Genomic DNA, 72089 nt, shown 5'->3' with positions numbered 1-72089 from the left:
TTTTGTGGCTCACGAGGGCTCTGCGTTGCATATACCACCTGTTAAATATTTCTGAAACATAAATAGTACTACGGCGACCTACTTGTATCACTCACACATTGCGACAACAGTCGGAATCATCAAGATCGTTTGAAATGACAGCGAAATTTGGAACCCACAAGGAACAACTGCGAATAACGTGTTAGGAAGTATCATTTGCTGTGGCATATGTCTTTAAAAAGCGAGTCTAGGTCGGTAGCATAGGTCGCAATTGCCGCAGAAGGCTCATTCGGTGTGGGAAGGAGGGCTGTAAGGGGAGGAGGAGGCCCACATTTCTCCAACTAGTGGAGAAATGTTAACCTAGGTTCAATTCTTAGAAGGCTAAAGAGAGCTATTACATTCTAATATCACAGCCGACGAGACATTTTGTGGCTCACGAGGGCTCTGCGTTGCATATACCACCTGTTAAATATTTCTGAAACATAAATAGTACTACGGCGACCGCCTTGTATCTCTCACGCATTGCGACAACAGTCGGAATCATCAAGATCCTTGAAAATGACAGCGAAATTTGGAACCCACAAGGAACAACTGCGAATAACGTGTTAGGAAGTATCATTTGCTGTGGCATATGTCTTTAAAAAGCGAGTCTAGGTCGGTAGCATAGGTCGCAATTGCCGCAGAAGGCTCATTCGGTGAGGGAAGGAGGGCTGTAAGGGGAGGAGGAGGCCCACATTTCTCCAACTAGTGGAGAAATGTTAACCTAGGTTCAATTCTTAGAAGGCTAAAGAGGGCTATTACATTGTAATGTCACAGCCGACGAGACATTTTGTGGCTCACGATGGCTCTGCGTTGCATATACCACCTGTTAAATATTTCTGAAACATAAATAGTACTACGGCGACCTTCTTGTATCTCTCACGCATTGCGACAACAGTCGGAATCATCAAGATATTTGAAAATGACAGCGAAATTTGGAACCCACAAGGAACAACTGCGAATAACGTGTTAGGAAGTATAATTTGCTGTGGCATATGTCTTTAAAAAGCGAGTCTAGGTCGGTAGCATAGGTCGCAATTGCCGCAGAAGGCTCATTCGGTGAGGGAAGGAGGGCTGTAAGGGGAGGAGGAGGCCCACATTTCTCCAACTAGTGGAGAAATGTTAACCTAGGTTCAATTCTTAGAAGGCTAAAGAGAGCTATTACATTCTAATGTCACAGCCGACGAGACATTTTGTGGCTCACGAGGGCTCTGCGATGCATATACCACTTGTTAAATATTTCTGAAACATAAATAGTACTACGGCGACCTCCTTGTATCACTCACACATTGCGACAACAGTCGGAATCATCAAGATCCTTGAAAATGACATCGAAATTTGGAACCCACAAGGAACAACTGCGAATAACGTGTTAGGAAGTATCATTTGCTGTGGCATATGTCTTTAAAAAGCGAGTCTAGGTCGGTAGCATAGGTCGCAATTGCCGCAGAAGGCTCATTCGGTGAGGGAAGGAGGGCTGTAAGGGGAGGAGGAGGCCCACATTTCTCCAACTAGTGGAGAAATGTTAACCTAGGTTCAATTCTTAGAAGGCTAAAGAGAGCTATTACATTCTAATGTCACAGCCGACGAGACATTTTGTGGCTCACAAGGTCTCTGCGTTGCATATACCAGCTGTTAAATATTTCTGAAACATAAATAGTACTACGGCGACCTCCTTGTATCACTCACACATTGCGACAACAGTCGGAATCATGAAGATCCCTGAAAATGACAGCGAAATTTGGAACCCACAAGGAACAAATGCGAATAACGTGTTAGGAAGTATCATTTGCTGTGGCATATGTCTTTAAAAAGCGAGTCTAGGTCGGTAGCATAGGTCGCAATTGCCGCAGAAGGCTCATTCGGTGAGGGAAGGAGGGCTGTAAGGGGAGGAGGAGGCCCACATTTCTCCAACTAGTGGAGAAATGTTAACCTAGGTTCAATTCTTAGAAGGCTAAAGAGGGCTATTACATTGTAATGTCACAGCCGACGAGACATTTTGTGGCTCACGAGGGCTCTGCGTTGCATATACCTCCTGTTAAATATTTTTGAAACATAAATAGTACTACGACGACCTCCTTGTATCACTCACACATTGCGACAACAGTCGGAATCATCAAGATCCTTGAAAATGACAGCGAAATTTGGAACCCACAAGGAACAACTGCGAATAACGTGTTAGGAAGTATCATTTGCTGTGGCATATGTCTTTAAAAAGCGAGTCTAGGTCGGTAGCATAGGTCGCAATTGCCGCAGAAAGCTCATTCGGTGAGGGAAGGAGGGCTGTAAGGGGAGGAGGAGGCCCACATTTCTCCAACTAGTGGAGAAATGTTAACCTAGGTTCAATTCTTAGAAGGCTAAAGAGAGCTATTACATTCTAATATCACAGCCGACGAGACATTTTGTGGCTCACGAGGGCTCTGCGTTGCATATACCACTTGTTAAATATTTCTGAAACATAAATAATACTACGGCGACCGCCTTGTATCTCTCACGCATTGCGACAACAGTCGGAATCATCAAGATCCTTGAAAATGACAGCGAAATTTGGAACCCACAAGGAACAACTGCGAATAACGTGTTAGGAAGTATCATTTGCTGTGGCATATGTCTTTAAAAAGCGAGTCTAGGTCGGTAGCATAGGTCGCATTTGCCGCAGAAGGCTCATTCGGTGAGGGAAGGAGGGCTGTAAGGGGAGGAGGAGGCCCACATTTCTCCAACTAGTGGAGAAATGTTAACCTAGGTTCAATTCTTAGAAGGCTAAAGAGGGCTATTACATTGTAATGTCACAGCCGACGAGACATTTTGTGGCTCACGATGGCTCTGCGTTGCATATACCACCTGTTAAATATTTCTGAAACATAAATAGTACTACGGCGACCTCCTTGTATCTCTCACGCATTGCGACAACAGTCGGAATCATCAAGATATTTGAAAATGACAGCGAAATTTGGAACCCACAAGGAACAACTGCGAATAACGTGTTAGGAAGTATCATTTGCTGTGGCATATGTCTTTAAAAAGCGAGTCTAGGTCGGTAGCATAGGTCGCAATTGCCGCAGAAGGCTCATTCGGTGAGGGAAGGAGGGCTGTAAGGGGAGGAGGAGGCCCAAATTTCTCCAACTAGTGGAGAAATGTTAACCTAGGTTCAATTCTTAGAAGGCTAAAGAGAGCTATTACATTCTAATGTCACAGCCGGCGAGACATTTTGTGGCTCACGAGGGCTCTGCGTTGCATATACCACCTGTTAAATATTTCTGAAACATAAATAGTACTACGGCGACCTACTTGTATCACTCACACATTGCGACAACAGTCGGAATCATCAAGATCGTTTGAAATGACAGCGAAATTTGGAACCCACAAGGAACAACTGCGAATAACGTGTTAGGAAGTATCATTTGCTGTGGCATATGTCTTTAAAAAGCGAGTCTAGGTCGGTAGCATAGGTCGCAATTGCCGCAGAAGGCTCATTCGGTGAGGGAAGGAGGGCTGTAAGGGGAGGAGGAGGCCCACATTTCTCCAACTAGTGGAGAAATGTTAACCTAGGTTCAATTCTTAGAAGGCTAAAGAGAGCTATTACATTCTAATGTCACAGCCGACGAGACATTTTGTGGCTCACGAGGGCTCTGCGATGCATATACCACTTGTTAAATATTTCTGAAACATAAATAGTACTACGGCGACCTCCTTGTATCACTCACACATTGCGACAACAGTCGGAATCATCAAGATCCTTGAAAATGACATCGAAATTTGGAACCCACAAGGAACAACTGCGAATAACGTGTTAGGAAGTATCATTTGCTGTGGCATATGTCTTTAAAAAGCGAGTCTAGGTCGGTAGCATAGGTCGCAATTGCCGCAGAAGGCTCATTCGGTGAGGGAAGGAGGGCTGTAAGGGGAGGAGGAGGCCCACATTTCTCCAACTAGTGGAGAAATGTTAACCTAGGTTCAATTCTTAGAATGCTAAAGAGAGCTATTACATTCTAATGTCACAGCCGACGAGACATTTTGTGGCTCACGATGGCTCTGCGTTGCATATACCACCTGTTAAATATTTCTGAAACATAAATAGTACTACGGCGACCTCCTTGTATCACTCACACATTGCGACAACAGTCGGAATCATCAAGATCCTTGAAAATGACAGCGAAATTTGGAACCCACAAGGAACAACTGCGAATAACGTGTTAGGAAGTATCATTTGCTGTGGCATATGTCTTTAAAAAGCGAGTCTAGGTCGGTAGCATAGGTCGCAATTGCCGCAGAAGGCTCATTCGTTGAGGGAAGGAGGGCTGTAAGGGGAGGAGGAGGCCCACATTTCTCCAACTAGTGGAGAAATGTTAACCTAGGTTCAATTCTTAGAAGGCTAAAGAGGGCTATTACATTGTAATGTCACAGCCGACGAGACATTTTGTGGCTCACGAGGGCTCTGCGTTGCATATACCACCTGTTAAATATTTCTGAAACATAAATAGTACTACGGCGACCTACTTGTATCACTCACACATTGCGACAACAGTGGGAATCATCAAGATCCTTGAAAATGACAGCGAAATTTGGATCCCACAAGCAACAACTGCGAATAACGTGTTAGGAAGTATCATTTGCTGTGGCATATGTCTTTAAAAAGCGAGTCTAGGTCGGTAGCATAGGTCGCAATTGCCGCAGAATGCTCATTCGGTGGGGGAAGGAGGGCTGTAAGGGAGAAGGAGGCCCACATTTCTCCAACTAGTGGAGAAATGTTAACCTAGGTTCAATTCTTAGAAGGCTAAAGAGGGCTATTACATTCTAATATCACAGCCGACGAGACAATTTGTGGCTCACGAGGGCTCTGCGTTGCATATACCACCTGTTAAATATTTCTGAAACATAAATAGTACTACGACGACCTCCTTGTATCACTCACACATTGCGACAACAGTCGGAATCATCAAGATCCTTGGAAATGACAGCGAAATTTGGAACCCACAAGGAACAACTGCGAATAACGTGTTAGGAAGTATCATTTGCTGTGGCATATGTCTTTAAAAAGCGAGTCTAGGTCGGTAGCATAGGTCGCAATTGCCGCAGAAGGCTCATTCGGTGAGGGAAGGAGGGCTGTAAGGGGAGGAGGAGGCCCACATTTCTCCAACTAGTGGAGAAATGTTAACCTAGGTTCAATTCATAGAAGGCTAAAGAGAGCTATTACATTCTAATATCACAGCCGACGAGACATTTTGTGTCTCACGAGGGCTCTGCGTTGCATATACCACCTGTTAAATATTTCTGAAACATAAATAGTACTACGACGACCTCCTTGTATCACTCACACATTGCGACAACAGTCGGAATCATCAAGATCCTTCGAAATGACAGCGAAATTTGAAACCCACAAGGAACAACTGCGAATAACGTGTTAGGAAGTATCTTTGCTGTGGCATATGTCTTTAAAAAGCGAGTCTAGGTCGGTAGCATAGGTCGCAATTGCCGCAGAAGGCTCATTCGGTGAGGGAAGGAGGGCTGTAAGGGGAGGAGGAGGCCCACATTTCTCCAACTAGTGGAGAAATATTAACCTAGGTTCAATTCTTAGAAGGCTAAAGAGAGCTATTACATTCTAATGTCACAGCCGACGAGACATTTTGTGGCTCACGAGGGCTCTGCGTTGCATATACGACTTGTTAAATATTTCTGAAACATAAATAGTACTACGACGACCTCCTTGTATCACTCACACATTGCGACAACAGTCGGAATCATCAAGATCCTTGGTAATGACAGCGAAATTTGGAACCCACAAGGAACAACTGCGAATAACGTGTTAGGAAGTATCATTTGCTGTGGCATATGTCTTTAAAAAGCGAGTCTAGGTCGGTAGCATAGGTCGCAATTGCCGCAGAATGCTCATTCGGTGAGTGAAGGAGGGCTGTAAGGGGAGGAGGAGGCCCACATTTCTCCAACTAGTGGAGAAATGTTAACCTAGGTTCAATTCTTAGAAGGCAAAAGAGGGCTATTACATTGTAATGTCACAGCCGACGAGACATTTTGTGGCTCACGAGGGCTCTGCGTTGCATATACCACCTGTTAAATATTTCTGAAACATAAATAGTACTACGGCGACCTACTTGTATCACTCACACATTGCGACAACAGTCGGAATCATCAAGATCCTTGGAAATGACAGCGAAATTTGGAACCCACAAGGAACAACTGCGAATAACGTGTTAGGAAGTATCATTTGCTGTGGCATATGTCTTTAAAAAGCGAGTCTAGGTCGGTAGCATAGGTCGCAATTGCCGCAGAAGGCTCATTCGGTGAGGGAAGGAGGGCTGTAAGGGGAGGAGGAGGCCCACATTTCTCCAACTAGTGGAGAAATGTTAACCTAGGTTCAATTCTTAGAAGGCTAAAGAGAGCTATTACATTCTAATATCACAGCCGACGAGACATTTTGTGGCTCACGAGGGCTCTGCGTTCCATATACCACCTGTTAAATATTTCTGAAACATAAATAATACTACGGCGACCTCCTTGTATCACTCACACATTGCGACAACAGTCGGAATCATCAAGATCCTTGGAAATGACAGCGAAATTTGGAACCCACAAGGAACAACTGCGAATAACGTGTTAGGAAGTATCATTTGCTGTGGCATATGTCTTTAAAAAGCGAGTCTAGGTCGGTAGCATAGGTCGCAATTGCCGCAGAAGGCTCATTCGGTGAGGGAAGGAGGGCTGTAAGGGGAGGAGGAGGCCCACATTTCTCCAACTAGTGGAGAAATGTTAACCTAGGTTCAATTCTTAGAAGGCTAAAGAGAGCTATTACACTCTAATGTCACAGCCGACGAGACATTTTGTGGCTCACGAGGGCTCTGCGATGCATATACCACTTGTTAAATATTTCTGAAACATAAATAGTACTACGGCGACCTCCTTGTATCACTCACACATTGCGACAACAGTCGGAATCATCAAGATCCTTGAAAATGACATCGAAATTTGGAACCCACAAGGAACAACTGCGAATAACGTGTTAGGAAGTATCATTTGCTGTGGCATATGTCTTTAAAAAGCGAGTCTAGGTCGGTAGCATAGGTCGCAATTGCCGCAGAAGGCTCATTCGGTGAGGGAAGGAGGGCTGTAAGGGGAGGAGGAGGCCCACATTTCTCCAACTAGTGGAGAAATGTTAACCTAGGTTCAATTCTTAGAAGCCTAAAGAGAGCTATTACATTCTAATGTCACAGCCGACGAGACATTTTGTGGCTCACAAGGTCTCTGCGTTGCATATACCACCTGTTAAATATTTCTGAAACATAAATAGTACTACGACGACCTCCTTGTATCACTCACACATTGCGACAACAGTCGGAATCATCAAGATCCTTGGAAATGACAGCGAAATTTGGAACCCACAAGGAACAACTGCGAATAACGTGTTAGGAAGTATCATTTGCTGTGGCATATGTCTTTAAAAAGCGAGTCTAGGTCGGTAGCATAGGTCGCAATTGCCGCAGAAGGCTCATTCGGTGAGGGAAGGAGGGCTGTAAGGGGAGGAGGAGGCCCACATTTCTCCAACTAGTGGAGAAATGTTAACCTAGGTTCAATTCATAGAAGGCTAAAGAGAGCTATTACATTCTAATATCACAGCCGACGAGACATTTTGTGGCTCACGAGGGCTCTGCGTTGCATATACCACCTGTTAAATATTTCTGAAACATAAATAGTACTACGACGACCTCCTTGTATCACTCACACATTGCGACAACAGTCGGAATCATCAAGATCCTTCGAAATGACAGCGAAATTTGAAACCCACAAGGAACAACTGCGAATAACGTGTTAGGAAGTATCTTTGCTGTGGCATATGTCTTTAAAAAGCGAGTCTAGGTCGGTAGCATAGGTCGCAATTGCCGCAGAAGGCTCATTCGGTGAGGGAAGGAGGGCTGTAAGGGGAGGAGGAGGCCCACATTTCTCCAACTAGTGGAGAAATATTAACCTAGGTTCAATTCTTAGAAGGCTAAAGAGAGCTATTACATTCTAATGTCACAGCCGACGAGACATTTTGTGGCTCACGAGGGCTCTGCGTTGCATATACGACTTGTTAAATATTTCTGAAACATAAATAGTACTACGACGACCTCCTTGTATCACTCACACATTGCGACAACAGTCGGAATCATCAAGATCCTTGGTAATGACAGCGAAATTTGGAACCCACAAGGAACAACTGCGAATAACGTGTTAGGAAGTATCATTTGCTGTGGCATATGTCTTTAAAAAGCGAGTCTAGGTCGGTAGCATAGGTCGCAATTGCCGCAGAATGCTCATTCGGTGAGTGAAGGAGGGCTGTAAGGGGAGGAGGAGGCCCACATTTCTCCAACTAGTGGAGAAATGTTAACCTAGGTTCAATTCTTAGAAGGCTAAAGAGGGCTATTACATTGTAATGTCACAGCCGACGAGACATTTTGTGGCTCACGAGGGCTCTGCGTTGCATATACCACCTGTTAAATATTTCTGAAACATAAATAGTACTACGGCGACCTACTTGTATCACTCACACATTGCGACAACAGTCGGAATCATCAAGATCGTTTGAAATGACAGCGAAATTTGGAACCCACAAGGAACAACTGCGAATAACGTGTTAGGAAGTATCATTTGCTGTGGCATATGTCTTTAAAAAGCGAGTCTAGGTCGGTAGCATAGGTCGCAATTGCCGCAGAAGGCTCATTCGGTGAGGGAAGGAGGGCTGTAAGGGGAGGAGGAGGCCCACATTTCTCCAACTAGTGGAGAAATGTTAACCTAGGTTCAATTCTTAGAAGGCTAAAGAGAGCTATTACATTCTAATATCACAGCCGACGAGACATTTTGTGGCTCACGAGGGCTCTGCGTTCCATATACCACCTGTTAAATATTTCTGAAACATAATTAATACTACGGCGACCTCCTTGTATCACTCACACATTGCGACAACAGTCGGAATCATCAAGATCGTTTGAAATGACAGCGAAATTTGGAACCCACAAGGAACAACTGCGAATAACGTGTTAGGAAGTATCATTTGCTGTGGCATATGTCTTTAAAAAGCGAGTCTAGGTCGGTAGCATAGGTCGCAATTGCCGCAGAAGGCTCATTCGGTGAGGGAAGGAGGGCTGTAAGGGGAGGAGGAGGCCCACATTTCTCCAACTAGTGGAGAAATGTTAACCTAGGTTCAATTCTTAGAAGCCTAAAGAGAGCTATTACATTCTAATGTCACAGCCGACGAGACATTTTGTGGCTCACGAGGGCTCTGCGATGCATATACCACTTGTTAAATATTTCTGAAACATAAATAGTACTACGGCGACCTCCTTGTATCACTCACACATTGCGACAACAGTCGGAATCATCAAGATCCTTGAAAATGACATCGAAATTTGGAACCCACAAGGAACAACTGCGAATAACGTGTTAGGAAGTATCATTTGCTGTGGCATATGTCTTTAAAAAGCGAGTCTAGGTCGGTAGCATAGGTCGCAATTGCCGCAGAAGGCTCATTCGGTGAGGGAAGGAGGGCTGTAAGGGGAGGAGGAGGCCCACATTTCTCCAACTAGTGGAGAAATGTTAACCTAGGTTCAATTCTTAGAAGCCTAAAGAGAGCTATTACATTCTAATGTCACAGCCGACGAGACATTTTGTGGCTCACAAGGTCTCTGCGTTGCATATACCACCTGTTAAATATTTCTGAAACATAAATAGTACTACGGCGACCTCCTTGTATCACTCACACATTGCGACAACAGTCGGAATCATCAAGATCCTTGAAAATGACAGCGAAATTTGGAACCCACAAGGAACAACTGCGAATAACGTGTTAGGAAGTATAATTTGCTGTGGCATATGTCTTTAAAAAGCGAGTCTAGGTCGGTAGCATAGGTCGCAATTGCCGCAGAAGGCTCATTCGGTGAGGGAAGGAGGGCTGTAAGGGGAGGAGGAGGCCCACATTTCTCCAACTAGTGGAGAAATGTTAACCTAGGTTCAATTCTTAGAAGGCTAAAGAGGGCTATTACATTGTAATGTCACAGCCGACGAGACATTTTGTGGCTCACGAGGGCTCTGCGTTGCATATACCACCTGTTAAATATTTCTGAAACATAAATAGTACTACGGCGACCTACTTGTATCACTCACACATTGCGACAACAGTGGGAATCATCAAGATCCTTGAAAATTACAGCGAAATTTGGAACCCACAAGCAACAACTGCGAATAACGTGTTAGGAAGTATCATTTGCTGTGGCATATGTCTTTAAAAAGCGAGTCTAGGTCGGTAGCATAGGTCGCAATTGCCGCAGAATGCTCATTCGGTGGGGGAAGGAGGGCTGTAAGGGAGAAGGAGGCCCACATTTCTCCAACTAGTGGAGAAATGTTAACCTAGGTTCAATTCTTAGAAGGCTAAAGAGGGCTATTACGTTCTAATATCACAGCCGACGAGACATTTTGTGGCTCACGAGGGCTCTGCGTTGCATATACCACCTGTTAAATATTTCTGAAACATAAATAGTACTACGACGACCTCCTTGTATCACTCACACATTGCGACAACAGTCGGAATCATCAAGATCCTTGGAAATGACAGCGAAATTTGGAACCCACAAGGAACAACTGCGAATAACGTGTTAGGAAGTATCATTTGCTGTGGCATATGTCTTTAAAAAGCGAGTCTAGGTCGGTAGCATAGGTCGCAATTGCCGCAGAAGGCTCATTCGGTGAGGGAAGGAGGGCTGTAAGGGGAGGAGGAGGCCCACATTTCTCCAACTAGTGGAGAAATGTTAACCTAGGTTCAATTCATAGAAGGCTAAAGAGAGCTATTACATTCTAATATCACAGCCGACGAGACATTTTGTGGCTCACGAGGGCTCTGCGTTGCATATACCACCTGTTAAATATTTTTGAAACATAAATAGTACTACGACGACCTCCTTGTATCACTCACACATTGCGACAACAGTCGGAATCATCAAGATCCTTCGAAATGACAGCGAAATTTGAAACCCACAAGGAACAACTGCGAATAACGTGTTAGGAAGTATCTTTGCTGTGGCATATGTCTTTAAAAAGCGAGTCTAGGTCGGTAGCATAGGTCGCAATTGCCGCAGAAGGCTCATTCGGTGAGGGAAGGAGGGCTGTAAGGGGAGGAGGAGGCCCACATTTCTCCAACTAGTGGAGAAATATTAACCTAGGTTCAATTCTTAGAAGGCTAAAGAGAGCTATTACATTCTAATGTCACAGCCGACGAGACATTTTGTGGCTCACGAGGGCTCTGCGTTGCATATACGACTTGTTAAATATTTCTGAAACATAAATAGTACTACGACGACCTCCTTGTATCACTCACACATTGCGACAACAGTCGGAATCATCAAGATCCTTGGTAATGACAGCGAAATTTGGAACCCACAAGGAACAACTGCGAATAACGTGTTAGGAAGTATCATTTGCTGTGGCATATGTCTTTAAAAAGCGAGTCTAGGTCGGTAGCATAGGTCGCAATTGCCGCAGAATGCTCATTCGGTGAGTGAAGGAGGGCTGTAAGGGGAGGAGGAGGCCCACATTTCTCCAACTAGTGGAGAAATGTTAACCTAGGTTCAATTCTTAGAAGGCTAAAGAGGGCTATTACATTGTAATGTCACAGCCGACGAGACATTTTGTGGCTCACGAGGGCTCTGCGTTGCATATACCACCTGTTAAATATTTCTGAAACATAAATAGTACTACGGCGACCTACTTGTATCACTCACACATTGCGACAACAGTCGGAATCATCAAGATCGTTTGAAATGACAGCGAAATTTGGAACCCACAAGGAACAACTGCGAATAACGTGTTAGGAAGTATCATTTGCTGTGGCATATGTCTTTAAAAAGCGAGTCTAGGTCGGTAGCATAGGTCGCAATTGCCGCAGAAGGCTCATTCGGTGAGGGAAGGAGGGCTGTAAGGGGAGGAGGAGGCCCACATTTCTCCAACTAGTGGAGAAATGTTAACCTAGGTTCAATTCTTAGAAGGCTAAAGAGAGCTATTACATTCTAATATCACAGCCGACGAGACATTTTGTGGCTCACGAGGGCTCTGCGTTCCATATACCACCTGTTAAATATTTCTGAAACATAAATAATACTACGGCGACCTCCTTGTATCACTCACACATTGCGACAGCAGTCGAGACATTTTGTGGCTCACGATGGCTCTGCGTTGCATATACCACCTGTTAAATATTTCTGAAACATAAATAGTACTACGGCGACCTCCTTGTATCTCTCACGCATTGCGACAACAGTCGGAATCATCAAGATATTTGAAAATGACAGCGAAATTTGAAACCCACAAGGAACAACTGCGAATAACGTGTTAGGAAGTATCTTTGCTGTGGCATATGTCTTTAAAAAGCGAGTCTAGGTCGGTAGCATAGGTCGCAATTGCCGCAGAAGGCTCATTCGGTGAGGGAAGGAGGGCTGTAAGGGGAGGAGGAGGCCCACATTTCTCCAACTAGTGGAGAAATGTTAACCTAGGTTCAATTCTTAGAAGGCTAAAGAGAGCTATTACATTCTAATGTCACAGCCGGCGAGACATTTTGTGGCTCACGAGGGCTCTGCGTTGCATATACCACCTGTTAAATATTTCTGAAACATAAATAGTACTACGACGACCTCCTTGTATCACTCACACATTGCGACAACAGTCGGAACCATCAAGATCCTTGGAAATGACAGCGAAATTTGGAACCCACAAGGAACAACTGCGAATAACGTGTTAGGAAGTATCATTTGCTGTGGCATATGTCTTTAAAAAGCGAGTCTAGGTCGGTAGCATAGGTCGCAATTGCCGCAGAAGGCTCATTCGGTGAGGGAAGGAGGGCTGTAAGGGGAGGAGGAGGCCCACATTTCTCCAACTAGTGGAGAAATGTTATCCTAGGTTCAATTCTTAGAAGGCTAAAGAGAGCTATTACATTCTAATGTCACAGCCGACGAGACATTTTGTGGCTCACGAGGGCTCTGCGTTGCATATACCACCAGTTAAATATTTCTGAAACATAAATAGTACTACGGCGACCTACTTGTATCACTCACACATTGCGACAACAGTCGGAATCATCAAGATCCTTGAAAATGACAGCGAAATTTGGAACCCACAAGGAACAACTGCGAATAACGTGTTAGGAAGTATCATTTGCTGTGGCATATGTCTTTAAAAAGCGAGTCTAGGTCGGTAGCATAGGTCGCAATTGCCGCAGAAGGCTCATTCGGTGAGGGAAGGAGGGCTGTAAGGGGAGGAGGAGGCCCACATTTCTCCAACTAGTGGAGAAATGTTAACCTAGGTTCAATTCTTAGAAGGCTAAAGAGGGCTATTACATTGTAATGTAACAGCCGACGAGACATTTTGTGGCTCACGATGGCTCTGCGTTGCATATACCACCTGTTAAATATTTCTGAAACATAAATAGTACTACGGCGACCTCCTTGTATCACACACACATTGCGACAACAGTCGGAATCATCAAGATCCTTGGAAATGACAGCGAAATTTGGAACCCACAAGAAACAACTGCGAATAACGTGTTAGGAAGTATCATTTGCTGTGGCATATGTCTTTAAAAAGCGAGTATAGGTCGGTAGCATAGGTCGCAATTGCCGCAGAAGGCTCATTCGGTGAGGGAAGGAGGGCTGTAAGGGGAGGAGGAGGCCCACATTTCTCCAACTAGTGGAGAAATGTTAACCTAGGTTCAATTCTTAGAAGGCTAAAGAGAGCTATTACATTCTAATGTCACAGCCGACGAGACATTTTGTGGCTCACGAGGGCTCTGCGTTGCATATACCACCTGTTAAATATTTCTGAAACATAAATAGTACTACGGCGACCTACTTGTATCACTCACACATTGCGACAACAGTCGGAATCATCAAGATCGTTTGAAATGACAGCGAAATTTGGAACCCACAAGGAACAACTGCGAATAACGTGTTAGGAAGTATCATTTGCTGTGGCATATGTCTTTAAAAAGCGAGTCTAGGTCGGTAGCATAGGTCGCAATTGCCGCAGAATGCTCATTCGGTGAGTGAAGGAGGGCTGTAAGCGGAGGAGGAGGCCCACATTTCTCCAACTAGTGGAGAAATGTTAACCTAGGTTCAATTCTTAGAAGGCTAAAGAGGGCTATTACATTGTAATGTCACAGCCGACGAGACATTTTGTGGCTCACGAGGGCTCTGCGTTGCATATACCACCTGTTAAATATTTCTGAAACATAAATAGTACTACGGCGACCTACTTGTATCACTCACACATTGCGACAACAGTCGGAATCATCAAGATCGTTTGAAATGACAGCGAAATTTGGAACCCACAAGGAACAACTGCGAATAACGTGTTAGGAAGTATCATTTGCTGTGGCATATGTCTTTAAAAAGCGAGTCTAGGTCGGTAGCATAGGTCGCAATTGCCGCAGAAGGCTCATTCGGTGAGGGAAGGAGGGCTGTAAGGGGAGGAGGAGGCCCACATTTCTCCAACTAGTGGAGAAATGTTAACCTAGGTTCAATTCTTAGAAGGCTAAAGAGAGCTATTACATTCTAATATCACATCCGACGAGACATTTTGTGGCTCACGAGGGCTCTGCGTTCCATATACCACCTGTTAAATATTTCTGAAACATAAATAATACTACGGCGACCTCCTTGTATCACTCACACATTGCGACACCAGTCGAGACATTTTGTGGCTCACGATGGCTCTGCGTTGCATATACCACCTGTTAAATATTTCTGAAACATAAATAGTACTACGGCGACCTCCTTGTATCTCTCACGCATTGCGACAACAGTCGGAATCATCAAGATATTTGAAAATGACAGCGAAATTTGAAACCCACAAGGAACAACTGCGAATAACGTGTTAGGAAGTATCTTTGCTGTGGCATATGTCTTTAAAAAGCGAGTCTAGGTCGGTAGCATAGGTCGCAATTGCCGCAGAAGGCTCATTCGGTGAGGGAAGGAGGGCTGTAAGGGGAGGAGGAGGCCCACATTTCTCCAACTAGTGGAGAAATGTTAACCTAGGTTCAATTCTTAGAAGGCTAAAGAGAGCTATTACATTCTAATGTCACAGCCGGCGAGACATTTTGTGGCTCACGAGGGCTCTGCGTTGCATATACCACCTGTTAAATATTTCTGAAACATAAATAGTACTACGGCGACCTCCTTGTATCACTCACACATTGCGACAACAGTCGGAATCATCAAGATCCTTGGAAATGACAGCGAAATTTGGAACCCACAAGGAACAACTGCGAATAACGTGTTAGGAAGTATCATTTGCTGTGGCATATGTCTTTAAAAAGCGAGTCTAGGTCGGTAGCATAGGTCGCAATTGCCGCAGAAGGCTCATTCGGTGAGGGAAGGAGGGCTGTAAGGGGAGGAGGAGGCCCACATTTCTCCAACTAGTGGAGAAATGTTATCCTAGGTTCAATTCTTAGAAGGCTAAAGAGAGCTATTACATTCTAATGTCACAGCCGACGAGACATTTTGTGGCTCACGAAGGCTCTGCGTTGCATATACCACCTGTTAAATATTTCTGAAACATAAATAGTACTACGGCGACCTACTTGTATCACTCACACATTGCGACAACAGTCGGAATCATCAAGATCCTTGAAAATGACAGCGAAATTTGGAACCCACAAGGAACAACTGCGAATAACGTGTTAGGAAGTATCATTTGCTGTGGCATATGTCTTTAAAAAGCGAGTCTAGGTCGGTAGCATAGGTCGCAATTGCCGCAGAAGGCTCATTCGGTGAGGGAAGGAGGGCTGTAAGGGGAGGAGGAGGCCCACATTTCTCCAACTAGTGGAGAAATGTTAACCTAGGTTCAATTCTTAGAAGGCTAAAGAGGGCTATTACATTGTAATGTCACAGCCGACGAGACATTTTGTGGCTCACGATGGCTCTGCGTTGCATATACCACCTGTTAAATATTTCTGAAACATAAATAGTACTACGGCGACCTCCTTGTATCACACACACATTGCGACAACAGTCGGAATCATCAAGATCCTTGGAAATGACAGCGAAATTTGGAACCCACAAGGAACAACTGCGAATAACGTGTTAGGAAGTATCGTTTGCTGTGGCATATGTCTTTAAAAAGCGAGTATAGGTCGGTAGCATAGGTCGCAATTGCCGCAGAAGGCTCATTCGGTGAGGGAAGGAGGGCTGTAAGGGGAGGAGGAGGCCCAAATTTCTCCAACTAGTGGAGAAATGTTAACCTAGGTTCAATTCTTAGAAGGCTAAAGAGAGCTATTACATTCTAATGTCACAGCCGACGAGACATTTTGTGGCTCACGAGGGCTCTGCGTTGCATATACAACCTGTTAAATATTTCTGAAACATAAATAATACTACGGCGACCGCCTTGTATCTCTCACGCATTGCGACAACAGTCGGAATCATCAAGATCCTTGAAAATGACAGCGAAATTTGGAACCCACAAGGAACAACTGCGAATAACGTGTTAGGAAGTATCATTTGCTGTGGCATATGTCTTTAAAAAGCGAGTCTAGGTCGGTAGCATAGGTCGCATTTGCCGCAGAAGGCTCATTCGGTGAGGGAAGGAGGGCTGTAAGGGGAGGAGGAGGCCCACATTTCTCCAACTAGTGGAGAAATGTTAACCTAGGTTCAATTCTTAGAAGGCTAAAGAGGGCTATTACATTGTAATGTCACAGCCGACGAGACATTTTGTGGCTCACGATGGCTCTGCGTTGCATATACCACCTGTTAAATATTTCTGAAACATAAATAGTACTACGGCGACCTCCTTGTATCTCTCACGCATTGCGACAACAGTCGGAATCATCAAGATATTTGAAAATGACAGCGAAATTTGGAACCCACAAGGAACAACTGCGAATAACGTGTTAGGAAGTATCATTTGCTGTGGCATATGTCTTTAAAAAGCGAGTCTAGGTCGGTAGCATAGGTCGCAATTGCCGCAGAAGGCTCATTCGGTGAGGGAAGGAGGGCTGTAAGGGGAGGAGGAGGCCCAAATTTCTCCAACTAGTGGAGAAATGTTAACCTAGGTTCAATTCTTAGAAGGCTAAAGAGAGCTATTACATTCTAATGTCACAGCCGGCGAGACATTTTGTGGCTCACGAGGGCTCTGCGTTGCATATACCACCTGTTAAATATTTCTGAAACATAAATAGTACTACGGCGACCTACTTGTATCACTCACACATTGCGACAACAGTCGGAATCATCAAGATCCTTGAAAATGACAGCGAAATTTGGAACCCACAAGCAACAACTGCGAATAACGTGTTAGGAAGTATCATTTGCTGTGGCATATGTCTTTAAAAAGCGAGTCTAGGTCGGTAGCATAGGTCGCAATTGCCGCAGAAGGCTCATTCGGTGAGGGAAGGAGGGCTGTAAGGGGAGGAGGAGGCCCACATTTCTCCAACTAGTGGAGAAATGTTAACCTAGGTTCAATTCTTAGAAGGCTAAAGAGAGCTATTACATTCTAATGTCACAGCCGACGAGACATTTTGTGGCTCACGAGGGCTCTGCGATGCATATACCACTTGTTAAATATTTCTGAAACATAAATAGTACTACGGCGACCTCCTTGTATCACTCACACATTGCGACAACAGTCGGAATCATCAAGATCCTTGAAAATGACATCGAAATTTGGAACCCACAAGGAACAACTGCGAATAACGTGTTAGGAAGTATCATTTGCTGTGGCATATGTCTTTAAAAAGCGAGTATAGGTCGGTAGCATAGGTCGCAATTGCCGCAGAAGGCTCATTCGGTGAGGGAAGGAGGGCTGTAAGGGGAGGAGGAGGCCCACATTTCTCCAACTAGTGGAGAAATGTTAACCTAGGTTCAATTCTTAGAAGGCTAAAGAGAGCTATTACATTCTAATGTCACAGCCGACGAGACATTTTGTGGCTCACAAGGTCTCTGCGTTGCATATACCACCTGTTAAATATTTTTGAAACATAAATAGTACTACGGCGACCTCCTTGTATCACTCACACATTGCGACAACAGTCGGAATCATCAAGATCCCTGAAAATGACAGCGAAATTTGGAACCCACAAGGAACAACTGCGAATAACGTGTTAGGAAGTATCATTTGCTGTGGCATATGTCTTTAAAAAGCGAGTATAGGTCGGTAGCATAGGTCGCAATTGCCGCAGAAGGCTCATTCGGTGAGGGAAGGAGGGCTGTAAGGGGAGGAGGAGGCCCACATTTCTCCAACTAGTGGAGAAATGTTAACCTAGGTTCAATTCTTAGAAGGCTAAAGAGAGCTATTACATTCTAATATCACAGCCGACGAGACATTTTGTGGCTCACGAGGGCTCTGCGTTGCATATACCACCTGTTAAATATTTCTGAAACATAAATAATACTACGGCGACCGCCTTGTATCTCTCACGCATTGCGACAACAGTCGGAATCATCAAGATCCTTGAAAATGACAGCGAAATTTGGAACCCACAAGGAACAACTGCGAATAACGTGTTAGGAAGTATCATTTGCTGTGGCATATGTCTTTAAAAAGCGAGTCTAGGTCGGTAGCATAGGTCGCATTTGCCGCAGAAGGCTCATTCGGTGAGGGAAGGAGGGCTGTAAGGGGAGGAGGAGGCCCACATTTCTCCAACTAGTGGAGAAATGTTAACCTAGGTTCAATTCTTAGAAGGCTAAAGAGGGCTATTACATTGTAATGTCACAGCCGACGAGACATTTTGTGGCTCACGATGGCTCTGCGTTGCATATACCACCTGTTAAATATTTCTGAAACATAAATAGTACTACGGCGACCTCCTTGTATCTCTCACGCATTGCGACAACAGTCGGAATCATCAAGATATTTGAAAATGACAGCGAAATTTGGAACCCACAAGGAACAACTGCGAATAACGTGTTAGGAAGTATCATTTGCTGTGGCATATGTCTTTAAAAAGCGAGTCTAGGTCGGTAGCATAGGTCGCAATTGCCGCAGAAGGCTCATTCGGTGAGGGAAGGAGGGCTGTAAGGGGAGGAGGAGGCCCAAATTTCTCCAACTAGTGGAGAAATGTTAACCTAGGTTCAATTCTTAGAAGGCTAAAGAGAGCTATTACATTCTAATGTCACAGCCGGCGAGACATTTTGTGGCTCACGAGGGCTCTGCGTTGCATATACCACCTGTTAAATATTTCTGAAACATAAATAGTACTACGGCGACCTACTTGTATCACTCACACATTGCGACAACAGTCGGAATCATCAAGATCGTTTGAAATGACAGCGAAATTTGGAACCCACAAGGAACAACTGCGAATAACGTGTTAGGAAGTATAATTTGCTGTGGCATATGTCTTTAAAAAGCGAGTCTAGGTCGGTAGCATAGGTCGCAATTGCCGCAGAAGGCTCATTCGGTGAGGGAAGGAGGGCTGTAAGGGGAGGAGGAGGCCCACATTTCTCCAACTAGTGGAGAAATGTTAACCTAGGTTCAATTCTTAGAAGGCTAAAGAGAGCTATTACATTCTAATGTCACAGCCGACGAGACATTTTGTGGCTCACGAGGGCTCTGCGATGCATATACCACTTGTTAAATATTTCTGAAACATAAATAGTACTACGGCGACCTCCTTGTATCACTCACACATTGCGACAACAGTCGGAATCATCAAGATCCTTGAAAATGACATCGAAATTTGGAACCCACAAGGAACAACTGCGAATAACGTGTTAGGAAGTATCATTTGCTGTGGCATATGTCTTTAAAAAGCGAGTCTAGGTCGGTAGCATAGGTCGCAATTGCCGCAGAAGGCTCATTCGGTGAGGGAAGGAGGGCTGTAAGGGGAGGAGGAGGCCCACATTTCTCCAACTAGTGGAGAAATGTTAACCTAGGTTCAATTCTTAGAAGGCTAAAGAGAGCTATTACATTCTAATGTCACAGCCGACGAGACATTTTGTGGCTCACAAGGTCTCTGCGTTGCATATACCACCTGTTAAATATTTCTGAAACATAAATAGTACTACGGCGACCTCCTTGTATCACTCACACATTGCGACAACAGTCGGAATCATCAAGATCCTTGAAAATGACAGCGAAATTTGGAACCCACAAGGAACAACTGCGAATAACGTGTTAGGAAGTATCATTTGCTGTGGCATATGTCTTTAAAAAGCGAGTATAGGTCGGTAGCATAGGTCGCAATTGCCGCAGAAGGCTCATTCGGTGAGGGAAGGAGGGCTGTAAGGGGAGGAGGAGGCCCACATTTCTCCAACTAGTGGAGAAATGTTAACCTAGGTTCAATTCTTAGAAGGCTAAAGAGAGCTTTTACATTCTAATGTCACAGCCGACGAGACATTTTGTGGCTCACAAGGTCTCTGCGTTGCATATACCACCTGTTAAATATTTTTGAAACATAAATAGTACTACGGCGACCTCCTTGTATCACTCACACATTGCGACAACAGTCGGAATCATCAAGATCCCTGAAAATGACAGCGAAATTTGGAACCCACAAGGAACAACTGCGAATAACGTGTTAGGAAGTATCATTTGCTGTGGCATATGTCTTTAAAAAGCGAGTATAGGTCGGTAGCATAGGTCGCAATTGCCGCAGAAGGCTCATTCGGTGAGGGAAGGAGGGCTGTAAGGGGAGGAGGAGGCCCACATTTCTCCAACTAGTGGAGAAATGTTAACCTAGGTTCAATTCTTAGAAGGCTAAAGAGAGCTATTACATTCTAATATCACAGCCGACGAGACATTTTGTGGCTCACGAGGGCTCTGCGTTGCATATACCACCTGTTAAATATTTCTGAAACATAAATAATACTACGGCGACCGCCTTGTATCTCTCACGCATTGCGACAACAGTCGGAATCATCAAGATCCTTGAAAATGACAGCGAAATTTGGAACCCACAAGGAACAACTGCGAATAACGTGTTAGGAAGTATCATTTGCTGTGGCATATGTCTTTAAAAAGCGAGTCTAGGTCGGTAGCATAGGTCGCATTTGCCGCAGAAGGCTCATTCGGTGAGGGAAGGAGGGCTGTAAGGGGAGGAGGAGGCCCACATTTCTCCAACTAGTGGAGAAATGTTAACCTAGGTTCAATTCTTAGAAGGCTAAAGAGGGCTATTACATTGTAATGTCACAGCCGACGAGACATTTTGTGGCTCACGATGGCTCTGCGTTGCATATACCACCTGTTAAATATTTCTGAAACATAAATAGTACTACGGCGACCTCCTTGTATCTCTCACGCATTGCGACAACAGTCGGAATCATCAAGATATTTGAAAATGACAGCGAAATTTGGAACCCACAAGGAACAACTGCGAATAACGTGTTAGGAAGTATCATTTGCTGTGGCATATGTCTTTAAAAAGCGAGTCTAGGTCGGTAGCATAGGTCGCAATTGCCGCAGAAGGCTCATTCGGTGAGGGAAGGAGGGCTGTAAGGGGAGGAGGAGGCCCAAATTTCTCCAACTAGTGGAGAAATGTTAACCTATGTTCAATTCTTAGAAGGCTAAAGAGAGCTATTACATTCTAATGTCACAGCCGGCGAGACATTTTGTGGCTCACGAGGGCTCTGCGTTGCATATACCACCTGTTAAATATTTCTGAAACATAAATAGTACTACGGCGACCTACTTGTATCACTCACACATTGCGACAACAGTCGGAATCATCAAGATCGTTTGAAATGACAGCGAAATTTGGAACCCACAAGGAACAACTGCGAATAACGTGTTAGGAAGTATAATTTGCTGTGGCATATGTCTTTAAAAAGCGAGTCTAGGTCGGTAGCATAGGTCGCAATTGCCGCAGAAGGCTCATTCGGTGAGGGAAGGAGGGCTGTAAGGGGAGGAGGAGGCCCACATTTCTCCAACTAGTGGAGAAATGTTAACCTAGGTTCAATTCTTAGAAGGCTAAAGAGAGCTATTACATTCTAATGTCACAGCCGACGAGACATTTTGTGGCTCACGAGGGCTCTGCGATGCATATACCACTTGTTAAATATTTCTGAAACATAAATAGTACTACGGCGACCTCCTTGTATCACTCACACATTGCGACAACAGTCGGAATCATCAAGATCCTTGAAAATGACATCGAAATTTGGAACCCACAAGGAACAACTGCGAATAACGTGTTAGGAAGTATCATTTGCTGTGGCATATGTCTTTAAAAAGCGAGTCTAGGTCGGTAGCATAGGTCGCAATTGCCGCAGAAGGCTCATTCGGTGAGGGAAGGAGGGCTGTAAGGGGAGGAGGAGGCCCACATTTCTCCAACTAGTGGAGAAATGTTAACCTAGGTTCAATTCTTAGAAGGCTAAAGAGAGCTATTACATTCTAATGTCACAGCCGACGAGACATTTTGTGGCTCACAAGGTCTCTGCGTTGCATATACCACCTGTTAAATATTTCTGAAACATAAATAGTACTACGGCGACCTCCTTGTATCACTCACACATTGCGACAACAGTCGGAATCATCAAGATCCTTGAAAACGACAGCGAAATTTGGAACCCACAAGGAACAACTGCGAATAACGTGTTAGGAAGTATCATTTGCTGTGGCATATGTCTTTAAAAAGCGAGTCTAGGTCGGTAGCATAGGTCGCAATTGCCGCAGAAGGCTCATTCGGTGAGGGAAGGAGGGCTGTAAGGGGAGAAGGAGGCCCACATTTCTCCAACTAGTGGAGAAATGTTAACCTAGGTTCAATTCTTAGAAGGCTAAAGAGGGCTATTACATTCTAAAGTCACAGCCGACGAGACATTTTGTGGCTCACGAGGGCTCTGCGTTGCATATACCACCTGTTAAATATTTCTGAAACATAAATAGTACTACGGCGACCTACTTGTATCACTCACACATTGCGACAACAGTCGGAATCATCAAGATCCTTGAAAATGACAGCGAAATTTGGAACCCACAAGGAACAACTGCGAATAATGTGTTAGGAAGTATCATTTGCTGTGGCATATGTCTTTAAAAAGCGAGTCTAGGTCGGTAGCATAGGTCGCAATTGCCGCAGAAGGCTCATTCGGTGAGGGAAGGAGGGCTGTAAGGGGAGGAGGAGGCCCACATTTCTCCAACTAGTGGAGAAATGTTAACCTAGGTTCAATTCATAGAAGGCTAAAGAGAGCTATTACATTCTAATGTCACAGCCGACGAGACATTTTGTGGCTCACGAGGGCTCTGCGTTGCATATACCACCTGTTAAATATTTCTGAAACATAAATAGTACTACGACGACCTCCTTGTATCACTCACACATTGCGACAACAGTCGGAATCATCAAGATCCTTGGAAATGACAGCGAAATTTGGAACCCACAAGGAACAACTGCGAATAACGTGTTAGGAAGTATCATTTGCTGTGGCATATGTCTTTAAAAAGCGAGTCTAGGTCGGTAGCATAGGTCGCAATTGCCGCAGAAGGCTCATTCGGTGAGGGAAGGAGGGCTGTAAGGGGAGGAGGAGGCCCACATTTCTCCAACTAGTGGAGAAATGTTAACCTAGGTTCAATTCATAGAAGGCTAAAGAGAGCTATTACATTCTAATATCACAGCCGGCGAGACATTTTGTGGCTCACGAGGGCTCTGCGTTGCATATACCACCTGTTAAATATTTCTGAAACATAAATAGTACTACGACGACCTCCTTGTATCACTCACACATTGCGACAACAGTCGGAATCATCAAGATCCTTGGAAATGACAGCGAAATTTGGAACCCACAAGGAACAACTGCGAATAACGTGTTAGGAAGTATCATTTGCTGTGGCATATGTCTTTAAAAAGCGAGTCTAGGTCGGTAGCATAGGTCGCAATTGCCGCAGAAGGCTCATTTGGTGAGGGAAGGAGGGCTGTAAGGGGAGGAGGAGGCCCACATTTCTCCAACTAGTGGAGAAATGTTAACCTAGGTTCAATTCTTAGAAGGCTAAAGAGAGCTATTACATTCTAATGTCACAGCCGACGAGACATTTTGTGGCTCACAAGGTCTCTGCGTTGCATATACCACCTGTTAAATATTTCTGAAACATAAATAGTACTACGGCGACCTCCTTGTATCACTCACACATTGCGACAACAGTCGGAATCATCAAGATCCTTGAAAATGACAGCGAAATTTGGAACCCACAAGGAACAACTGCGAATAACGTGTTAGGAAGTATCATTTGCTGTGGCATATGTCTTTAAAAAGCGAGTCTAGGTCGGTAGCATAGGTCGCAATTGCCGCAGAAGGCTCATTCGGTGAGGGAAGGAGGGCTGTAAGGGGAGGAGGAGGCCCACATTTCTCCAACTAGTGGAGAAATGTTAACCTAGGTTCAATTCTTAGAAGGCTAAAGAGGGCTATTACATTGTAATGTCACAGCCGACGAGACATTTTGTGGCTCACGAGGGCTCTGCGTTGCATATACCACCTGTTAAATATTTCTGAAACATAAATAGTACTACGGCGACCTACTTGTATCACTCACACATTGCGACAACAGTGGGAATCATCAAGATCCTTGAAAATGACAGCGAAATTTGGAACCCACAAGCAACAACTGCGAATAACGTGTTAGGAAGTATCATTTGCTGTGGCATATGTCTTTAAAAAGCGAGTCTAGGTCGGTAGCATAGGTCGCAATTGCCGCAGAATGCTCATTCGGTGGGGGAAGGAGGGCTGTAAGGGAGAAGGAGGCCCACATTTCTCCAACTAGTGGAGAAATGTTAACCTAGGTTCAATTCTTAGAAGGCATTAGAGGGCTATTACATTCTAAAGTCACAGCCGACGAGACATTTTGGGGCTCACGAGGGCTCTGCGTTGCATATACCACCTGTTAAATATTTCTGAAACATAAATAGTACTACGGCGACCTACTTGTATCACTCACACATTGCGACAACAGTCGGAATCATCAAGATCCTTGAAAATGACAGCGAAATTTGGAACCCACAAGGAACAACTGCGAATAATGTGTTAGGAAGTATCATTTGCTGTGGCATATGTCTTTAAAAAGCGAGTCTAGGTCGGTAGCATAGGTCGCAATTGCCGCAGAAGGCTCATTCGGTGAGGGAAGGAGGGCTGTAAGGGGATGAGGAGGCCCACATTTCTCCAACTAGTGGAGAAATGTTAACCTAGGTTCAATTCTTAGAAGGCTAAAGAGAGCTATTACATTCTAATATCACAGCCGACGAGACATTTTGTGGCTCACGAGGGCTCTGCGTTGCATATACCACCTGTTAAATATTTCTGAAACATAAATAGTACTACGACGACCTCCTTGTATCACTCACACATTGCGACAACAGTCGGAATCATCAAGATCCTTGGAAATGACAGCGAAATTTGGAACCCACAAGGAACAACTGCGAATAACGTGTTATGAAGTATCATTTGCTGTGGCATATGTCTTTAAAAAGCGAGTCTAGGTCGGTAGCATAGGTCGCAATTGCCGCAGAAGGCTCATTCGGTGAGGGAAGGAGGGCTGTAAGGGGAGGAGGAGGCCCACATTTCTCCAACTAGTGGAGAAATGTTAACCTAGGTTCAATTCTTAGAAGGCTAAAGAGAGCTATTACATTCTAATGTCACAGCCGACGAGACATTTTGTGGCTCACAAGGTCTCTGCGTTGCATATACCACCTGTTAAATATTTCTGAAACATAAATAGTACTACGGCGACCTCCTTGTATCACTCACACATTGCGACAACAGTCGGAATCATCAAGATCCTTGAAAATGACAGCGAAATTTGGAACCCACAAGGAACAACTGCGAATAACGTGTTAGGAAGTATCATTTGCTGTGGCATATGTCTTTAAAAAGCGAGTCTAGGTCGGTAGCATAGGTCGCAATTGCCGCAGAAGGCTCATTCGGTGAGGGAAGGAGGGCTGTAAGGGGAGGAGGAGGCCCACATTTCTCCAACTAGTGGAGAAATGTTAACCTAGGTTCAATTCTTAGAAGGCTAAAGAGAGCTATTACATTCTAATATCACAGCCGACGAGACATTTTGTGGCTCACGAGGGCTCTGCGTTGCATATACCACCTGTTAAATATTTCTGAAACATAAATAGTACTACGACGACCTCCTTGTATCACTCACACATTGCGACAACAGTCGGAATCATCAAGATCCTTGGAAATGACAGCGAAATTTGGAACCCACAAGGAACAACTGCGAATAACGTGTTATGAAGTATCATTTGCTGTGGCATATGTCTTTAAAAAGCGAGTCTAGGTCGGTAGCATAGGTCGCAATTGCCGCAGAAGGCTCATTCGGTGAGGGAAGGAGGGCTGTAAGGGGAGGAGGAGGCCCACATTTCTCCAACTAGTGGAGAAATGTTAACCTAGGTTCAATTCTTAGAAGGCTAAAGAGAGCTATTACATTCTAATGTCACAGCCGACGAGACATTTTGTGGCTCACAAGGTCTCTGCGTTGCATATACCACCTGTTAAATATTTCTGAAACATAAATAGTACTACGGCGACCTCCTTGTATCACTCACACATTGCGACAACAGTCGGAATCATCAAGATCCTTGAAAATGACAGCGAAATTTGGAACCCACAAGGAACAACTGCGAATAACGTGTTAGGAAGTATCATTTGCTGTGGCATATGTCTTTAAAAAGCGAGTCTAGGTCGGTAGCATAGGTCGCAATTGCCGCAGAAGGCTCATTCGGTGAGGGAAGGAGGGCTGTAAGGGGAGGAGGAGGCCCACATTTCTCCAACTAGTGGAGAAATGTTAACCTAGGTTCAATTCTTAGAAGGCTAAAGAGGGCTATTACATTGTAATGTCACAGCCGACGAGACATTTTGTGGCTCACGAGGGCTCTGCGTTGCATATACCACCTGTTAAATATTTCTGAAACATAAATAGTACTACGGCGACCTACTTGTATCACTCACACATTGCGACAACAGTGGGAATCATCAAGATCCTTGAAAATGACAGCGAAATTTGGAACCCACAAGCAACAACTGCGAATAACGTGTTAGGAAGTATCATTTGCTGTGGCATATGTCTTTAAAAAGCGAGTCTAGGTCGGTAGCATAGGTCGCAATTGCCGCAGAATGCTCATTCGGTGGGGGAAGGAGGGCTGTAAGGGAGAAGGAGGCCCACATTTCTCCAACTAGTGGAGAAATGTTAACCTAGGTTCAATTCTTAGAAGGCTAAAGAGGGCTATTACATTCTAAAGTCACAGCCGACGAGACATTTTGTGGCTCACGAGGGCTCTGCGTTGCATATACCACCTGTTAAATATTTCTGAAACATAAATAGTACTACGGCGACCTACTTGTATCACTCACACATTGCGACAACAGTCGGAATCATCAAGATCCTTGAAAATGACAGCGAATTTTGGAACCCACAAGGAACAACTGCGAATAATGTGTTAGGAAGTATCATTTGCTGTGGCATATGTCTTTAAAAAGCGAGTCTAGGTCGGTAGCATAGGTCGCAATTGCCGCAGAAGGCTCATTCGGTGAGGGAAGGAGGGCTGTAAGGGGAGGAGGAGGCCCACATTTCTCCAACTAGTGGAGAAATGTTAACCTAGGTTCAATTCATAGAAGGCTAAAGAGAGCAATTACATTCTAATATCACAGCCGACGAGACATTTTGTGGCTCACGAGGGCTCTGCGTTGCATATACCACCTGTTAAATATTTCTGAAACATAAATAGTAGTACGACGACCTCCTTGTATCACTCACACATTGCGACAACAGTCGGAATCATCAAGATCCTTTTAAATAACAGCGAAATTTGGAACCCACAAGGAACAACTGCGAATAACGTGTTAGGAAGTATCATTTGCTGTGGCATATGTCTTTAAAAAGCGAGTCTAGGTCGGTAGCATAGGTCGCAATTGCCGCAGAAGGCTCATTCGGTGAGGGAAGGAGGGCTGTAAGGGGAGGAGGAGGCCCATTTTTCTCCAACTAGTGGAGAAATGTTAACCTAGGTTCAATTCTTAGAAGGCTAAAGAGGGCTATTACATTGTAATGTCACAGCCGACGAGACATTTTGTGGCTCACGAGGGCTCTGCGTTGCATATACCACCTGTTAAATATTTCTGAAACATAAATAGTACTACGGCGACCTACTTGTATCACTCACACATTGCGACAACAGTGGGAATCATCAAGATCCTTGAAAATGACAGCGAAATTTGGAACCCACAAGCAACAACTGCGAATAACGTGTTAGGAAGTATCATTTGCTGTGGCATATGTCTTTAAAAAGCGAGTCTAGGTCGGTAGCATAGGTCGCAATTGCCGCAGAATGCTCATTCGGTGGGGGAAGGAGGGCTGTAAGGGAGAAGGAGGCCCACATTTCTCCAACTAGTGGAGAAATGTTAACCTAGGTTCAATTCTTAGAAGGCTAATGAGGGCTATTACATTCTAAAGTCACAGCCGACGAGACATTTTGGGGCTCACGAGGGCTCTGCGTTGCATATACCACCTGTTAAATATTTCTGAAACATAAATAGTACTACGGCGACCTACTTGTATCACTCACACATTGCGACAACAGTCGGAATCATCAAGATCCTTGAAAATGACAGCGAAATTTGGAACCCACAAGGAACAACTGCGAATAATGTGTTAGGAAGTATCATTTGCTGTGGCATATGTCTTTAAAAAGCGAGTCTAGGTCGGTAGCATAGGTCGCAATTGCCGCAGAAGGCTCATTCGGTGAGGGAAGGAGGGCTGTAAGGGGAGGAGGAGGCCCACATTTCTCCAACTAGTGGAGAAATGTTAACCTAGGTTCAATTCATAGAAGGCTAAAGAGAGCTATTACATTCTAATATCACAGCCGACGAGACATTTTGTGGCTCACGAGGGCTCTGCGTTGCATTGACCACCTGTTAAATATTTCTGAAACATAAATAGTACTACGACGACCTCCTTGTATCACTCACACATTGCGACAACAGTCGGAATCATCAAGATCCTTGGAAATGACAGCGAAATTTGGAACCCACAAGGAACAACTGCGAATAACGTGTTAGGAAGTATCATTTGCTGTGGCATATGTCTTTAAAAAGCGAGTCTAGGTCGGTAGCATAGGTCGCAATTGCCGCAGAAGGCTCATTCGGTGAGGGAAGGAGGGCTGTAAGGGGAGGAGGAGGCCCACATTTCTCCAACTAGTGGAGAAATGTTAACCTAGGTTCAATTCATAGAAGGCTAAAGAGAGCTATTACATTCTAATATCACAGCCGACGAGACATTTTGTGGCTCACGAGGGCTCTGCGTTGCATATACCACCTGTTAAATATTTCTGAAACATAAATAGTACTACGACGACCTCCTTGTATCACTCACACATTGCGACAACAGTCGGAATCATCAAGATCCTTCGAAATGACAGCGAAATTTGAAACCCACAAGGAACAACTGCGAATAACGTGTTAGGAAGTATCTTTGCTGTGGCATATGTCTTTAAAAAGCGAGTCTAGGTCGGTAGCATAGGTCGCAATTGCCGCAGAAGGCTCATTCGGTGAGGGAAGGAGGGCTGTAAGGGGAGGAGGAGGCCCACATTTCTCCAACTAGTGGAGAAATATTAACCTAGGTTCAATTCTTAGAAGGCTAAAGAGAGCTATTACATTCTAATGTCACAGCCGACGAGACATTTTGTGGCTCACGAGGGCTCTGCGTTGCATATACGACTTGTTAAATATTTCTGAAACGTAAATAGTACTACGACGACCTCCTTGTATCACTCACACATTGCGACAACAGTCGGAATCATCAAGATCCTTGGTAATGACAGCGAAATTTGGAACCCACAAGGAACAACTGCGAATAACGTGTTAGGAAGTATCATTTGCTGTGGCATATGTCTTTAAAAAGCGAGTCTAGGTCGGTAGCATAGGTCGCAATTGCCGCAGAAGGCTCATTCGGTGAGGGAAGGAGGGCTGTAAGGGGAGGAGGAGGCCCACATTTCTCCAACTAGTGGAGAAATGTTAACCTAGGTTCAATTCTTAGAAGGCTAAAGAGGGCTATTACATTCTAATGTCACAGCCGACGAGACATTTTGTGGCTCACGAGGGCTCTGCGTATCATATACCACCTGTTAAATATTTCTGAAACATAAATAGTACTACGACGACCTCCTTGTATCACTCACACATTGCGACAACAGTCGGAATCATCAAGATCCTTGGTAATGACAGCGAAATTTGGAACCCACAAGGAACAACTGCGAATAACGTGTTAGGAAGTATCATTTGCTGTGGCATATGTCTTTAAAAAGCGAGTCTAGGTCGGTAGCATAGGTCGCAATTGCCGCAGAAGGCTCATTCGGTGAGGGAAGGAGGGCTGTAAGGGGAGGAGGAGGCCCACATTTCTCCAACTAGTGGAGAAATGTTAACCTAGGTTCAATTCTTAGAAGGCTAAAGAGGGCTATTACATTCTAATGTCACAGCCGACGAGACATTTTGTGGCTCACGAGGGCTCTGCGTTGCATATACCACCTGTTAAATATTTCTGAAACATAAATAGTACTACGGCGACCTCCTTGTATCACTCACACATTGCGACAACAGTCGGAATCATCATGATCCTTGGAAATGACAGCGAAATTTGGAACCCACAAGGAACAACTGCGAATAACGTGTTAGGAAGTATCATTTGCTGTGGCATATGTCTTTAAAAAGCGAGTCTAGGTCGGTAGCATAGGTCGCAATTGCCGCAGAAGGCTCATTCGGTGAGGGAAGGAGGACTGTAAGGGGAGGAGGAGGCCCACATTTCTCCAACTAGTGGAGAAATGTTAACCTAGGTTCAATTCTTAGAAGGCTAAACAGAGCTATTACTTTCTAATGTCACAGCCGACGAGACATTTTGTGGCTCACGAGGGCTCTGCGTTGCATATACGACTTGTTAAATATTTCTGAAACATAAATAGTACTACGACGACCTCCTTGTATCACTCACACATTGCGACAACAGTCGGAATCATCAAGATCCTTGGAAATGACAGCGAAATTTGGAACCCACAAGGAACAACTGCGAATAACGTGTTAGGAAGTATCATTTGCTGTGGCATATGTCTTTAAAAAGCGAGTCTAGGTCGGTAGCATAGGTCGCAATTGCCGCAGAAGGCTCATTCGGTGAGGGAAGGAGGGCTGTAAGGGGAGGAGGAGGCCCACATTTCTCCAACTAGTGGAGAAATGTTAACCTAGGTTCAATTCTTAGAAGGCTAAAGAGGGCTATTACATTGTAATGTCACAGCCGACGAGACATTTTGTGGCTCACGAGGGCTCTGCGTTGCATATACCACCTGTTAAATATTTCTGAAACATACATAGTACTACGGCGACCTCCTTGTATCACTCACACATTGCGACAACAGTCGGAATCATCAAGATCCTTGGAAATGACAGCGAAATTTGGAACCCACAAGGAACAACTGCGAATAACGTGTTAGGAAGTATCATTTGCTGTGGCATATGTCTTTAAAAAGCGAGTCTAGGTCGGTAGCATAGGTCGCAATTGCCGCAGAAGGCTCATTCGGTGAGGGAAGGAGGGCTGTAAGGGGAGGAGGAGGCCCACATTTCTCCAACTAGTGGAGAAATGTTAACCTAGGTTCAATTCTTAGAAGGCTAAAGAGAGCTATTACATTCTAATGTCACAGCCGACGAGACATTTTGTGGCTCACGAGGGCTCTGCGTTGCATATACCACCTGTTAAATATTTCTGAAACATAAATAGTACTACGGCGACCTACTTGTATCACTCACACATTGCGACAACAGTCGGAATCATCAAGATCCTTGGAAATGACAGCGAAATTTGGAACCCACAAGGAACAACTGCGAATAACGTGTTAGGAAGTATCATTTGCTGTGGCATGTCTTTAAAAAGCGAGTCTAGGTCGGTAGCATAGGTCGCAATTGCCGCAGAAGGCTCATTCGGTGAGGGAAGGAGGGCTGTAAGGGGAGGAGGAGGCCCACATTTCTCCAACTAGTGGAGAAATGTTAACCTAGGTTCAATTCTTAGAAGGCTAATGAGGGCTATTACATTCTAATGTCACAGCCGACGAGACATTTTGTGGCTCACGAGGGCTCTGCGTTGCATATACCACCTGTTAAATATTTCTGAAACATAAATAGTACTACGGCGACCTCCTTGTATCACTCACACATTGCGACAACAGTCGGAATCATCAAGATCCTTGGAAATGACAGCGAAATTTGGAACCCACAAGGAACAACTGCGAATAACGTGTTAGGAAGTATCATTTGCTGTGGCATATGTCTTTAAAAAGCGAGTCTAGGTCGGTAGCATAGGTCGCAATTGCCGCAGAAGGCTCATTCGGTGAGGGAAGGAGGGCTGTAAGGGGAGGAGGAGGCCCACATTTCTCCAACTAGTGGAGAAATGTTAACCTAGGTTCAATTCTTAGAAGGCTAAAGAGGGCTATTACATTCTAATGTCACAGCCGACGAGACATTTTGGGGCTCACGAGGGCTCTGCGTTGCATATACCACCTGTTAAATATTTCTGAAACATAAATAGTACTACGGCGACCTCCTTGTATCACTCACACATTGCGACAACAGTCGGAATCATCGTGATCCTTGGAAATGACAGCGAAATTTGGAACCCACAAGGAACAACTGCGAATAACGTGTTAGGAAGTATCATTTGCTGTGGCATATGTCTTTAAAAAGCGAGTCTAGGTCGGTAGCATAGGTCGCAATTGCCGCAGAAGGCTCATTCGGTGAGGGAAGGAGGGCTGTAAGGGGAGGAGGAGGCCCACATTTCTCCAACTAGTGGAGAAATGTTAACCTAGGTTCAATTCTTAGAAGGCTAAAGAGGGCTATTACATTGTAATGTCACAGCCGACGAGACATTTTGTGGCTCACGAGGGCTCTGCGTTGCATATACCACCTGTTAAATATTTCTGAAACATAAATAGTACTACGGCGACCTCCTTGTATCACTCACACATTGCGACAACAGTCGGAATCATCAAGATCCTTGGAAATGACAGCGAAATTTGGAACCCACAAGGAACAACTGCGAATAACGTGTTAGGAAGTATCATTTGATGTGGCATATGTCTTTAAAAAGCGAGTCTAGGTCGGTAGCATAGGTCGCAATTGCCGCAGAAGGCTCATTCGGTGAGGGAAGGAGGGCTGTAAGGGGAGGAGGAGGCCCACATTTCTCCAACTAGTGGAGAAATGTTAACCTAGGTTCAATTCTTAGAAGGCTAAAGAGAGCTATTACATTCTAATGTCACAGCCGACGAGACATTTTGTGGCTCACGAGGGCTCTGCGTTGCATATACCACCTGTTAAATATTTCTGAAACATAAATAGTACTACGGCGACCTACTTGTATCACTCACACATTGCGACAACAGTCGGAATCATCAAGATCCTTGGAAATGACAGCGAAATTTGGAACCCACAAGGAACAACTGCGAATAACGTGTTAGGAAGTATCATTTGCTGTGGCATATGTCTTTAAAAAGCGAGTCTAGGTCGGTAGCATAGGTCGCAATTGCCGCAGAAGGCTCATTCGGTGAGGGAAGGAGGGCTGTAAGGGGAGGAGGAGGCCCACATTTCTCCAACTAGTGGAGAAATGTTAACCTAGGTTCAATTCTTAGAAGGCTAATGAGGGCTATTACATTCTAATGTCACAGCCGACGAGACATTTTGTGGCTCACGAGGGCTCTGCGTTGCATATACCACCTGTTAAATATTTCTGAAACATAAATAGTACTACGGCGACCTCCTTGTATCACTCACACATTGCGACAACAGTCGGAATCATCAAGATCCTTGGAAAAGACAGCGAAATTTGGAACCCACAAGGAACAACTGCGAATAACGTGTTAGGAAGTATCATTTGCTGTGGCATATGTCTTTAAAAAGCGAGTCTAGGTCGGTAGCATAGGTCGCAATTGCCGCAGAAGGCTCATTCGGTGAGGGAAGGAGGGCTGTAAGGGGAGGAGGAGGCCCACATTTCTCCAACTAGTGGAGAAATGTTAACCTAGGTTCAATTCTTAGAAGGCTAAAGAGAGCTATTACATTCTAATGTCGCAGCCGACGAGACATTTTGTGGCTCACGAGGGCTCTGCGTTGCATATACCACCTGTTAAATATTTCTGAAACATAAATAGTACTACGGCGACCTACTTGTATCACTCACACATTGCGACAACAGTCGGAATCATCAAGATCCTTGGAAATGACAGCGAAATTTGGAACCCACAAGGAACAACTGCGAATAACGTGTTAGGAAGTATCATTTGCTGTGGCATATGTCTTTAAAAAGCGAGTCTAGGTCGGTAGCATAGGTCGCAATTGCCGCAGAATGCTCATTCGGTGAGGGAAGGAGGGCTGTAAGGGGAGGAGGAGGCCCACATTTCTCCAACTAGTGGAGAAATGTTAACCTAGGTTCAATTCTTAGAAGGCTAAAGAGAGCTATTACATTCTAATGTCACAGCCGACGAGACATTTTGTGGCTCACGAGGGCTCTGCGTTGCATATACCACCTGTTAAATATTTCTGAAACATAAATAGTACTACGGCGACCTCCTTGTATCACTCACACATTGCGACAACAGTCGGAATCATCAAGATCCTTGGAAATGACAGCGAAATTTGGAACCCACAAGGAACAACTGCGAATAACGTGTTAGGAAGTATCATTTGCTGTGGCATATGTCTTTAAAAAGCGAGTCTAGGTCGGTAGCATAGGTCGCAATTGCCGCAGAAGGCTCATTCGGTGAGGGAAGGAGGGCTGTAAGGGGAGGAGGAGGCCCACATTTCTCCAACTAGTGGAGAAATGTTAACCTAGGTTCAATTCTTAGAAGGCTAAAGAGGGCTATTACATTCTAATGTCACAGCCGACGAGACATTTTGTGGCTCACGACGGCTCTGCGTTGCATATACGACTTGTTAAATATTTCTGAAACATAAATAGTACTACGACGACCTCCTTGTATCACTCACACATTGCGACAACAGTCGGAATCATCATGATCCTTGGAAATGACAGCGAAATTTGGAACCCACAAGGAACAACTGCGAATAACGTGTTAGGAAGTATCATTTGCTGTGGCATATGTCTTTAAAAAGCGAGTCTAGGTCGGTAGCATAGGTCGCAATTGCCGCAGAATGCTCATTCGGTGAGGGAAGGAGGGCTGTAAGGGGAGGAGGAGGCCCACATTTCTCCAACTAGTGGAGAAATGTTAACCTAGGTTCAATTCTTAGAAGGCTAAAGAGAGCTATTACATTCTAATGTCACAGCCGACGAGACATTTTGTGGCTCACGAGGGCTCTGCGTTGCATATACCACCTGTTAAATATTTCTGAAACATAAATAGTACTACGGCGACCTCCTTGTATCACTCACACATTGCGACAACAGTCGGAATCATCAAGATCCTTGGAAATGACAGCGAAATTTGGAACCCACAAGGAACAACTGCGAATAACGTGTTAGGAAGTATCATTTGCTGTGGCATATGTCTTTAAAAAGCGAGTCTAGGTCGGTAGCATAGGTCGCAATTGCCACAGAACGCTCATTCGGTGAGGGAAGGAGGGCTGTAAGAGGAGGAGGAGGCCCACATTTCTCCAACTAGTGGAGAAATGTTAACCTAGGTTCAATTCTTAGAAGGCTAAAGAGAGCTATTACATTCTAATGTCACAGCCGACGAAACATTTTCTTGCTCACGAGGGCTCTGCGTTGCATATACCACCTGTTAAATATTTCTGAAACATAAATAGTACTACGGCGACCTACTTGTATCACTCACACATTGCGACAACAGTCGGAATCATCAAGATCCTTGGAAATGACAGCGAAATTTGGAACCCACAAGGAACAACTGCGAATAACGTGTTAGGAAGTATCATTTGCTGTGGCATATGCCTTTAAAAAGCGAGTCTAGGTCGGTAGCATAGGTCGCAATTGCCGCAGAAGGCTCATTCGGTGAGGGAAGGAGGGCTGTAAGGGGAGGAGGAGGCCCACATTTCTCCAACTAGTGGAGAAATGTTAACCTAGGTTCAATTCTTAGAAGGCTAAAGAGGGCTCTTACATTCTAATGTCACAGCCGACGAGACATTTTGTGGCTCACGAAGGCTCTGCGTTGCATATACCACTTGTTAAATGTTTCTGAAACATAAATAGTACTACGGCGACCTCCTTGTATCACTCTCACATTGCGACAAGTCGGAATCATCAAGATCCTTGGAAATGACAGCGAAATTTGGAACCCACAAGGAACAACTGCGAATAACGTGTTAGGAAGTATCATTTGCTGTGGCATATGTCTTTAAAAAGCGAGTCTAGGTCGGTAGCATAGGTCGCAATTGCCGCAGAAGGCTCATTCGGTGAGGGAAGGAGGGCTGTAAGGGGAGGAGGAGGCCCACATTTCTCCAACTAGTGGAGAAATGTTAACCTAGGTTCAATTCTTAGAAGGCTAAAGAGAGCTATTACATTCTAATGTCACAGCCGGCGAGACATTTTGTGGCTCACGAGGGCTCTGCGTTGCATATACCACCTGTTAAATATTTCTGAAACATAAATAGTACTACGGCGACATACTTGTATCACTCACACATTGCGACAACAGTCGGAATCATCAAGATCCTTGGAAATGACAGCGAAATTTGGAACCCACAAGGAACAACTGCGAATAACGTGTTAGGAAGTATCATTTGCTGTGGCATATGTCTTTAAAAAGCGAGTCTAGGTCGGTAGCATAGGTCGCAATTGCCGCAGAAGGCTCATTCGGTGAGGGAAGGAGGGCTGTAAGGGGAGGAGGAGGCCCACATTTCTCCAACTAGTGGAGAAATGTTAACCTAGGTTCAATTCTTAGAAGGCTAAAGAGAGCTATTACATTCTAATGTCACAGCCGGCGAGACATTTTGTGGCTCACGAGGGCTCTGCGTTGCATATACCACCTGTTAAATATTTCTGAAACATAAATAGTACTACGGCGACATACTTGTATCACTCACACATTGCGACAACAGTCGGAATCATCAAGATCCTTGGAAATGACAGCGAAATTTGGAACCCACAAGGAACAACTTCGAATAACGTGTTAGGAAGTATCATTTGCTGTGGCATATGTCTTTAAAAAGCGAGTCTAGGTCGGTAGCATAGGTCGCAATTGCCGCAGAAGGCTCATTCTGTGATGGAAGGAGGGCTGTAAGGGGAGGAGGAGGCCCACATTTCTCCAACTAGTGGAGAAATGTTAACCTAGGTTCAATTCTTAGAAGGCTAAAGAGGGCTATTACATTCTAATGTCACAGCCGACGAGACAATTTGTGGCTCACGAGGGCTCTTCGTTGCATATACCACTAGTTAAATATTTCTGAAACATAAATAGTACTACGACGACCTCCTTGTATCACTCACACATTGCGACAACAGTCGGAATCATCAAGATCCTTGGAAATGACAGCGAAATTTGGAACCCACAAGGAACAACTGCGAATAACGTGTTAGGAAGTATCATTTGTTGTGGCATATGTCTTTAAAAAGCGAGTCTAGGTCGGTAGCATAGGTCGCAATTGCCGCAGAAGGCTCATTCGGTGAGGGAAGGAGGGCTGTATGGGGAGGAGGAGGCCCACATTTCTCCAACTAGTGGAGAAATGTTAACCTAGGTTCAATTCTTAGAAGGCTAAAGAGGGCTATTACATTCTAATGTCACAGCCGACGAGACATTTTGTGGCTCACGAGGGCTCTGCGTTGCATATACCACTTGTTAAATATTTCTGAAACATAAATAGTACTACGGCGACCTCCTTGCATCACTCACACATTGCGACAACAGACGGAATCATCAAGATCCTTGGAAATGACTGCGAAATTTGGAACCCACAAGGAACAACTGCGAATAACGTGTTAGGAAGTATCATTTGCTGTGGCATATGTCTTTAAAAAGTGAGTCTAGGTCGGTAGCATAGGTCGCAATTGCCGCAGAATGCTCATTCGGTGAGGGAAGGAGGGCTGTAAGGGGAGGAGGAGGCCCACATTTCTCCAACTAGTGGAGAAATGTTAACCTAGGTTCAATTCTTAGAAGGCTAAAGAGAGCTATTACATTCTAATGTCACAGCCGACAAGACATTTTGTTGCTCACGAGGGCTCTGCGTTGCATATACCACTTGTTAAATATTTCTGAAACATAAATAGTACTACGGCGACCTCCTTGTATCACTCACACATTGCGACAACAGTCGGAATCATCAAGATCCTTGGAAATGACAGCGAAATTTGGAACCCACAAGGAACAACTGCGAATAACGTGTTAGGAAGTATCATTTGCTGTGGCATATGTCTTTAAAAAGCGAGTCTAGGTCGGTAGCATAGGTCGCAATTGCCGCAGAAGGCTCATTCGGTAAGGGAAGGAGGGCTGTAAGGGGAGGAGGAGGCCCACATTTCTCCAACTAGTGGAGAAATGTTAACCTAGGTTCAATTGATAGAAGGCTAAAGAGAGCTATTACATTCTAATGTCACAGCCGACGAGACATTTTGTGGCTCATGAGGTCTCTGCGTTGCATATACCACCTGTTAAATATTTCTGAAACATAAATAGTACTACGACGACCTCCTTGTATCACTCACACATTGCGACAACAGTCGGAATCATCAATATCCTTGAAGATGACTGCGAAATTTTGAACCCACAAGGAACAACTGCGAATAACGTGTTAGGAAGTATCATTTGCTGTGGCATATGTCTTTAAAAAGCGAGTCTAGGCGGTGGCATAGGTCGCAGTTGCCGCAGAAGGCTCATTCGGTGAGGGAAGGAGGGCTGTAAGGGGAGGAGGAGGCCCACATTTCTCCAACTAGTGGAGAAATGTTAACCTAGGTTCAATTCTTAGAAGGCTAAAGAGAGCTATTACATTCTAATGTCACAGCCGGCGAGACATTTTGTGGCTCACGAGGGCTCTGCGTTGCATATACCACCTGTTAAATATTTCTAAAACATAAATAGTACTACGACGTCCTCCTTGTATCACTCACACATTGCGACAACAGTCGGAATCATCAACATCCTTGGAAATGACAGCGAAATGTAGAACCCACAAGGAACAACTGCGGATAACGTGTTAGGAAGTATCATTTGCTGTGGCATATGTCGTTAAAAAGCGAGTCTAGGTCGGTAGCATAGGTCGCAATTGCCTCAGAAGGCTCATTCGGTGAGGGAAGGAGGGCTGTAAGGGGAGGAGGAGGCCCACATTTCTCCAACTAGTGGAGAAATGTTAACCTAGGTTCAATTCTTAGAAGACTAAAGAGAGCTATTACATTCTAATGTCACAGCCGACGAGACATTTTGTGGCTCACGAGGGCTCTGCGTTGCATATACCACCTGTTAAATATTTCGGAAACATAAATAGTACAACGGCGACCTACTTGTATCACTCACACATTGCGACAACAGTCGGAATCATCAAGATGCTTGGAAATGACAGCGAAATTTGGAACCCACAAGGAACAACTGCGAATAACGTGTTAGGAAGTATCATTTGCTGTGGCATATGTCTTTAAAAAGCGAGTCTAGGTCGGTAGCATAGGTCGCAATTGCCGCAGAAGGCTCATTCGGTGAGGGAAGGAGGGCTGTAAGGGGAGGAGGAGGCCCACATTTCTCCAACTAGTGGAGAAATGTTAACCTATGTTCAATTCTTAGAAGGCTAAAGAGAGCTATTACATTCTAATGTCACAGCCGACGATACATTTTGTGGCTCACGAGGGCTCTGCGTTCCATATACCACCTGTTAAATATTTCTGAAACATAAATAGTACTACGACGACCTCCTTGTATCACTCACACATTGGGACAACAGTCGGAATCATCAAGATCCTTGGAAATGACAGCCAAATTTGGAACCCACAAGGAACAACCGCGAATAACGTGTTAGGAAGTATCATTTGCTGTGGCATATGTCTTTAAAAAGCGAGTCTAGGTCGGTAGCATAGCTCGCAATTGCCGCAGAAGGATCCATTCGGTGAGGGAAGGAGGGCTGTAAGGGGAGGAGGAGGCCCACATTTCTCCAACTAGTGGAGAAATGTTAACCTAGGTTCAATTCTTAGAAGGCTAAAGAGAGCTATTACATTCTAATGTCACAGCCGGCGAGACATTTTGTGGCTCACGAGGGCTCTGCGTTGCATATACCACCTGTTAAATATTTCTGAAACATAAATAGTACTACGGCGACCTCCCTGTATCACTCACACATTGCGACAACAGTCGGAATCATCAAGATCCTTGGAAATGACAGCGAAATTTGGAACCCACAAGGAACAACTGCGAATAACGTGTTAGGAAGTATCATTTGTTGTGGCATATGTCTTTAAAAAGCGAGTCTAGGTTGGTAGCATAGGTCGCAATTGCCGCAGAAGGCTCATTCGGTGAGGGAAGGAGGGCTGTAAGGGGAGGAGGAGGCCCACATTTCTCCAACTAGTGGAGAAATGTTAACCTAGGTTCAATTCTTAGTAGGCTAAAGAGAGCTATTACATTCTAATGTCACAGCCGACGAGACATTTTGTGGCTCACGAGGGCTCTACGTTGCATATACCATCTCTTATATATTTCTGAAACATAAATAGTACTACGGCGACCTACTTGTATCACTCACACATTGCGACAACAGTCGGAATCATCAAGATCCTTGGAAATGACAGCGAAATTTGGAACCCACAAGGAACAACTGCGAATAACGTGTTAGGAAGTGTAATTTGCTGTGGCATATGTCTTTAAAAAGCTTGTCTAGGTCGGTAGCATAGGTCGCAATTGCCGCAGAAGGCTCATTCGGTGAGGGAAGGAGGGTTGTAAGGGGAGGAGGAGGCCCACATTTCTCCAACTAGTGGAGAAATGTTAACCTAGGTTCAATTCTTAGAAGGCTAAAGAGAGCTATTACATTCTAATGTCACAGCCGGCGAGACATTTTGTGGCTCACGAGGGCTCTGCGTTGCATATACCACCTGTTAAATATTTCTGGAACATAAATAGTACTACGACGACCTCCTTGTATCACTCACACATTGCGACAACAGTCGGAATCATCAAGATCCTTGGAAATGACAGCGAAATTTGGAACCCACAAGTAACAACTGCGAATAATGTGTTAGGAAGTATCATTTGCTGTGGCATATGTCTTTAAAAAGCGAGTCTAGGTCGGTAGCATAGGTCGCAATTGCCGCAGAAGGCTCATTCGGTAAGGGAAGGAGGGCTGTAAGGGGAGGAGGAGGCCCACATTTCTCCAACTAGTGGAGAAATGTTAACCTAGGTTCAATTCATAGAAGGCTAAAGAGAGCTATTACATTCTAATGTCACAGCCGACGAGACATTTTGTGGCTCACGAGGTCTCTGCGTTGCATATACCACCTGTTAAATATTTCTGAAACATAAATAGTACTACGGCGACCTCCTTGTATCACTCACACATTGCGACAACAGTCGGAATCATCAAGATCCTTGAAGATGACTGCGAAATTTTGAACCCACAAGGAACAACTGCTTATAACGTGTTAGGAAGTATCATTTGCTGTGGCATATGTCTTTAAAAAGCGAGTCTAGGCGGTGGCATAGGTCGCAATTGCCGCAGAAGGCTCATTCGGTGAGGGAAGGAGGGCTGTAAGGGGAGGAGGAGGCCCACATTTCTCCAACTAGTGGAGAAATGTTAACCTAGGTTCAATTCTTAGAAGGCTAAAGAGAGCTATTACATTCTAATGTCACAGCCGACGAGACATTTTGTGGCTCACGAGGGCTCTGCGTTGCATATACCACCTGTTAAATATTTCTAAAACATATATAGTACTACGACGTCCTCCTTGTATCACTCACACATTGCGACAACAGTCGGAATCATCAAGATCCTTGGAAATGACAGCGAAATTTGGAACCCACAAGGAACAACTGCGAATAACGTGTTAGGAAGTATCATTTGCTGTGGCATATGTCGTTAAAAAGCGAGTCTAGGTCGATAGCATAGGTCGCAATTGCCGCAGAAGGCTCATTCGGTGAGGGAAGGAGGGCTGTAAGGGGAGGAGGAGGCCCACATTTCTCCAACTAGTGGAGAAATGTTAACCTAGGTTCAATTCTTAGAAGGCTAAAGAGAGTTATTACATTCTAATGTCACAGCCGGCGAGACATTTTGTGGCTCACGAGGGCTCTGCGTTGCATATACCACCTGTTAAATATTTCTGGAACATAAATAGTACTACGACGACCTCCTTGTATCACTCACACATTGCGACAACAGTCGGAATCATCAAGATCCTTGGAAATGACAGCGAAATTTGGAACCCACAAGTAACAACTGCGAATAATGTGTTAGGAAGTATCATTTGCTGTGGCATATGTCTTTAAAAAGCGAGTCTAGGTCGGTAGCATAGGTCGCAATTGCCGCAGAAGGCTCATTCGGTGAGGGAAGGAGGGCTGTAAGGGGAGGAGGAGGCCCACATTTCTCCAACTAGTGGAGAAATGTTAACCTATGTTCAATTCTTAGAAGGCTAAAGAGAGCTATTACATTCTAATGTCACAGCCGACGAGACATTTTGTGGCTCACGAGGGCTCTGCGTTGCATATACCACCTGTTAAATATTTCTGAAACATAAATAGTACTACGACGACCTCCTTGTATCACTCACACATTGCGACAACAGCCGGAATCATCAAGATCCTTGAAAATGACTGCGAAATTTGGAACCCACAAGGAACAACTGCTTATAACGTGTTAGGAAGTATCATTTGCTGTGGCATATGTCTTTAAAAAGCGAGTCTAGGTCGGTAGCATAGGTCGCAATTGCCGCAGAAGGCTCATTCGGTGAGGGAAGGAGGGCTGTAAGGGGAGGAGGAGGCCCACATTTCTCCAACTAGTGGAGAAATGTTAACCTAGGTTCAGTTCTTAGAAGGCTAAAGAGAGCTATTACATTCTAATGTCACAGCCGGCGAGACATTTTGTGGCTCACGAGGGCTCTGTGTTGCATATACCACCTGTTAAATATTTCTAAAACATAAATAGTACTACGACGTCCTCCTTGTATCACTCACACATTGCGACAACAGTCGGAATCATCAACATCCTTGGAAATGACAGCGAAATGTAGAACCCACAAGGAACAACTGCGGATAACGTGTTAGGAAGTATCATTTGCTGTGGCATATGTCGTTAAAAAGCGAGTCTAGGTCGGTAGCATAGGTCGCAATTGCCTCACAAGGCTCATTCGGTGAGGGAAGGAGGGCTGTAAGGGGAGGAGGAGGCCCACATTTCTCCAACTAGTGGAGAAATGTTAACCTAGGTTCAATTCTTAGAAGACTAAAGAGAGCTATTACATTCTAATGTCACAGCCGACGAGACATTTTGTGGCTCACGAGGGCTCTGCGTTGCATATACCACCTGTCAAATATTTCGGAAACATAAATAGTACAACGGCGACCTACTTGTATCACTCACACATTGCGACAACAGTCGGAATCATCAAGATGCTTGGAAATGACAGCGAAATTTGGAACCCACAAGGAACAACTGCGAATAACGTGTTAGGAAGTATCATTTGCTGTGGCATATGTCTTTAAAAAGCGAGTCTAGGTCGGTAGCATAGGTCGCAATTGCCGCAGAAGGCTCATTCGGTGAGGGAAGGAGGGCTGTAAGGGGAGGAGGAGGCCCACATTTCTCCAACTAGTGGAGAAATGTTAACCTAGGTTCAATTCTTAGAAGGCTAAAGAGAGCTATTACATTCTAATGTCACAGCCGACGAGACATTTTGTTGCTCACGAGGGCTCTGCGTTGCATATACGACTTGTTAAATATTTCTGAAACATAAATAGTACTACGGCGACCTCCTTGTATCACTCACACATTGCGACAACAGTCGGAATCATCAAGATCCTTGAAAATGACAGCGAAATTTGGAACCCACAAGGAACAACTGCGAATAACGTGTTAGGAAGTATCATTTGCTGTGGCATATGTCTTTAAAAAGCAAGTCTAGGTCGGTAGCATAGGTCGCAATTGCCGCAGAAGGCTCATTCGGTGAGGGAAGGAGGGCTGTAAGGGGAGGAGGAGGCCCACATTTCTCCAACTAGTGGAGAAATGTTAACCTAGGTTCAATTCTTAGAAGGCTAAAGAGAGCTATTACATTCTAATGTCACAGCCGACGAGACATTTTGTGGCACACGAGGGCTCTGCGTTGCATATACCACCTGTTAAATATTTCTGAAACATAAATAGTAATACGGCGACCTCCTTGTATCACTCACACATTGCGACAACAGTCGGAATCATCAAGGTCCTTGAAAATGACAGCGAAATTTGGAACCCACAAGAAACAACTGCGAATAACGTGTTAGGAAGTATCATTTGCTGTGGCATATGTCTTTAAAAAGCGAGTCTAGGTCGTTAGCATAAGTCGCAATTGCCGCAGAAGGCTCATTCGGTGAGGGAAGGAGGGCTGTAAGGGGAGGAGGAGGCCCACATTTCTCCAACTAGTGGAGAAATGTTAACCTAGGTTCAATTCTTAGAAGGCTAAAGAGAGCTATTACAATCTAATGTCACAGCCGGCGAGACATTTTGTGGCTCACGAGGGCTCTGCGTTGCATATACCACCTGTTAAATATTTCTGAAACATAAATAGTACTACGACGACCTCCTTGTATCACTCACACATTGCGACAACAGTCGGAATCATCTAGATCCTTGGAAATGACAGCGAAATTTGGAACCCACAAGGAACAACTGCGAATAACGTGTTAGGAAGTATCATTTGTTGTGGCATATGTCTTTAAAAAGCGAGTCTAGGACGGTAGCATAGGTCGCAATTGCCGCAGAAGGATCATTCGGTGAGGGAAGGAGGGCTGTAAGGGGAGGAGGAGGCCCACATTTCTCCAACTAGTGGAGAAATGTTAACCTAGGTTCAATTCTTAGAAGGCTAAAGAGGGCTATTACATTCTAATGTCACAGCCGACGAGACATTTTGTTGCTCACGAGGGCTCTGCGTTGCATATACGACTTGTTAAATATTTCTGAAACATAAATAGTACTACGGCGACCTCCTTGTATCACTCACACATTGCGACAACAGTCGGAATCATCAAGATCCTTGAAAATGACAGCGAAATTTGGAACCCACAAGGAACAACTGCTTATAACGTGTTAGGAAGTATCATTTGCTGTGGCATATGTCTTTAAAAAGCAAGTCTAGGTCGGTAGCATAGGTCGCAATTGCCGCAGAAGGCTCATTCGGTGAGGGAAGGAGGGCTGTAAGGGGAGGAGGAGGCCCACATTTCTCCAACTAGTGGAGAAATGTTAACCTAGGTTCAATTCTTAGAAGGCTAAAGAGAGCTATTACATTCTAATGTCACAGCCGACGAGACATTTTGTGGCTCACGAGGGCTCTACGTTGCATATACCACCTCTTAAATATTTCTGAAACATAAATAGTACTACGGCGACCTACTTGTAACACTCACACATTGCGGCAACAGTCGGAATCATCAAGATCCTTTGAAATGACAGCGAAATTTGGAACCCACAAGGAACAACTGCGAATAACGTGTTAGGAAGTGTCATTTGCTGTGGCATATGTCTTTAAAAAGCGAGTCTAGGTCGGTAGCATAGGTCGCAATTGCCGCAGAAGGCTCATTCGGTGAGGGAAGGAGGGCTGTAAGGGGAGGAGGAGGCCCACATTTCTCCAACTAGTGGAGAAATGTTAACCTAGGTTCAATTCTTAGAAGGCTAAAGAGAGCTATTACATTCTAATGTCACAGCCGACGAGATATTTTGTGGCTCACGAGGGCTCTGCGTTGCATATACCACCTGTTAAATATTTCTGAAACTTAAATAGTACTACGGCGACCTCCTTGTAACACTCACACATTGCGACAACAGTCGGAATCATCAAGATCCTTGGAAATGACAGCGAAATTTGGAACCCACAAGGAACAACTGCTTATAACGTGTTAGGAAGTATCATTTGCTGTGGCATATGTCTTTAAAAAGCGAGTCTAGGTCGGTAGCATAAGTCGCAATTGCCGCAGAAGGCTCATTCGGTGAGGGAAGGAGGGCTGTAAGGGGAGGAGGAGGCCCACATTTCTCCAACTAGTGGAGAAATGTTAACCTAGGTTCAATTCTTAGAAGGCTAAAGAGGGCTATTACATTCTAATGTCACAGCCGACGAGACATTTTGTTGCTCACGAGGGCTCTGCGTTGCATATACGACTTGTTAAATATTTCTGAAACATAAATAGTACTACGGCGACCTCCTTGTATCACTCACACATTGCGACAACAGTCGGAATCATCAAGATCCTTGAAAATGACAGCGAAATTTGGAACCCACAAGGAACAACTGCTTATAACGTGTTAGGAAGTATCATTTGCTGTGGCATATGTCTTTAAAAAGCAAGTCTAGGTCGGTAGCATAGGTCGCAATTGCCGCAGAGGGCTCATTCGGTGAGGGAAGGAGGGCTGTAAGGGGAGGAGGAGGCCCACATTTCTCCAACTAGTGGAGAAATGTTAACCTAGGTTCAATTCTTAGAAGGCTAAAGAGAGCTATTACATTCTAATGTCACAGCCGGCGAGACATTTTGTGGCTCACGAGGGCTCTGCGTTGCATATACCACCTGTTAAATATTTCTGAAACATAAATAGTACTACGACGACCTCCTTGTATCACTCACACATTGCGACAACAGTCGGAATCATCTAGATCCTTGGAAATGACAGCGAAATTTGGAACCCACAAGGAACAACTGCGAATAACGTGTTAGGAAGTATCATTTGTTGTGGCATATGTCTTTAAAAAGCGAGTCTAGGTCGGTAGCATAGGTCGCAATTGCCGCAGAAGGCTCATTCGGTGAGGGAAGGAGGGCTGTAAGGGGAGGAGGAGGCCCACATTTCTCCAACTAGTGGAGAAATGTTAACCTAGGTTCAATTCTTAGAAGGCTAACGAGAGCTATTACATTCTAATGTCACAGCCGACGAGACATTTTGTGGCTCACGAGGGCTCTACGTTGCATATACCACCTCTTAAATATTTCTGAAACATAAATAGTACTACGGCGACCTACTTGTATCACTCACACATTGCGGCAACAGTCGGAATCATCAAGATCCTTGGAAATGACAGCGAAATTTGGAACCCACAAGGAACAACTGCGAATAACGTGTTGGGAAGTGTCATTTGCTGTGGCATATGTCTTTAAAAAGCGAGTCTAGGTCGGTAGCATAGGTCGCAATTGCCGCAGAAGGCTCATTCGGTGAGGGAAGGAGGGCTGTAAGGGGAGGAGGAGGCCCACATTTCTCCAACTAGTGGAGAAATGTTAACCTAGGTTCAATTCTTAGAAGGCTAAAGAGAGCTATTACATTCTAATGTCACAGCCGACGAGACATTTTGTGGCTCACGAGGGCTCTGCATGCATATACCACCTGTTAAATATTTCTGAAACATAAATAGTACTACGGCGACCTACTTGTATCACTCACACATTGCGACAACAGTCGGAATCATCAAGATCCTTGAAAATGACAGCGAAATTTGGAACCCACAAGGAACAACTGCGAATAACGTGTTAGGAAGTATCATTTGCTGTGGCATATGTCTTTAAAAAGCGAGTCTAGGTCGGTAGCATAGGTCGCAATTGCCGCAGAAGGCTCATTCGGTGAGGGAAGGAGGGCAGTAAGGGGAGGAGGAGGCCCACATTTCTCCAACTAGTGGAGAAATGTTAACCTAGGTTCAATTCTTAGAAGGCTAAAGAGAGCTATTACATTCTAATGTCACAGCCGACGAGACATTTTGTGGCTCACGAGGGCTCTGCGTTGCATATACGACTTGTTAAATATTTCTGAAACATAAATAGTACTACGGCGACCTCCTTGTATCACTCACACATTGCGACAACAGTCGGAATCATCAAGATCCTTGGAAATGACAGCGAAATTTGGAACCCACAAGGAACAACTGCGAATAACGTGTTAGGAAGTATCATTTGCTGTGGCATATGTCTTTAAAAAGCGAGTCTAGGTCGGTAGCATAGGTCGCAATTGCCGCCGAAGGCTCATTCGGTGAGGGAAGGAGGGCTGTAAGGGGAGGAGGAGGCCCACATTTCTCCAACTAGTGGAGAAATGTTAACCTAGGTTCAATTCTTAGAAGGCTAAAGAGAGCTATTACATTCTAATGTCACAGCCGACGAGACATTTTGTGGCTCACGAGGGCTCTGCGTTGCATATACCACCTGTTAAATATTTCTGAAACATAAATAGTACTACGGCGACCTCCTTGTATCACTCACACATTGCGACAACAGTCGGAATCATCAAGATCCTTGGAAATGACAGCGAAATTTGGAACCCACAAGGAACAACTGCGAATAACGTGTTAGGAAGTATCATTAGCTGTGGCATATGTCTTTAAAAAGCGAGTCTAGGTCGGTAGCATATGTCGCAATTGCCGCAGAAGGCTCATTCGGTGAGGGAAGGAGGGCTGTAAGGGGAGGAGGAGGCCCACATTTCTCCAACTAGTGGAGAAATGTTAACCTAGGTTCAATTCTTAGAAGGCTAAAGAGAGCTATTACATTCTAATGTCACAGCCGACGAGACATTTTGTGGCTCACGAGGGCTCTGCGTTGCATATACCACTTGTTAAATATTTCTGAAACATAAATAGTACTACGGCGACCTCCTTGTATCACTCACACATTGAGACAACAGTTAATATCATCAAGATCCTTGGAGATGACAGAAAAATTTGGAACCCACAAGGAACAACTGCGAATAATGTGTTAGGCAGTATCATTTGCAGTGGCATATGTGTTCAAAAAGCCAGTTCTGGTCGGTAGCAAATGTCGCAATTGCCGCAGAAGGCTCATTCGGTGAGGGAAGGAGGGCTGTAAGGGGAGGAGGAGGCCCACATTTCCCCAACCTGTAGAGAAATATTAACCTAGGTTCTATACTTAGAAGGCTAAAAAGAGCTATTCCATTCTAACGTCACAGCAGACGAGAGATTTTGTGGCTCCCGATGGCTCTGCGCTGCATATACCACTTGCTAAATATTTCTGAAACATAGATAGTACTACGACGACCTCCATGTATCACTCACACATTGCGACAACTGTTGGAATCATCAAGATCCTTTGAAATGACAGCCAAATTTGGAACCGACAAGGAACAACTGCGAATAATGTGTTAGGCAGTATCATTTGCAGTGGCATATGTGTTTAAAAAGCCAGTTCTGGTCGGTAGCAAAAGTCGCACTTGCCGCAGAAGGCTCATTCGGTGAGGGAAGGAGGGCTGTAAGGGGAGGAGGAGGCACACATTTCCCCAACCTGTAGAGAAATATTAACCTAGGTTCTATACTTAGAAGGCTAAAGAGAGCTATTCCATTCTAATGTCACAGCAGACGAGAGATTTTGTGGCTCCCGATGGCTCTGCGTTGCATATACCACTTGCTAAATATTTCTGAAACATAGATAGTACTACGACGACCTCCATGTATCACTCACACATTGCGACAACTATTGGAATCATCAAGATCCTTTGAAATGACACCCAAATTTGGAACCGACAAGGAACAACTGCGAATAATGTGTTAGGCAGTATCATTTGCAGTGGCATATGTGTTCAAAAAGCCAGTTCTGGTCGGTAGCAAATGTCGCAATTGCCGCAGAAGGCTCATTCGGTGAGGGAAGGAGGGCTGTAAGGGGAGGAGGAGGCCCACATTTCCCCAACCTGTAGAGAAATATTAACCTAGGTTCTATACTTAGAAGGCTAAAAAGAGCTATTCCATTCTAACGTCACAGCAGACGAGAGATTTTGTGGCTCCCGATGGCTCTGCGCTGCATATACCACTTGCTAAATATTTCTGAAACATAGATAGTACTACGACGACCTCCATGTATCACTCACACATTGCGACAACTATTGGAATCATCAAGATCCTTTGAAATGACACCCAAATTTGGAACCGACAAGGAACAACTGCGAATAATGTGTTAGGCAGTATCATTTGCAGTGGCATATGTGTTCAAAAAGCCAGTTCTGGTCGGTAGCAAATGTCGCAATTGCCGCAGAAGGCTCATTCGGTGAGGGAAGGAGGGCTGTAAGGGGAGCAGGAGGCCCACATTTCCCCAACCTGTAGAGAAATATTAACCTAGGTTCTATACTTAGAAGGCTAAAAAGAGCTATTCCATTCTAACGTCACAGCAGACGAGAGATTTTGTGGCTCCCGATGGCTCTGCGCTGCATATACCACTTGCTAAATATTTCTGAAACATAGATAGTACTACGACGACCTCCATGTATCACTCACACATTGCGACAACTGTTGGAATCATCAAGATCCTTTGAAATGACAGCCAAATTTGGAACCCACAAGCAACAACAGCAAATAATGTGTTAGGCAGTATCAATTGCAGTGGCGTATGTGTTTAAAAAGCCAGTTCTGGTCGGTAGCAAATGTCGCAATTGCCGCAGAAGGCTCATTCGGTGAGGGAAGGAGGGCTGTAAGGGGAGGAGGAGGCCCACATTTCCCCAACCTGTAGAGAAATATTAACCTAGGTTCTATACTTAGAAGGCTAAAAAGAGCTATTCCATTCTAACGTCACAGCAGACGAGAGATTTTGTGGCTCCCGATGGCTCTGCGCTGCATATACCACTTGCTAAATATTTCTGAAACATAGATAGTACTACGACGACCTCCATGTATCACTCACACATTGCGACAACTGTTGGAATCATCAAGATCCTTTGAAATGACACCCAAATTTGGAACCGACAAGGAACAACTGCGAATAATGTGTTAGGCAGTATCATTTGCAGTGGCATATGTGTTCAAAAAGCCAGTTCTGGTCGGTAGCAAATGTCGCAATTGCCGCAGAAGGCTCATTCGGTGAGGGAAGGAGGCCTGTAAGGGGAGGAGGAGGTCCACATTTCCCCAACCTGTAGTGAAATATTAACCTAGGTTCTATACTTAGAAGACTAAAGAGAGCTATTCCATTCGAATGTCACAGCAGACGAGGGATTTTGTGGCTCCCGATGGCTCTGCGCTGCATATACCACTTGCTAAATATTTCTGAAACATAGATAGTACTACGACGACCTCCATGTATCACTCACACATTGCGACAACTGTTGGAATCATCAAGTTCACTTTGAAATGACAGCCAAATTTGGAACCGACAAGGAACAACTGCAAATAATGTGTTAGGCAGTATCATTTGCAGTGGCATATGTGTTTAAAAATCCAGTTCTGGTCGGTAGCAAATGTCGCAATTGCCGCAGAAGGCTCATTCGGTGAGGGAAGGAGGGCTGTAAGGGGAGGAGGTGACCCACATTTCCCCAACCTGTAGAGAAATATTACCCTACGTTCTATACTTAGAAGGCTAAAGAGAGCTATTCCATTCTAATGTCACAGCAGACGAGGGATTTTGTGGCTCCAGATGACTCTGCGTTGCATATACCACTTGCTAAATATTTCTGAAACATAGATAGTACTACGACGACCTCCATGTATCACTCACACATTGCGACAACTGTTGGAATCATCAAGATCCTTTGAAATGACAGCCAAATTTGGAACCGACAAGGAACAACTGCAAATAATGTGTTAGGCAGTATCATTTGCAGTGGCATATGTGTTTAAAAAGCCAGTTCTGGTCGGTAGCAAATGTCGCAATTGCCGCAGAAGGCTCATTCGGTGAGGGAAGGAGGGCTGTAAGGGGAGGAGGTGACCCACATTTCCCCAACCTGTAGAGAAATATTAACCTACGTTCTATACTTAGAAGGCTAAAGAGAGCTATTCCATTCTAATGTCACAGCAGACGAGGGATTTTGTGGCTCCAGATGACTCTGCGTTGCATATACCACTTGCTAAATATTTCTGAAACATAGATAGTACTACGACGACCCCCATGTATCACTCACACATTGCGACAACTATTGGAATAATCAAGATCCTTTGAAATGACAGCCAAATTTGGAACCGACAAGGACCAACTGCAAATAATGTGTTAGGCAGTATCATTTGCAGTGGCATATGTGTTTAAAAAGCCAGTTCTGGTCGGTAGCAAATGTCGCAATTGCCGCAGAAGTCTCATTCGGTGAGGGAAGGAGGGCTGTAAGGGGAGGAGGTGACCCACATTTCCCCAACCTGTAGAGAAATATTAACCTACGTTCTATACTTAGAAGGCTAAAGAGAGCTATTCCATTCTAATGTCACAGCAGACGAGGGATTTTGTGGCTCCAGATGACTCTGCGTTGCATATACCACTTGCTAAATATTTCTGAAACATAGATAGTACTACGACGACCTCCATGTATCACTCACACATTGCGACAACTATTGGAATAATCAAGATCCTTTGAAATGACAGCCAAATTTGGAACCGACAAGGACCAACTGCAAATAATGTGTTAGGCAGTATCATTTGCAGTGGCATATGTGTTTAAAAAGCCAGTTCTGGTCGGTATCAAATGTCGCAATTGCCGCAGAAGGCTCATTCGGTGAGGGAAGGAGGGCTGTAAGGGGAGGAGGTGACCCACATTTCCCCAACCTGTAGAGAAATATTAACCTAGGTTCTATACTTAGAAGGCTAAAGAGAGCTATTCCATTCTAATGTCACAGCAGACGAGGGTTTTTGTGGCTCCCGATGGCTATGCATTGCATATACCACTTGCTAAATATTTCTGAAACATAGATAGCAATACGACGACCTCCATGTATCACTCACACATTGCGACAACTATTGGAATAATCAAGATCCTTTGAAATGACAGCCAAATTTGGAACCGACAAGGACCAACTGCAAATAATGTGTTAGGCAGTATCATTTGCAGTGGCATATGTGTTTAAAAAGCCAGTTCTGGTCGGTAGCAAATGTCGCAATTGCCGCAGAAGGCTCATTCGGTGAGGGAAGGAGGGCTGTAAGGGGAGGAGGTGACCCACATTTCCCCAACCTGTAGAGAAATATTAACCTACGTTCTATACTTAGAAGGCTAAAGAGAGCTATTCCATTCTAATGTCACAGCAGACGAGGGATTTTGTGGCTCCAGATGACTCTGCGTTGCATATACCACTTGCTAAATATTTCTGAAACATAGATAGTACTACGACGACCTCCATGTATCACTCACACATTGCGACAACTATTGGAATAATCAAGATCCTTTGAAATGACAGCCAAATTTGGAACCGACAAGGACCAACTGCAAATAATGTGTTAGGCAGTATCATTTGCAGTGGCATATGTGTTTAAAAAGCCAGTTCTGGTCGGTATCAAATGTCGCAATTGCCGCAGAAGGCTCATTCGGTGAGGGAAGGAGGGCTGTAAGGGGAGGAGGTGACCCACATTTCCCCAACCTGTAGAGAAATATTAACCTAGGTTCTATACTTAGAAGGCTAAAGAGAGCTATTCCATTCTAATGTCACAGCAGACGAGGGTTTTTGTGGCTCCCGATGGCTATGCGTTGCATATACCACTTGCTAAATATTTCTGAAACATAGATAGCAATACGACGACCTCCATGTATCACTCACACATTGCGACAACTATTGGAATAATCAAGATCCTTTGAAATGACAGCCAAATTTGGAACCGACAAGGACCAACTGCAAATAATGTGTTAGGCAGTATCATTTGCAGTGGCATATGTGTTTAAAAAGCCAGTTCTGGTCGGTAGCAAATGTCGCAATTGCCGCAGAAGGCTCATTCGGTGAGGGAAGGAGGGCTGTAAGGGGAGGAGGTGACCCACATTTCCCCAACCTGTAGAGAAATATTAACCTACGTTCTATACTTAGAAGGCTAAAGAGAGCTATTCCATTCTAATGTCACAGCAGACGAGGGATTTTGTGGCTCCAGATGACTCTGCGTTGCATATACCACTTGCTAAATATTTCTGAAACATAGATAGTACTACGACGACCTCCATGTATCACTCACACATTGCGACAACTATTGGAATCATCAAAACCCATTGAAATGACAGCCAAATTTGGAACCGACAAGGAACAACTGCAAATAATGTGTTAGGCAGTATCATTTGCAGTGGCATATGTGTTTGAAAAGCCAGTTCTGGTCGGTAGCAAATGTCGCATTTGCCGCAGAAGGCTCATTCGGTGAGGGAAAGAGGGCTGTAAGGGGAGGAGGAGGCCCACATTTCCCCAACCTGTAGAGAAATATTAACCTAGGTTCTATACTTAGAAGGCTAAAGAGAGCTATTCCATTCTAATGTCACAGCAGACGAGGGATTTTGTGGCTCCAGATGACTCTGCGTTGCATATACCACTTGCTAAATATTTCTGAAACATAGATAGTACTACGACGACCTCCATGTATCACTCACACATTGCGACAACTATTGGAATAATCAAGATCCTTTGAAATGACAGCCAAATTTGGAACCGACAAGGACCAACTGCAAATAATGTGTTAGGCAGTATCATTTGCAGTGGCGTATGTGTTTAAAAAGCCGGTTCTGGTCGGTAGCAAATGTCGCAATTGCCGCAGAAGGCTCATTCGGTGAGGGAAAGAGGGCTGTAAGGGGAGGAGGTGACCCACATTTCCCCAACCTGTAGAGAAATATTAACCTAGGTTCTATACTTAGAAGGCTAAAGAGAGCTATTCCATTCTAATGTCACAGCAGACGAGGGTTTTTGTGGCTCCCGATGGCTATGCGTTGCATATACCACTTGCTATATATTTCTGAAACATAGATAGCAATACGACGACCTCCATGTATCACTCACACATTGCGACAACTATTGGAATCATCAAAACCCATTGAAATGACAGCCAAATTTGGAACCGACAAGGAACAACTGCAAATAATGTGTTAGGCAGTATCATTTGCAGTGGCATATGTGTTTGAAAAGCCAGTTCTGGTCGGTAGCAAATGTCGCATTTGCCGCAGAAGGCTCATTCGGTGAGGGAAAGAGGGCTGTAAGGGGAGGAGGAGGCCCACATTTCCCCAACCTGTAGAGAAATATTAACCTAGGTTCTATACTTAGAAGGCTAAAGAGAGCTATTCCATTCTAATGTCACAGCAGACGAGGGTTTTTGTGGCTCCCGATGGCTATGCGTTGCATATACCACTTGCTAAATATTTCTGAAACATAGATAGCAATACGACGACCTCCATGTATCACTCACACATTGCGACAACTATTGGAATCATCAAAACCCATTGAAATGACAGCCAAATTTGGAACCGACAAGGAACAACTGCAAATAATGTGTTAGGCAGTATCATTTGCAGTGGCATATGTGTTTGAAAAGCCAGTTCTGGTCGGTAGCAAATGTCGCATTTGCCGCAGAAGGCTCATTCGGTGAGGGAAAGAGGGCTGTAAGGGGAGGAGGAGGCCCACATTTCCCCAACCTGTAGAGAAATATTAACCTAGGTTCTATACTTAGAAGGCTAAAGAGAGCTATTCCATTCTAATGTCACAGCAGACGAGGGTTTTTGTGGCTCCCGATGGCTATGCGTTGCATATACCACTTGCTAAATATTTCTGAAACATAGATAGCAATACGACGACCTCCATGTATCACTCACACATTGCGACAACTATTGGAATCATCAAGATCCTTTGAAATGACAGCCAAATTTGGAACCGACAAGGACCAACTGCAAATAATGTGTTAGGCAGTATCATTTGCAGTGGCGTATGTGTTTAAAAAGCCGGTTCTGGTCGGTAGCAAATGTCGCAATTGCCGCAGAAGGCTCATTCGGTGAGGGAAAGAGGGCTGTAAGGGGAGGAGGTGACCCACATTTCCCCAACCTGTAGAGAAATATTAACCTAGGTTCTATACTTAGAAGGCTAAAGAGAGCTATTCCATTCTAATGTCACAGCAGACGAGGGTTTTTGTGGCTCCCGATGGCTATGCGTTGCATATACCACTTGCTAAATATTTCTGAAACATAGATAGCAATACGACGACCTCCATGTATCACTCACACATTGCGACAACTGTTGGAATCATCAAGATCCTTTGAAATGACAGCCAAATTTGGAACCCACAAGGAACAACAGCAAATAATGTGTTAGGCAATATCATTTGCAGTGGCGTATGTGTTTAAAAAGCCGGTTCTGGTCGGTATCAAATGTCGCAATTGCCGCAGAAGGCTCATTCGGTGAGGGAAGGAGGGCTGTAAGGGGAGGAGGTGGCCCACATTTCCCCAACCTGTAGAGAAATATTAACCTAGGTTCTATACTTAGAAGGCTAAAGAGAGCTATTCCATTCTAATGTCACAGCAGACGAGGGTTTTTGTGGCTCCCGATGGCTATGCGTTGCATATACCACTTGCTAAATATTTCTGAAACATAGATAGTACTACGACGACCTCCATGTATCACTCACACATTGCGACAACTGTTGGAATCATCAAGATCCTTTGAAATGACAGCCAAATTTGGAACCCACAAGGAACAACAGCAAATAATGTGTTAGGCAATATCATTTGCAGTGGCGTATGTGTTTAAAAAGCCGGTTCTGGTCGGTATCAAATGTCGCAATTGCCGCAGAAGGCTCATTCGGTGAGGGAAGGAGGGCTGTAAGGGGAGGAGGTGGCCCACATTTCCCCAACCTGTAGAGAAATATTAACCTAGGTTCTATACTTAGAAGGCTAAAGAGAGCTATTCCATTCTAATGTCACAGCAGACGAGGGATTTTGTGGCTCCCGATGGCTATGCGTTGCATATACCACTTGCTAAATATTTCTGAAACATAGATAGTACTACGACGACCTCCATGTATCACTCACACATTGCGACAACTGTTGGAATCATCAAGATCCTTTGAAATGACAGCCAAATTTGGAACCCACAAGGAACAACAGCAAATAATGTGTTAGGCAATATCATCTGCAGTGGCGTATGTGTTTAAAAAGCCGGTTCTGGTCGGTATCAAATGTCGCAATTGCCGCAGAAGGCTCATTCGGTGAGGGAAGGAGGGCTGTAAGGGGAGGAGGTGGCCCACATTTCCCCAACCTGTAGAGAAATATTAACCTAGGTTCTATACTTAGAAGGCTAAAGAGAGCTATTCCATTCTAATGTCACAGCAGACGAGGGTTTTTGTGGCTCCCGATGGCTATGCGTTGCATATACCACTTGCTAAATATTTCTGAAACATAGATAGCAATACGACGACCTCCATGTATCACTCACACATTGCGACAACTATTGGAATCATCAAGATCCTTTGAAATGACAGCCAAATTTGGAACCGACAAGGAACAACTGCAAATAATGTGTTAGGCAGTATCATTTGCAGTGGCGTATGTGTTTAAAAAGCCGGTTCTGGTCGGTATCAAATGTCGCAATTGCCGCAGAAGGCTCATTCGGTGAGGGAAGGAGGGCTGTAAGGGGAGGAGGAGGCCCACATTTCCCCAACCTGTAGAGAAATATTAACCTAGGTTCTATACTTAGAAGGCTAAAGAGAGCTATTCCATTCTAATGTCACAGCAGACGAGGGTTTTTGTGGCTCCCGATGGCTATGCGTTGCATATACCACTTGCTAAATATTTCTGAAACATTGATAGTACTACGACGACCTCCATGTATCACTCACACATTGCGACAACTGTTGGAATCATCAAGATCCTTTGAAATGACAGCCAAATTTGGAACCCACAAGGAACAACAGCAAATAATGTGTTAGGCAGTATCATTTGCAGTGGCGTATGTGTTTAAAAAGCCGGTTCTGGTCGGTATCAAATGTCGCAATTGCCGCAGAAGGCTCATTCGGTGAGGGAAGGAGGGCTGTAAGGGGAGGAGGAGGCCCACATTTCCCCAACCTGTAGAGAAATATTAACCTAGGTTCTATACTTAGAAGGCTAAAGAGAGCTATTCCATTCTAATGTCACAGCAGACGAGGGTTTTTGTGGCTCCCGATGGCTATGCGTTGCATATACCACTTGCTAAATATTTCTGAAACATAGATAGTACTACGACGACCTCCATGTATCACTCACACATTGCGACAACTATTGGAATCATCAAGATCCTTTGAAATGACAGCCAAATTTGGAACCCACAAGGAACAACTGCAAATAATGTGTTAGGCAGTATCATTTGCAGTGGCGTATGTGTTTAAAAAGCCGGTTCTGGTCGGTATCAAATGTCGCAATTGCCGCAGAAGGCTCATTCGGTGAGGGAAGGAGGGCTGTAAGGGGAGGAGGAGGCCCACATTTCCCCAACCTGTAGAGAAATATTAACCTAGGTTCTATACTTAGAAGGCTAAAGAGAGCTATTCCATTCTAATGTCACAGCAGACGAGGGTTTTTGTGGCTCCCGATGGCTATGCGTTGCATATACCACTTGCTAAATATTTCTGAAACATAGATAGTACTACGACGACCTCCATGTATCACTCACACATTGCGACAACTATTGGAATCATCAAGATCCTTTGAAATGACAGCCAAATTTGGAACCGACAAGGAACAACTGCAAATAATGTGTTAGGCAGTATCATTTGCAGTGGCGTATGTGTTTAAAAAGCCGGTTCTGGTCGGTATCAAATGTCGCAATTGCCGCAGAAGGCTCATTCGGTGAGGGAAGGAGGGCTGTAAGGGGAGGAGGAGGCCCACATTTCCCCAACCTGTAGAGAAATATTAACCTAGGTTCTATACTTAGAAGGCTAAAGAGAGCTATTCCATTCTAATGTCACAGCAGACGAGGGTTTTTGTGGCTCCCGATGGCTATGCGTTGCATATACCACTTGCTAAATATTTCTGAAACATTGATAGTACTACGACGACCTCCATGTATCACTCACACATTGCGACAACTGTTGGAATCATCAAGATCCTTTGAAATGACAGCCAAATTTGGAACCCACAAGGAACAACAGCAAATAATGTGTTAGGCAGTATCATTTGCAGTGGCGTATGTGTTTAAAAAGCCGGTTCTGGTCGGTATCAAATGTCGCAATTGCCGCAGAAGGCTCATTCGGTGAGGGAAGGAGGGCTGTAAGGGGAGGAGGTGGCCCACATTTCCCCAACCTGTAGAGAAATATTAACCTAGGTTCTATACTTAGAAGGCTAAAGAGAGCTATTCCATTCTAATGTCACAGCAGACGAGGGTTTTTGTGGCTCCCGATGGCTATGCGTTGCATATACCACTTGCTAAATATTTCTGAAACATAGATAGCAATACGACGACCTCCATGTATCACTCACACATTGCGACAACTGTTGGAATCATCAAGATCCTTTGAAATGACAGCCAAATTTGGAACCGACAAGGAACAACTGCGAATAATGTGTTAGGCAGTATCATTTGCAGTGGCGTATGTGTTTAAAAAGCCGGTTCTGGTCGGTATCAAATGTCGCAATTGCCGCAGAAGGCTCATTCGGTGAGGGAAGGAGGGCTGTAAGGGGAGGAGGTGGCCCACATTTCCCCAACCTGTAGAGAAATATTAACCTAGGTTCTATACTTAGAAGGCTAAAGAGAGCTATTCCATTCTAATGTCACAGCAGACGAGGGTTTTTGTGGCTCCCGATGGCTATGCGTTGCATATACCACTTGCTAAATATTTCTGAAACATTGATAGTACTACGACGACCTCCATGTATCACTCACACATTGCGACAACTGTTGGAATCATCAAGATCCTTTGAAATGACAGCCAAATTTGGAACCGACAAGGAACAACTGCAAATAATGTGTTAGGCAGTATCATTTGCAGTGGCGTATGTGTTTAAAAAGCCGGTTCTGGTCGGTATCAAATGTCGCAATTGCCGCAGAAGGCTCATTCGGTGAGGGAAGGAGGGCTGTAAGGGGAGGAGGTGGCCCACATTTCCCCAACCTGTAGAGAAATATTAACCTAGGTTCTATACTTAGAAGGCTAAAGAGAGCTATTCCATTCTAATGTCACAGCAGACGAGGGTTTTTGTGGCTCCCGATGGCTATGCGTTGCATATACCACTTGCTAAATATTTCTGAAACATAGATAGCAATACGACGACCTCCATGTATCACTCACACATTGCGACAACTGTTGGAATCATCAAGATCCTTTGAAATGACAGCCAAATTTGGAACCGACAAGGAACAACTGCGAATAATGTGTTAGGCAGTATCATTTGCAGTGGCATATGTGTTCAAAAAGCCAGTTCTGGTCGGTAGCAAATGTCGCAATTGCCGCAGAAGGCTCATTCGGTGAGGGAAGGAGGGCTGTAAGGGGAGGAGGAGGCCCACATTTCCCCAACCTGTAGAGAAATATTAACCTAGGTTCTATACTTAGAAGGCTAAAGAGAGCTATTCCATTCTAATGTCACAGCAGACGAGGGTTTTTGTGGCTCCCGATGGCTATGCGTTGCATATACCACTTGCTAAATATTTTAGGAACATAGATAGTACTACGACGACCTCCATGTATCACTCACACATTGCGACAACTGTTGGAATCATCAAGATCCTTTGAAATGACAGCCAAATTTGGAACCGACAAGGAACAACTGCAAATAATGTGTTAGGCAGTATCATTTGCAGAGGCGTATGTGTTTAAAAAGCCAGTTCTGGTCGGTAGCAAATGTCGCAATTGCCGCAGAAGGCTCATTCGGTGAGGGAAGGAGGGCTGTAAGGGGAGGAGGAGGCCCACATTTCCCCAACCTGTAGAGAAATATTAACCTAGGTTCTATACTTAGAAGGCTAAAGAGAGCTATTCCATTCTAATGTCACAGCAGACGAGGGTTTTTGTGGCTCCCGATGGCTATGCGTTGCATATACCACTTGCTAAATATTTTAGGAACATAGATAGTACTACGACGACCTCCATGTATCACTCACACATTGCGACAACTGTTGGAATCATCAAGATCCTTTGAAATGACAGCCAAATTTGGAACCGACAAGGAACAACTGCAAATAATGTGTTAGGCAGTATCATTTGCAGAGGCGTATGTGTTTAAAAAGCCAGTTCTGGTCGGTAGCAAATGTCGCAATTGCCGCAGAAGGCTCATTCGGTGAGGGAAGGAGGGCTGTAAGGGGAGGAGGAGGCCCACATTTCCCCAACCTGTAGAGAAATATTAACCTAGGTTCTATACTTAGAAGGCTAAAGAGAGCTATTCCATTCTAATGTCACAGCAGACGAGGGTTTTTGTGGCTCCCGATGGCTATGCGTTGCATATACCACTTGCTAAATATTTTAGGAACATAGATAGTACTACGACGACCTCCATGTATCACTCACACATTGCGACAACTGTTGGAATCATCAAGATCCTTTGAAATGACAGCCAAATTTGGAACCGACAAGGAACAACTGCAAATAATGTGTTAGGCAGTATCATTTGCAGAGGCGTATGTGTTTAAAAAGCCAGTTCTGGTCGGTAGCAAATGTCGCAATTGCCGCAGAAGGCTCATTCGGTGAGGGAAGGAGGGCTGTAAGGGGAGGAGGAGGCCCACATTTCCCCAACCTGTAGAGAAATATTAACCTAGGTTCTATACTTAGAAGGCTAAAGAGAGCTATTCCATTCTAATGTCACAGCAGACGAGGGTTTTTGTGGCTCCCGATGGCTATGCGTTGCATATACCACTTGCTAAATATTTTAGGAACATAGATAGTACTACGACGACCTCCATGTATCACTCACACATTGCGACAACTGTTGGAATCATCAAGATCCTTTGAAATGACAGCCAAATTTGGAACCGACAAGGAACAACTGCAAATAATGTGTTAGGCAGTATCATTTGCAGAGGCGTATGTGTTTAAAAAGCCAGTTCTGGTCGGTAGCAAATGTCGCAATTGCCGCAGAAGGCTCATTCGGTGAGGGAAGGAGGGCTGTAAGGGGAGGAGGAGGCCCACATTTCCCCAACCTGTAGAGAAATATTAACCTAGGTTCTATACTTAGAAGGCTAAAGAGAGCTATTCCATTCTAATGTCACAGCAGACGAGGGTTTTTGTGGCTCCCGATGGCTATGCGTTGCATATACCACTTGCTAAATATTTTAGGAACATAGATAGTACTACGACGACCTCCATGTATCACTCACACATTGCGACAACTGTTGGAATCATCAAGATCCTTTGAAATGACAGCCAAATTTGGAACCGACAAGGAACAACTGCAAATAATGTGTTAGGCAGTATCATTTGCAGAGGCGTATGTGTTTAAAAAGCCAGTTCTGGTCGGTAGCAAATGTCGCAATTGCCGCAGAAGGCTCATTCGGTGAGGGAAGGAGGGCTGTAAGGGGAGGAGGAGGCCCACATTTCCCCAACCTGTAGAGAAATATTAACCTAGGTTCTATACTTAGAAGGCTAAAGAGAGCTATTCCATTCTAATGTCACAGCAGACGAGGGTTTTTGTGGCTCCCGATGGCTATGCGTTGCATATACCACTTGCTAAATATTTCTGAAACATAGATAGCAATACGACGACCTCCATGTATCACTCACACATTGCGACAACTGTTGGAATCATCAAGATCCTTTGAAATGACAGCCAAATTTGGAACCCACAAGGAACAACAGCAAATAATGTGTTAGGCAGTATCATTTGCAGTGGCGTATGTGTTTAAAAAGCCGGTTCTGGTCGGTATCAAATGTCGCAATTGCCGCAGAAGGCTCATTCGGTGAGGGAAGGAGGGCTGTAAGGGGAGGAGGTGGCCCACATTTCCCCAACCTGTAGAGAAATATTAACCTAGGTTCTATACTTAGAAGGCTAAAGAGAGCTATTCCATTCTAATGTCACAGCAGACGAGGGTTTTTGTGGCTCCCGATGGCTATGCGTTGCATATACCACTTGCTAAATATTTCTGAAACATAGATAGTACTACGACGACCTCCATGTATCACTCACACATTGCGACAACTGTTGGAATCATCAAGATCCTTTGAAATGACAGCCAAATTTGGAACCGACAAGGAACAACTGCGAATAATGTGTTAGGCAGTATCATTTGCAGTGGCATATGTGTTCAAAAAGCCAGTTCTGGTCGGTAGCAAATGTCGCAATTGCCGCAGAAGGCTCATTCGGTGAGGGAAGGAGGGCTGTAAGGGGAGGAGGAGGCCCACATTTCCCCAACCTGTAGAGAAATATTAACCTAGGTTCTATACTTAGAAGGCTAAAGAGAGCTATTCCATTCTAATGTCACAGCAGACGAGGGTTTTTGTGGCTCCCGATGGCTATGCGTTGCATATACCACTTGCTAAATATTTCTGAAACATAGATAGCAATACGACGACCTCCATGTATCACTCACACATTGCGACAACTGTTGGAATCATCAAGATCCTTTGAAATGACAGCCAAATTTGGAACCGACAAGGAACAACTGCGAATAATGTGTTAGGCAGTATCATTTGCAGTGGCATATGTGTTCAAAAAGCCAGTTCTGGTCGGTAGCAAATGTCGCAATTGCCGCAGAAGGCTCATTCGGTGAGGGAAGGAGGGCTGTAAGGGGAGGAGGAGGCCCACATTTCCCCAACCTGTAGAGAAATATTAACCTAGGTTCTATACTTAGAAGGCTAAAGAGAGCTATTCCATTCTAATGTCACAGCAGACGAGGGTTTTTGTGGCTCCCGATGGCTATGCGTTGCATATACCACTTGCTAAATATTTCTGAAACATAGATAGCAATACGACGACCTCCATGTATCACTCACACATTGCGACAACTGTTGGAATCATCAAGATCCTTTGAAATGACAGCCAAATTTGGAACCGACAAGGAACAACTGCGAATAATGTGTTAGGCAGTATCATTTGCAGTGGCATATGTGTTCAAAAAGCCAGTTCTGGTCGGTAGCAAATGTCGCAATTGCCGCAGAAGGCTCATTCGGTGAGGGAAGGAGGGCTGTAAGGGGAGGAGGAGGCCCACATTTCCCCAACCTGTAGAGAAATATTAACCTAGGTTCTATACTTAGAAGGCTAAAGAGAGCTATTCCATTCTAATGTCACAGCAGACGAGGGTTTTTGTGGCTCCCGATGGCTATGCGTTGCATATACCACTTGCTAAATATTTCTGAAACATAGATAGCAATACGACGACCTCCATGTATCACTCACACATTGCGACAACTGTTGGAATCATCAAGATCCTTTGAAATGACAGCCAAATTTGGAACCGACAAGGAACAACTGCGAATAATGTGTTAGGCAGTATCATTTGCAGTGGCATATGTGTTCAAAAAGCCAGTTCTGGTCGGTAGCAAATGTCGCAATTGCCGCAGAAGGCTCATTCGGTGAGGGAAGGAGGGCTGTAAGGGGAGGAGGAGGCCCACATTTCCCCAACCTGTAGAGAAATATTAACCTAGGTTCTATACTTAGAAGGCTAAAGAGAGCTATTCCATTCTAATGTCACAGCAGACGAGGGTTTTTGTGGCTCCCGATGGCTATGCGTTGCATATACCACTTGCTAAATATTTCTGAAACATAGATAGCAATACGACGACCTCCATGTATCACTCACACATTGCGACAACTGTTGGAATCATCAAGATCCTTTGAAATGACAGCCAAATTTGGAACCGACAAGGAACAACTGCGAATAATGTGTTAGGCAGTATCATTTGCAGTGGCATATGTGTTCAAAAAGCCAGTTCTGGTCGGTAGCAAATGTCGCAATTGCCGCAGAAGGCTCATTCGGTGAGGGAAGGAGGGCTGTAAGGGGAGGAGGAGGCCCACATTTCCCCAACCTGTAGAGAAATATTAACCTAGGTTCTATACTTAGAAGGCTAAAGAGAGCTATTCCATTCTAATGTCACAGCAGACGAGGGTTTTTGTGGCTCCCGATGGCTATGCGTTGCATATACCACTTGCTAAATATTTCTGAAACATAGATAGCAATACGACGACCTCCATGTATCACTCACACATTGCGACAACTGTTGGAATCATCAAGATCCTTTGAAATGACAGCCAAATTTGGAACCGACAAGGAACAACTGCGAATAATGTGTTAGGCAGTATCATTTGCAGTGGCATATGTGTTCAAAAAGCCAGTTCTGGTCGGTAGCAAATGTCGCAATTGCCGCAGAAGGCTCATTCGGTGAGGGAAGGAGGGCTGTAAGGGGAGGAGGAGGCCCACATTTCCCCAACCTGTAGAGAAATATTAACCTAGGTTCTATACTTAGAAGGCTAAAGAGAGCTATTCCATTCTAATGTCACAGCAGACGAGGGTTTTTGTGGCTCCCGATGGCTATGCGTTGCATATACCACTTGCTAAATATTTCTGAAACATAGATAGCAATACGACGACCTCCATGTATCACTCACACATTGCGACAACTGTTGGAATCATCAAGATCCTTTGAAATGACAGCCAAATTTGGAACCGACAAGGAACAACTGCGAATAATGTGTTAGGCAGTATCATTTGCAGTGGCATATGTGTTCAAAAAGCCAGTTCTGGTCGGTAGCAAATGTCGCAATTGCCGCAGAAGGCTCATTCGGTGAGGGAAGGAGGGCTGTAAGGGGAGGAGGAGGCCCACATTTCCCCAACCTGTAGAGAAATATTAACCTAGGTTCTATACTTAGAAGGCTAAAGAGAGCTATTCCATTCTAATGTCACAGCAGACGAGGGTTTTTGTGGCTCCCGATGGCTATGCGTTGCATATACCACTTGCTAAATATTTCTGAAACATAGATAGTACTACGACGACCTCCATGTATCACTCACACATTGCGACAACTGTTGGAATCATCAAGATCCTTTGAAATGACAGCCAAATTTGGAACCGACAAGGAACAACTGCGAATAATGTGTTAGGCAGTATCATTTGCAGTGGCATATGTGTTCAAAAAGCCAGTTCTGGTCGGTAGCAAATGTCGCAATTGCCGCAGAAGGCTCATTCGGTGAGGGAAGGAGGGCTGTAAGGGGAGGAGGAGGCCCACATTTCCCCAACCTGTAGAGAAATATTAACCTAGGTTCTATACTTAGAAGGCTAAAGAGAGCTATTCCATTCTAATGTCACAGCAGACGAGGGTTTTTGTGGCTCCCGATGGCTATGCGTTGCATATACCACTTGCTAAATATTTCTGAAACATAGATAGCAATACGACGACCTCCATGTATCACTCACACATTGCGACAACTGTTGGAATCATCAAGATCCTTTGAAATGACAGCCAAATTTGGAACCGACAAGGAACAACTGCGAATAATGTGTTAGGCAGTATCATTTGCAGTGGCATATGTGTTCAAAAAGCCAGTTCTGGTCGGTAGCAAATGTCGCAATTGCCGCAGAAGGCTCATTCGGTGAGGGAAGGAGGGCTGTAAGGGGAGGAGGAGGCCCACATTTCCCCAACCTGTAGAGAAATATTAACCTAGGTTCTATACTTAGAAGGCTAAAGAGAGCTATTCCATTCTAATGTCACAGCAGACGAGGGTTTTTGTGGCTCCCGATGGCTATGCGTTGCATATACCACTTGCTAAATATTTCTGAAACATAGATAGTACTACGACGACCTCCATGTATCACTCACACATTGCGACAACTGTTGGAATCATCAAGATCCTTTGAAATGACAGCCAAATTTGGAACCGACAAGGAACAACTGCGAATAATGTGTTAGGCAGTATCATTTGCAGTGGCATATGTGTTCAAAAAGCCAGTTCTGGTCGGTAGCAAATGTCGCAATTGCCGCAGAAGGCTCATTCGGTGAGGGAAGGAGGGCTGTAAGGGGAGGAGGAGGCCCACATTTCCCCAACCTGTAGAGAAATATTAACCTAGGTTCTATACTTAGAAGGCTAAAGAGAGCTATTCCATTCTAATGTCACAGCAGACGAGGGTTTTTGTGGCTCCCGATGGCTATGCGTTGCATATACCACTTGCTAAATATTTCTGAAACATAGATAGCAATACGACGACCTCCATGTATCACTCACACATTGCGACAACTGTTGGAATCATCAAGATCCTTTGAAATGACAGCCAAATTTGGAACCGACAAGGAACAACTGCGAATAATGTGTTAGGCAGTATCATTTGCAGTGGCATATGTGTTCAAAAAGCCAGTTCTGGTCGGTAGCAAATGTCGCAATTGCCGCAGAAGGCTCATTCGGTGAGGGAAGGAGGGCTGTAAGGGGAGGAGGAGGCCCACATTTCCCCAACCTGTAGAGAAATATTAACCTAGGTTCTATACTTAGAAGGCTAAAGAGAGCTATTCCATTCTAATGTCACAGCAGACGAGGGTTTTTGTGGCTCCCGATGGCTATGCGTTGCATATACCACTTGCTAAATATTTCTGAAACATAGATAGTACTACGACGACCTCCATGTATCACTCACACATTGCGACAACTGTAGGAATCATCAAGATCCTTTGAAATGACAGCCAAATTTGGAACCGACAAGGAACAACTGCAAATAATGTGTTAGGCAGTATCATTTGCAGAGGCGTATGTGTTTAAAAAGCCAGTTCTGGTCGGTAGCAAATGTCGCAATTGCCGCAGAAGGCTCATTCGGTGAGGGAAGGAGGGCTGTAAGGGGAGGAGGAGGCCCACATTTCCCCAACCTGTAGAGAAATATTAACCTAGGTTCTATACTTAGAAGGCTAAAGAGAGCTATTCCATTCTAATGTCACAGCAGACGAGGGTTTTTGTGGCTCCCGATGGCTATGCGTTGCATATACCACTTGCTAAATATTTCTGAAACATAGATAGTACTACGACGACCTCCATGTATCACTCACACATTGCGACAACTGTTGGAATCATCAAGATCCTTTGAAATGACAGCCAAATTTGGAACCGACAAGGAACAACTGCAAATAATGTGTTAGGCAGTATCATTTGCAGAGGCGTATGTGTTTAAAAAGCCAGTTCTGGTCGGTAGCAAATGTCGCAATTGCCGCAGAAGGCTCATTCGGTGAGGGAAGGAGGGCTGTAAGGGGAGGAGGAGGCCCACATTTCCCCAACCTGTAGTGAAATATTAACCTAGGTTCTATACTTAGAAGGCTAAAGAGAGCTATTCCATTCTAATGTCACAGCAGACGAGGGATTTTGTGGCTCCCGAAGGCTCTGCGTTGCATATACCACTTGCTAAATATGTCTGAAGCATAGATGGTACTACGATAACCTCCATGTATCACTCACACATTGCGACAACTGTTGGAATCATCAAGATCCTTTGAAATGACAGCCAAATTTGGAACCTACAAGGAACAACAGCAAATAATGTGTTAGGCAGTATCATTTGCAGTGGCATATGTGTTTAAAAAGCCAGTTCTGGTCGGTAGCAATGGTCGCAATTGCCGCAGAGGGTTCATTCGGTGAGGGAAGGAGGGCTGTAAGGGGAGGAGAAGGCCCACATTTCCCCAACCTGTAGTGAAATATTAACCTAGGTTCTATACTTAGAAGGCTAAAGAGAGCTATTCCATTCTAATGTCACAGCAGACGAGGGATTTTGTGGCTCCCGAAGGCTCTGCGTTGCATATACCACTTGCTAAATATGTCTGAAGCATAGATGGTACTACGATAACCTCCATGTATCACTCACACATTGCGACAACTGTTGGAATCATCAAGATCCTTTGAAATGACAGCCAAATTTGGAACCTACAAGGAACAACAGCAAATAATGTGTTAGGCAGTATCATTTGCAGTGACATATGTGTTTAAAAAGCCAGTTCTGGTCGGTAGCAAATGTCGCAATTGCCGCAGAAGGCTCATTCGGTAGAGGAAGGAGGGCTGTAAGTGGAGGAGGAGGCCCACATTTCCCCAACCTGTAGTGAAATATTAACCTGGGTTCTATACTTAGAAGGCTAAAGAGAGCTATTCCATTCTAATGTCACAGCAGACGAGGGATTTTGAGGCTCCCGATGGCTCTGCGTTGCATATACCGCTTGCTAAATATTTCTGAAACATTGATAGTACTACAACGACCTCCATGTATCACTCACACATTGCGACAACTGTTGGAATCATCAAGATCCTTTGAAATGACAGCCAAATTTGGAACCTACAAGGAACAACAGCAAATAATGTGTTAGGCAGTATCATTTGCAGTGACATATGTGTTTAAAAAGCCAGTTCTGGTCGGTAGCAAATGTCGCAATTGCCGCAGAAGGCTCATTCGGTAGAGGAAGGAGGGCTGTAAGTGGAGGAGGAGGCCCACATTTCCCCAACCTGTAGTGAAATATTAACCTGGGTTCTATACTTAGAAGGCTAAAGAGAGCTATTCCATTCTAATGTCACAGCAGACGAGGGATTTTGAGGCTCCCGATGGCTCTGCGTTGCATATACCGCTTGCTAAATATTTCTGAAACATTGATAGTACTACAACGACCTCCATGTATCACTCACACATTGCGACAACTGTTGGAATCATCAAGATCCTTTGAAATGACAGCCAAATTTGGAACCTACAAGGAACAACAGCAAATAATGTGTTAGGCAGTATCATTTGCAGTGACATATGTGTTTAAAAAGCCAGTTCTGGTCGGTAGCAAATGTCGCAATTGCCGCAGAAGGCTCATTCGGTAGAGGAAGGAGGGCTGTAAGTGGAGGAGGAGGCCCACATTTCCCCAACCTGTAGTGAAATATTAACCTGGGTTCTATACTTAGAAGGCTAAAGAGAGCTATTCCATTCTAATGTCACAGCAGACGAGGGATTTTGAGGCTCCCGATGGCTCTGCGTTGCATATACCGCTTGCTAAATATTTCTGAAACATTGATAGTACTACAACGACCTCCATGTATCACTCACACATTGCGACAACTGTTGGAATCATCAAGATCCTTTGAAATGACAGCCAAATTTGGAACCTACAAGGAACAACAGCAAATAATGTGTTAGGCAGTATCATTTGCAGTGACATATGTGTTTAAAAAGCCAGTTCTGGTCGGTAGCAAATGTCGCAATTGCCGCAGAAGGCTCATTCGGTGAGGGAAGGAGGGCTGTAAGGGGAGGAGGAGGCCCACATTTCCCCAACCTGTAGTGAAATATTAACCTAGGTTCTATACTTAGAAGGCTAAAGAGAGCTATTCCATTCTAATGTCACAGCAGACGAGGGATTTTGTGGCTCCCGATGGCTATGCGTTGCATATACCACTTGCTAAATATTTCTGAAACATAGATAGTACTACGACGACCTCCATGTATCACTCACACATTGCGACAACTGTTGGAATCATCAAGATCCTTTGAAATGACAGCCAAATTTGGAACCGACAAGGAACAACTGCAAATAATGTGTTAGGCAGTATCATTTGCAGAGGCGTATGTGTTTAAAAAGCCAGTTCTGGTCGGTAGCAAATGTCGCAATTGCCGCAGAAGGCTCATTCGGTGAGGGAAGGAGGGCTGTAAGGGGAGGAGGAGGCCCACATTTCCCCAACCTGTAGTGAAATATTAACCTAGGTTCTATACTTAGAAGGCTAAAGAGAGCTATTCCATTCTAATGTCACAGCAGACGAGGGTTTTTGTGGCTCCCGATGGCTATGCGTTGCATATACCACTTGCTAAATATTTCTGAAACATAGATAGTACTACGACGACCTCCATGTATCACTCACACATTGCGACAACTGTTGGAATCATCAAGATCCTTTGAAATGACAGCCAAATTTGGAACCGACAAGGAACAACTGCAAATAATGTGTTAGGCAGTATCATTTGCAGAGGCGTATGTGTTTAAAAAGCCAGTTCTGGTCGGTAGCAAATGTCGCAATTGCCGCAGAAGGCTCATTCGGTGAGGGAAGGAGGGCTGTAAGGGGAGGAGGAGGCCCACATTTCCCCAACCTGTAGAGAAATATTAACCTAGGTTCTATACTTAGAAGGCTAAAGAGAGCTATTCCATTCTAATGTCACAGCAGACGAGGGTTTTTGTGGCTCCCGATGGCTATGCGTTGCATATACCACTTGCTAAATATTTCTGAAACATAGATAGTACTACGACGACCTCCATGTATCACTCACACATTGCGACAACTGTTGGAATCATCAAGATCCTTTGAAATGACAGCCAAATTTGGAACCGACAAGGAACAACTGCAAATAATGTGTTAGGCAGTATCATTTGCAGAGGCGTATGTGTTTAAAAAGCCAGTTCTGGTCGGTAGCAAATGTCGCAATTGCCGCAGAAGGCTCATTCGGTGAGGGAAGGAGGGCTGTAAGGGGAGGAGGAGGCCCACATTTCCCCAACCTGTAGTGAAATATTAACCTAGGTTCTATACTTAGAAGGCTAAAGAGAGCTATTCCATTCTAATGTCACAGCAGACGAGGGATTTTGTGGCTCCCGAAGGCTCTGCGTTGCATATACCACTTGCTAAATATGTCTGAAGCATAGATGGTACTACGATAACCTCCATGTATCACTCACACATTGCGACAACTGTTGGAATCATCAAGATCCTTTGAAATGACAGCCAAATTTGGAACCTACAAGGAACAACAGCAAATAATGTGTTAGGCAGTATCATTTGCAGTGGCATATGTGTTTAAAAAGCCAGTTCTGGTCGGTAGCAATGGTCGCAATTGCCGCAGAGGGTTCATTCGGTGAGGGAAGGAGGGCTGTAAGGGGAGGAGAAGGCCCACATTTCCCCAACCTGTAGTGAAATATTAACCTAGGTTCTATACTTAGAAGGCTAAAGAGAGCTATTCCATTCTAATGTCACAGCAGACGAGGGATTTTGTGGCTCCCGAAGGCTCTGCGTTGCATATACCACTTGCTAAATATGTCTGAAGCATAGATGGTACTACGATAACCTCCATGTATCACTCACACATTGCGACAACTGTTGGAATCATCAAGATCCTTTGAAATGACAGCCAAATTTGGAACCTACAAGGAACAACAGCAAATAATGTGTTAGGCAGTATCATTTGCAGTGACATATGTGTTTAAAAAGCCAGTTCTGGTCGGTAGCAAATGTCGCAATTGCCGCAGAAGGCTCATTCGGTAGAGGAAGGAGGGCTGTAAGTGGAGGAGGAGGCCCACATTTCCCCAACCTGTAGTGAAATATTAACCTGGGTTCTATACTTAGAAGGCTAAAGAGAGCTATTCCATTCTAATGTCACAGCAGACGAGGGATTTTGAGGCTCCCGATGGCTCTGCGTTGCATATACCGCTTGCTAAATATTTCTGAAACATTGATAGTACTACAACGACCTCCATGTATCACTCACACATTGCGACAACTGTTGGAATCATCAAGATCCTTTGAAA

Source organism: Schistocerca nitens, chromosome 10, assembly GCF_023898315.1.
Source record: "Schistocerca nitens isolate TAMUIC-IGC-003100 chromosome 10, iqSchNite1.1, whole genome shotgun sequence".
Taxonomy (NCBI): Eukaryota; Metazoa; Arthropoda; class Insecta; order Orthoptera; family Acrididae; genus Schistocerca; species Schistocerca nitens.
This window is presented reverse-complemented; position numbering follows the sequence as displayed.